Below are 54,183 nucleotides of genomic sequence, written 5' to 3'. Positions count from 1 at the left end.
TCAATGTGATCCGTTACAGCAAAGAGTTAGTGCTACTCCCTCTGTAGTAGCCTTGTTGGTTCACATATTCAGAGAGAGTGAGGGGCCCATAGGTCTGAACGTGATCATGTACATTTTTATTCTAATACATGTATGACACCTCAGAATGTTGTGATATAGGACAAGGAGAAGGCCATTCAGCCCTAAGACCCAGGTCTAGCACTTAATTTGATCATGGCCAATGTGGGCTATCTTCATTCGTCCATTCCCCTCAATACCCTTTCACATCCTGTGAAAGGGTAAAGCAATTTTTAACAATGTACCCCTTGTCTAAAACTGATTGCTGGACTGTCATATGAAGAGAGACTGAATTGGTTCAGGCTATATTCACTGGGGTTTAGATGCAAGACAGGGATCTCATAGAAACCTATAAACTTCTAACAGGACTAGACAGGATAAACACAAGGTGTTCCCGATGACGGGGGAGTCCAGAACTGGGCAGACACATTCTGAGGATACGGGATGGGCCATTGTGACTGAGCTGAGGAGAAATGTCTTCATCGAGAGAGTGGGGAGCCTGGGGAATTCTCTGCCACAGAAAGTGGTCGAAGCTAAAACATTGAGTGTTTTCAAGAAGGAATTAGATACAGTTCTTAGGGTTAAAGGGATCAAAGGGTATGGGGGAGAAAGTGGGATTAGGGGACTGAGTTGAATGATCAGCCATGATCATACTGAATTGGCAGAGCAGGCTTAGAACACAGAACATAGAACATTCCAGCGCAGTACAGGCCCTTCAGCCCTCGATGTTCTGCTGACCTGAAGACCATCTAACCTACACTATTCCATTCTTGCCCATATGTCTATCCAATAACCATTTAAATGCCCTTAAAGTTGGCGAGTCTACACTGTAGCAGGCCGTGTGTTCCATGCCCCGACTACTCTCTGAGTGAAAAAACTACCTCTGACATCTATCCTATATCTATGACTCCTCAATTTAAAGCTATGTCCCCTTGTGCTAGCCATCACCATTCGAGGAAAAAGGCTCTCACTGATATGATTATCTTATATGTCTCAAAGCTTGAAGGGCTGAATGGCCTCCACTTATTTTCTTTTTTGCTAAACTTAATGAAACAGATATTCTTTCAAGATGGTGACAACACTGGGTGACTCTTTGCGTGCTCCCTACAGCAGATTCCCTCAGAAATAGAGGCAGGGTGCCTGCAGAGTGGCAGAGGAGATGACCTGGGGGTTGCAGTGAGAGAGGGACTCACTGAGATTCTTGTAGAGAGAGGAGGAAAACTTCTTCAAGGCAGGCATCCTTGCAAGAGGATTCGCAGTAGGGTTAAATCAACGAGGTAAAAACAATGACTGCAGATGCTGGAAAGCAAAGTCTAGATTAGAGTGATGCTGGAAACACACAGCAGGTCTGGTTTTCCTCCTCTCTCTACAAGAATCTCAGTGAGTGTCTGTCTCTCCACTCTGCAGGCACCCTGCCTCTATTCCTGATGAAGGGCTTTTGCCCGAAACGTCGATTTTCCTGCTCCTCGGATGCTGCCTGACCTGCTGTGCTTTTCCAGCACCACCCTAACCTCCAGAATGTCTTTTCTAAACTCAGCCCCTCTCCTTCCTCCTATCACTCAGTCCTTGAAATCTGCCTGGGTCGCCTGTCCTAATATCTTCCCATTGTGGTCAAAGAGTGAGACATCTAATTTGGCAATTTCTCCTGTGACGTGTCTCGAGGCTCTTTAAGTTTGCTGAAGGTGCTACAGAAATGCACGTTTGTGTTGCTGATGAGGCCCAACAGCAGTCTTCATGAGGGGGAAGCCCATGTTGAATTGTTTGGTGTTTTGCCTCGTGTCAAGGGTTTGGGACAGGGGTTGCAATGAGTGCAAAGACACACAAAAGAGCCATTGGACCAAACCAAAAAGCTGCAAGTTTCCTCTTCGAAACCACAGGAAGCTGGTTGATGTAGGGACAAGTGCTTTCAGTTACATTTCTGCACAAGAGGAAGTTTATTTTCAGCAAGTTGGAGTTCTAATACTTTGTGCTCATACTCTCGTCAATGATGGGCTGATTTGCACAAGAGGTTGTGATTAAAAAAAAACAAGTCTCGACTCGATTCAAATCCGAGCAGGAACCCGGTTTGGCATCACGTCATTTTTTAAAATCAGCAATATTTGTCTATAAAAGCAAAGATCTGCATGCCTCTTGAATTTTTATTTCAGTCAGGAAATGTCTTCATACTTCCTTTCCAGCTCTTTAAGAATCTACAGAACAGCACATGCTTGGGATTCTGTTACAGTCTGTCATACCCTCCAGAGAGTTTTTAATTGCTGCTAACAGCCCAAGAGTCAATGTTGAGGTTTGTGTGTGTTCGCTGTTGCCCACAACCCCCCCAACTTATTCCATAGAATTAAATTTTAAACCAAGTTCTTTCAAACTTCCTTTCTTCCTCCTAGGATTTCAGGAGGCAATTCAGTCCTCAAGTCTGTTTTGCCATTTTATTCGAACGTGGTTGACCTGTATCTCAACTCCATTTACCTGTCATCACCTGACAATTATTGGTACCCTGAACCCCGCTTTATTGTTCTCAGTTTCTCCAGTGGCTATACCGTTGCTAACTGCCTTAACCCAAGGTCCCATGTCACGGCGGCTCAATGGTTAGCACTGCTGTCTCCCAGCACCAGGGACCCAGGTTGGATTCTAGCCTCAGGTGACTGCCTGTATGGAGTTTGAACATTCTCCCAGTGTCTGCGTGGGTTTCCTCCAGGTGCTCTGGTTTCCTCCCACAGTCCAAAGATGTGCAGGTTAGGGTGGTTTGGCCATGCTAAATTGCCCATGATGTGAGGTCCAAGTGGGTTAGCCATGGGAAATGTGGCTTTATGGGATGGGGCAGTGGCATGGGTCTGGATTGGATGCTCTTTGGAGGGTCCATGTGGACTTGTTGGGCCAAATGGCCTGCTTCAACACTGTTGGGATTCAAGGGTATCGCTGCTAAACCCCCACCAGCAACAGTAATGTGCATTTATGTAGTGCCTAGAACAAAGTGGTTGGCTTCAAGGCATATCCTGGAAGAAATTACCAAACAGAATCTGACACTGAGCCACAGTAAGAGTTATTAGGAGTGATGCCCTTCCTGATGAAGGGCTTATGCCCGAAACGTCGATTCTCCTGCTCCTCGGATGCTGCCTTACCTGATGTGCTTTTCCAGCATTACATTCTTTGACTCTGATCTCCAGCATCTGCAGTCCTCACTTTCTCCTATTAGGAGTGGTGACTTGGTCAGAGGTCCGTACGGAGTGGGTTAAAGGAGGAGAGAGCAAGACAGTGTTAGGAAAAGATTACTGGAGATTAGAGTCCAGGTTGTTGTAGGCATGAACACCATTGAGGGGGGGGGTGGGGGCAATGTGAACTGGGGTGCACAAGGGTCCTAAGGAGGTCCAATTGACTGCTGTCTGTGGCTTTTAATTTTTATTCTTTCACAGGATGTGGGTGTCACTGGCTGGGCCAGTATTGATTGCCCATCAGGAATTGCCCTGGGGAAGATGATGGTGAGCTGCCTGAGAGTCATATAGCACGGAAACACACCATTTGGTTCAACTCACTCATGCTGACCAGATATCTCAATCTGACTTAATGCCATTTACCAGCACCCGGCCCATAGCCCTCTAAACCCTTCCTATTCATATACCCATCCAGATGCCTTTTAAATGTTGCAATTGTACCAGCCTCCACCACTTCCTCTTGCAGCTCATTCCAAACACACACCACCCCTCATGTTCTTTTGAACCTTTTGCCTTTCACTTTAAACCACTTCTTGACCTGCTGCAGTCCATGTGCTGCAGGTGGATACACAATGCCCCTGAGGGAGGGAATTCCAGGATTTTGACCCAGTGACACTGAAGGAACAGCGATATATTTCCCAGTCAGGGTGGTGAGTGGTTTGGAGGGGACGTTGCAGGAGAGTCATGTTCCCATATATCTGTTGCTCTTGTCCTTCTGAATGGTAGAGATTGTGTTGAAAGTTGCTCTTAACTCAAAGTCGCCATAGTCCCACTCACTAGAGAGACAGACAGCTGGTGACGGTTTAACCTGAGGGGAGAGTTTGAGATGAAGGGATGTTTACTATAATCTCAACCAGTACAAGAACTGAACCCACAGTGTTGGCAACAGTCTGTAGCGCAAATCCAGCCATCCAGCCAACTGAGCTAACAGTATACACTGATGCTGCTGAGGACCAGTATTTTGAGATTAGATTTGAGATTAGATTCCCGACAGTGTGGAAATGAAGGAAGTGAATGTGGGAAGGTACGATTGGGTGTCATTCAAGGGGGTTGCTTTGTCCTGAATGGTGTCTTGAATGTTATTGGAGCTGCACCCATCCAGGTAAGTGGGGAATCACACTCCTGACTTGTGCCTTGTAGATGGTGGACAGGCTTTGGGGGATTCTGGAGGTGGGAGAATGTACATGCTTCACTGCCTTTGGAGTGAAAATGTAGCTGAAGATGAAAGTTTGGGAATTTAAACATCTAGTGCCTAGGACACCAGGAGGACAGGGGGGATTGTCGATTCTGGTGGGAATATTCCAAAAGGATTCACCACATCTCCTCTCGACTCCAATCATCCTGCTCACACACACTTGCCGTTGGCCCATCTTTGGGATACACTGCCTCCCCATGGCTAAACATTGACCTGATTTGCTTTGGAGTCTTGGCGAATCAGCCATTTTAGCCCCACGCTGATATTTTTAAAGTGCAAAAGAGACAACAATAACACGTTTATTATAATATCCTTTTGATGTTCCTTCTTTGCTTTGTACAGGAGTTTAGTCTTGACTTCCTGGAGGATTGACAAGTGGGGGATGGGTGAGGGAATGGCTGACGGGGAATTGCCAAGGTCAATTCTAAGCAGCAGGCTCCTGTGTGATGTTAAAGTTTATGGATGTTGGAGGACAGGCTTCAGGCCTGCAATGGGTTGGTATTACTCACTCAATACAGCATCAGGACGTCATTACCATAGCCTCTGAACTCCCAAGTGGTTTAGCCACACCTCCCCAACTTTTGTCTCAGTCCTTTTTGTCAGGTTGATGGAGTCATCCCCAGGTTGACAGCGCCACCATCTGACAGTGGATCGTGTGCTGAAAACATGGATGTCAGAGCCAAGAGGGAGACAATGGGATAGTTGTGCCGAATGTAACCCATATCATGTGACTTTGGTGATGTGGAGGTTCCGGTGTTGGACTGGGGTGGACAAAGTCAGAAGTCACATGACACCAGGTTATAGTCCAACAGCTTTATTTGAAATGGAAAAGCATTCCTGATGAAGGGCTTTTGCCTGAAACGTCGATTCTCCTATTCCTCGGCTGCTGCCTGACCGGCTGTGCTCTTCCACCATCACACTCTTAGACTCTGATCTCCAGCATCTGCAGTCCTCACTTTCTCCATGTTTATTTGAAATCAAAAGCTTTGGAGCGCTGCTCCATCGTCACTTCACCTGACAAAGGAGCAGTGCTCCTAATGCTTAATAAACCTGTTGGACTATAACCTGGTGTCATGTGACTTTTGACTTTGTGTTAATGGGACGAGGAGAAAGTGGGAATGGGTGACTGCGCTATAAGTAACCTGTGTCATAATAGGATTGGGTTGTGGAGATAGCTGCAAAATATGGAAAGATGGAATCAGGCTATGAAGGTATTGAACTCAGGGTTGACTCTCAGGGCCACAGGTTCCCCAAGAGGAACCTCGGAGTCATGTTTTGCAGACAGAGCATAGGAGTTCTCCAAAGCAGTTGCCCGGTTTGTGTTTTGTCTGCTTGATGTTGAGGAGATTGGATTGTGAGCAGCGAATACAATACACCAGATTGAACAGGCTTATGCATCTAACACTTTGGACAATTTAGCACAGCCAGTTCACCTAACCTGCACATCTTTGGACTGTGGGAGAAAACAGAGCAAACCCACACAAACGTGGGGAAACTATGCAAACTCCAAACAGACAGTCACCCAAGGCTAGGATTGAACTTGGGCCTGTGGTGCTGTGAGGCAGTAATGCTAAACACTGAGCCACTGTGCCACCTGAAGTATTAACTCCGTTTCTTGCTCCACAGGTGCTGCCGGACCTGCTGAGTTTCTCCAGCACTTTTTACTTTTACTTCCTGTCCAGCTGGCTCGTGGACTTCAGATAATATGTAAGGCACTAAATGCTATGATTTCTCCAGCATTTTAGATTAGATTAGATTAGATTACTTACAGTGTGGAAACAGGCCCTTCGGCCCAACAAGTCCACACCGACCCGCCGAAGCGCAACCCACCCATACCCCTACATTTACCCCTTACCTTACACTACGGGCAATTTAGCTTGGCCAATTCACCTGACCCGCACATCTTTGGATTGTGGGAGGAAACCGGAGCACCCGGAGGAAACCCACACAGACACGGGGAGAACGTGCAAACTCCACACAGTCAGTCGCCTGAGTCGGGAATTGAACCCGGGTCTCTGGCGCTGTGAGGCAGCAGTGCTAACCACTGTGTCACCGTGCCACCCATTCTGGCGAAATATTTTCTGCATCATCTTTATCAATGCACTTTTTAAATTCAGCATCTTTCATCAAGCCTATAGACATCAGTCCTAGTGCTTGCCATGTGTCTCTGTGTCAATTTTGTTTGATTTTTGTGATGCACCATGGGATGTTTTACTACATTAAAAGGTGCTATATAAATCCAAGCTGTTGTTACTCTCCTTAGCACCTTCATACAAGAGACTTAGCAGACACGATGAGAAAAAAAGTTGAGTACACTCCCTATTTCTGGTCCTTTTTTAAAAAAATTAGTTGGTAGGAAGTGAGCATCACTGGCGTAACATGTCCATCCCTAATACCCAAGAGGGGAGATTTTTAGAAAAATTATTCATCTTGTGGGATGTGGATGTTGGTGGCTGGTCAGCATTCATTGCCCGTCCCAAGATGCTGTTGAGAAATGGCAGGGTTGGTGGGGAGGGTGGGGGGTGCGGTTGCTGAGTTGCCTCCTTGAAGCGCTGCAGTACACCTGCCTTTGAGAGTCAACCAAATTGTTGTAGATTTGAAGTCACATGTCGGCCAGACTGGGTAAAGATGGCAGATTTCTTTCCCTAAAAGATATTAGTGAACCAGATGGGTTTTTTTCTGACAATCAGTAGTGGATTCATGGTCATCATTAGATTTTTAATTCCAGAATTGTATTGGGTTCAAATTCCATTGCCCACTGTAGTGGGATTCAAATGCCATCCTGCAGAACATTACCTGCTGTAAGATCATTTCTGATTCTAATCTCTTCTGGATGCTATGGACGTGGTTATGGCAGTCACGTGTTGCAATGTATGCCAAGGATCATGTTACAGGGCACACATTGTAACAGATAAAGGTCGTGCATTGTGATAGATTAGTTAACTCACTGGTAGATGAGCTAATGCTGAAGATGTTGGTGCTGTGATGTGATCGGTTAAGTGTGACGGACGAACCAGTGTGGCAGACGACGATTAATTTAGAAAGATAAAGCATGATTGCATATGCTAACGTTATCTGACAAGACGGGACCAATTAATTTTATAAACTGGAGGAGAACAAAGAAATTGTGGGCAGTCAGGGAAGACATTTTTCTGGCTGCCACAGCTTTGATTTTGCAAGATTAAAGTTTAATTTCGTGAAGGATTTTCTGTGTCTCCTGGTAATGTTTTTGTGGAACATTGAGTGATTTTTCCACAACAATGCATGATTTCAAAATGCAAAATATGGAGCAACTTTGAACAAACTTGGAGTCTGAAATCACAAGAAAGCTTGGAGCCTTGAAATGTAATAGGCCGTGTTTGCATTACAGGATAACAAAAGTGGCTGTTCTGGTTAGAGGAATTAAATTAAGTTGGATTATAAGGAACTACTGGGCGGCACAGTGGCTCAGTGATTAGCACTGCTGTCTCCCTCCATGTAGGTAAAAATCACACAACACCAGGTTATAGTCCAACAGGTTTAATTGGAAGCACTAGCTTTCACAGCACTGCACCTTCATCCCACAACCACCTATATTAAACCTGGTGTTGTGTGATTTTTAACTTTGTACATCCCAGTCCAACACTGGCATCTCCAATTCATCCCCCCATCCACACTTCCTGTTGCTATGGAAAGACAGCCAACATCAAAGGTCCCTCCCATCCTGGTTATAATCTCTTCCAACCTCTTCCATCAGGCAGAAGATACAGAAATTTGAACACGTTCAAGAACAGCTTCTCCACTATTATTGGACTTCTGAACAGACCTCTCAAAATTCAAATCTAATGTTGGTCTTGCTTTTTGTGTACTTTCTTTCCTCGCCCTGTTCTATCACTCTATGACCTTTGTATGGTATGATTAGCCTGTACTGTACACAAAAATCTTCCCTGTACCTAGGGTACGTGTGACAACAATAAATCAAATCAAAATCACAGCGCCAAGGACCTGGGATCGATTCCACCATCCGTCCACTGTGTGGAGTTTGCTCATTCTTCCTGTTTCTGAGTGGGTTTTCCTCCGGGTGCTCCAGTTTCCTCCCACAGTCCAAAGATGTGCAGGTCAGGGTGGATTGGCAATGGTAAATCGCCCACAGGGGTGTGCAGGTTAGGTGGGTTAGCCATGGGAAACGCAGGGTTACAGGGATAGGGTGGTGGAGGGGGTCTGGGTGTGATGCTCTTCAAAGGGTCAGTGTAGACTGTGGCCTGCTTCCACACTGCAGAGTTTCCGATACTATTTTGTGTGTCTTGTTTTCAACATTGCTTGCACTCTCTCTCCCAGCTAAAAGCCAGAGGTCGGTGTGAGACTGAGCCACTGCTGGTCTGTTGGAGATGCGGTCTTTAGAATGAGATATGTACCTGAGCCTTCCGTCTACACAGAGCCCACTACTTTGAATGCAGAGCAATTGTCCTGGGCAATATTTACCCAATGAAACAGACTATCTGGTTATTATATTGCTGCTGTTCGTGAGACGTTGCTGGGCACACCGAAGCTAACAGTACCCCTTAAACAAAATATTCCTGATGAAGGGCTTTTGCCCGGAATGTCGATTTTCCTGCTCCTTGGATGCTGCCTGACCTGCTGTGCTTTTCCAGCAACACTCTGATCCTCAAACAAAATAGCCAATTGCCTGAGGTTGCCAACGGCGCTATAGAAATGCACATCTTCACCCCCTCCCGCTTCAAACGTGCCCTGCCAAAATGAGCTGATGCAATTAAAAAAAAAACGCCTTTCTGAAACCATGGAGATGTTTTATTTTAATGTGAGTTACTTTGTGAACTCCGGAAAATAAAAGAAAATTAACCTTGAGTTCACCCTGAGAGGGGTGCTTCGATGCTGATTGGTCGGACACGGCACCGGTAGTTCAGAGGCAGGAATACTATTGGAGGAGGCGGCTGTCAGTCAGGTGACGTCACAGGGAATTGGAAGATGGCGGACAGACCAGGTCAGGCTCGAGCGGGCCCGGGATACAATGTAACCAGAGAGAGGGAGGGGATACAGTGTAACGAGAGTGAGAGTGAGAGTGAGGGGGAGGGGGGATACAGTGTAACGAGGGGGAGGGGATACAGTGTAACGAGGGGGAGGGGGAGAGGGAGAGGGGATACAGTGTAACGAGAGTGAGAGTGAGGGGGAGGGGGAGGGGGGATACAGTGTAACGAGGGGGAGGGGATACAGTGTAACGAGGGGGAGGGGATACAGTGTAACGAGGGGGAGGGGGAGAGGGAGAGGGGATACAGTGTAACGAGAGTGAGGGGGAGAGGGGATACAGTGTAACCAGGGGGAGAGGGGATACAGTGTAACCAGGGGGAGGGGGGGGGGGAGGGGGGATACAGTGTAACGAGAGTGGGAGGGGGGGATACAGTGTAACCAGAGTGAGGGGGAGGGGGGATGCAGTGTAACCAGAGTGAGGGGGAGGGGGGATGCAGTGTAACCAGAGTGAGGGGGGATGCAGTGTAACCAGAGTGAGGGGGAGGGGGAGATGCAGTGTAACCAGAGTGAGGGGGAGGGGGGATGCAGTGTAACGAGAGTGAGGGGGAGGGGGAGAGGGGATACAGTGTAACCAGAGTGAGGGGGAGGGGGAGAGGGGATACAGTGTAACGAGAGTGAGGGGGAGAGGGGATACAGTGTAACGAGAGTGAGGGGGAGAGGGGATACAGTGTAACCAGGGAGAGAGGGGATACAGTGTAACCAGGGGGAGAGGGGATACAGTGTAACCAGGGGGAGGGGGAGAGGGGATACAGTGTAACCAGGGGGAGGGGGAGGGGGGATACAGTGTAACGAGAGTGAGAGGGAGGGGGAGGGGGGGATACAGTGTAACCAGAGTGAGGGGGAGGGGGAGGGGGGATGCAGTGTAACCAGAGTGAGGGGGAGGGGGGATGCAGTGTAACCAGAGTGAGGGGGAGGGGGAGGGGGGATGCAGTGTAACCAGAGTGAGGGGGAGGGGGGATGCAGTGTAACGAGAGTGAGGGGGAGGGGGAGAGGGGATACAGTGTAACCAGAGTGAGGGGGAGGGGGAGAGGGGATACAGTGTAACGAGAGTGAGGGGGAGAGGGGATACAGTGTAACGAGAGTGAGGGGGAGAGGGGATACAGTGTAACCAGGGAGAGAGGGGATACAGTGTAACCAGGGAGAGAGGGGATACAGTGTAACCAGGGGGAGAGGGGATACAGTGTAACCAGGGGGAGGGGGAGAGGGGATACAGTGTAACCAGGGGGAGGGGGTGGGGGAGGGGGGATACAGTGTAACGAGAGTGAGAGGGAGGGGGAGGGGGGGATACAGTGTAACCAGAGTGAGGGGGAGGGGGAGGGGGGATGCAGTGTAACCAGAGTGAGGGGGAGGGGGGATGCAGTGTAACCAGAGTGAGGGGGAGGGGGAGGGGGGATGCAGTGTAACCAGAGTGAGGGGGAGGGGGGATGCAGTGTAACCAGAGTGAGGGGGAGGGGGAGGGGGGATGCAGTGTAACCAGAGTGAGGGGGAGGGGGAGGGGGGATGCAGTGTAACCAGAGTGAGGGGGAGGGGGAGAGGGGATGCAGTGTAACCAGAGAGAGGGGGAGGGGGAGAGGGGATGCAGTGTAACCAGAGAGAGGGGGAGGGGGAGAGGGGATGCAGTGTAACCAGAGAGGGGGGGAGGGGGAGAGGGGATGCAGTGTAACCAGGGAGAGGGGATGCAGTGTAACCAGAGTGAGGGGGAGGGGGGATGCAGTGTAACCAGAGTGAGGGGGAGGGGGGATGCAGTGTAACCAGAGTGAGGGGGAGGGGGAAGAGGGGATACAATGTAACCAGAGACAGAGACAGAAAGGGAGGGGATACAGTGTAACCAGAGTGAGGGGGTGGGGATACAGTGTAACCAGGGGGAGGGGGAGAGGCGATACAGTGTAACCAGGGGGAGGGGGAGAGGCGATACAGTGTAACCAGGGGGAGGGGGAGAGGCGATAGTGTAACCAGAGACAGAGACAGAGAAAGGGAGGGGATACAGTGTAACCAGCGTGAGGGGGAGGGGATGCAGTGTAACCAGCGTGAGGGGGAGGGGATGCAGTGTAACCAGAGTGAGGGGGAGGGGGAGGGGGGATGCAGTGTAACCAGAGTGAGGGGGAGGGGGAGAGGGGATGCAGTGTAACCAGAGAGAGGGGGAGGGGGAGAGGGGATGCAGTGTAACCAGAGAGGGGGGGAGGGGGAGAGGGGATGCAGTGTAACCAGGGAGAGGGGATGCAGTGTAACCAGAGTGAGGGGGAGGGGGGATGCAGTGTAACCAGAGTGAGGGGGAGGGGGGATGCAGTGTAACCAGAGTGAGGGGGAGGGGGAAGAGGGGATACAATGTAACCAGAGACAGAGACAGAAAGGGAGGGGATACAGTGTAACCAGAGTGAGGGGGTGGGGATACAGTGTAACCAGGGGGAGGGGGAGAGGCGATACAGTGTAACCAGGGGGAGGGGGAGAGGCGATACAGTGTAACCAGGGGGAGGGGGAGAGGCGATAGTGTAACCAGAGACAGAGACAGAGAAAGGGAGGGGATACAGTGTAACCAGCGTGAGGGGGAGGGGATGCAGTGTAACCAGCGTGAGGGGGAGGGGATGCAGTGTAACCAGCGTGAGGGGGAGGGATGCAGTGTAACCAGAGTGAGGGGGAGAGGGGATAGAATCTAACCAGAGACAGAGAAAGGGAGGGGATACAGTGTAACCAGAGAGAGGGCGGTAGGGGGGCAGGAAGAGAGAGGGTATAGTGTAACCAGAGAGAGAAAGGGGGTGAGGGCATACAGTGTAACCTGAGAGAGGGGGGCTACAGTGTAATCATAGGGGGGAGGAAGAGAGGGGATATGGTGTAACCAGAGGGAGGGGATACAATGTAACCAGAGCGAGGCAGTGGGGAGAGAGGGGGATACAGTGTAACCAGGGTGAGGGGGATACAGTGTAACCAGGGAGGTGGCGACGGAGGATTTGAACAGATTCCACTGGGAGTTGTTGGTGTCGACCTCCGAGGGTCTGGAACAGAGTGAACTGGGGTAGGGTGTGTTGGGAGGGGTCAGAGGGAGCGGAATGTCCCAGAGTGTAGGATTGGGATACTCTGTTTATCTGTGATGTGGAGGTGCTGGTGTTGGACTGTGGTGGGCAAAGTTAAAAATCTCATGTCACCCACCAGGTTATAGTCCAACAGGTTTATTTAGAATCACGAGCTTTCGGAGCACTGCTTTGAACTACCTGATGATGGAGCAGCGCTCAGAAAGCTAGTGCTTCCAAATAAACCTGTTTGACTATAATCTGGTGGTGTGTGATTTTTAACTATGCTTACCCAGTTAGTCTGGTTTTTAGTTGCTACTGGCAATCTGAGAGATTCAGGGTTTTGGGAACTGGCCTGTTGGGTTTAGAATGAACTGTCAGCAAATCTAAATCTAATCGCTTTTATTCCGGATGGGATGCAGCTCAGTTGGCTGGATGGCTGGTTTGTAACAACGGTGTGGGTTTGATTCCTGCACTGGCTGAGGTTAAAATGTAGGTCCCTTCTTCTCAACCTTGCCCCTCTTTGAGATGTGGTGACTCTCGGCTTAAATAAGCACCGGTCCTCTGGGATGATGGTGACTACTGTTTTATAATGTTGAGGCCCAGGCTAATGCTGTGGGGACATGGTCTCAACTTGCAACATGAAAAGGGATGGAATTTAAACTCAGTTAATAAATCAGCAATATAAAGCTGGCCTTGATAATGGTAACCATGGTGACTGTTATCATCTAAGCCCATGTGGTTCACTAATGTCCTGCAGGGAAGGAAGTCAGCTCCCCTTATCTAGTATGACCTACACGTGACTCCAGGTGTGGTGATATGGTTGGCTCTATCCACCCTCTGAAATGACTGAGCAGACATTCAGTTTTAGGGATGTGCATCAAAGGCTAGCCTGTCCTGTGGCTCACATAAACAAATACATAAGATTGTATTATCAGTTCTCCTCGTATCTCCCTCACCCCTGACACTGCCTTCCTATTGGTTTTTTTAATGTTGGCAGTCCCAGTTGCAGAGAAACCTCTGATGAATGTGAAGCTAGGGGAGCTGTCCCGATGGATCACTGGACGAGATTTCACACCCAATGGCGTTATTGGGGCTTTGCGTAGAGGTAAGGTTATAATCTAGCCGAATCTGCAAATAATTGGCAAGTAAATTATATTGGAAACATTTGAAGCATTCTTTAATCAGGCTTTGTATCAGTTCGTTAGTTCCCTGGAGGCTATTTGCCATAACCAAAGTTCCGCAACTGAACTTTGGTTAATTGTGAGGTTCAACAGAACCTTGTTTTAGCTATAATAAACACACCAAGCACTGGAGAAACTCACCAGGTTATGGGCAGCATCTGGAGAGAGAAAAACAGAGTTAACATCTTGGATCCAGTACGATTCTTCTTTGGAACAGCTCTGAAGGGTGTCGTGTTAGACTTGAAACATTAACTCTATTTCTCTCCATAGATTCTGCCCACCTTAGTTTCTGCAGCACTTAGTGGATGCTGGAGATCAGAAATAAAACATGTTTTGCTTTTACTTTAGTTGCTTGAGATTGTTGAGGGTAGGACACAATGGTTCTCCTGGATGTATTGCCCTGTACACGTTTACCTGTGCACGCACGCCTCTGTGGCTTGTCCATGAATTCAGAGATTTATACAGCGCAGTCTGCATCATCATAACTTCCACTAAAGATGCGCTAATCCCAATTTCCTGCACTTGTCCCATATCCTTGAATGTTATGATATCGTGGTCTGCTGAGGACAGCAAAAAGGTGACATAATCTTAAGGGAGAAAAAAAAATGGAAAATTAGAGGGAGAATCTAGCAAATATACCCACCACAAGCTCTGTCTGGACATGAGCTGCTTAAAACAGCCAGCTCCCATTTTCACCACCTCCCTATCCCTAATACCAGCTTTTCTCCTTCCCCTGACTTACTCTCAACCATCCTTTCATCTGCCTAATTTTTTCTCTTTTTCTCTTGCTGGAGTCCGTGTCTTGAAATATTCATTTAGTATCTCGCCATCGTCTTGTAGTTCCACACGTCGATGGCCACATAGATCATTAAGAGGCCTAATTGCTCTTAATGCATTTGTTGAATCCTCTTTGGATTTTTAAATTAGAGTCATAGAGATGTACAGCATGGAAACAGACCCTTTGGTCCAACCCATCCATGCTGACCAGATATCCCAACCCAATCTAGTCCCACCTGCCAGCACCCGGCTCATATCCCTCCAAACCCTTCCTATTCATATACCCATCCAGATGCCTCTTAAATGTTGCAATTGTACCAGCCTCCACCACTTCCTCTGGCAGCTCATTCCATACACGTACCACCCACTGAGTGAAAAAGTTGCCCCTTAGGTCTCTTTTATATCTTTCCCCTCTCACCCTAAACCTATGCCCTCGAGTTCTGGACTTCCCGAGCCCAGGGAAAAGACTTTGTTTATTTATCCTATCCATGCCCCTCATGATTTTGTAAACCTCTATAAGGTCACTCCTCAACCTCCGATGCTCCAGGGAAAACAGCCCCTGTTCAGCCTCTCCCTATAGTTCAAATCCTCCAATCCTAGCAACATCTTTGATAATCTTTTCTGAACCTTTTCAAGTTTCACAACATCTTTCTGATATGAAGGAGACCAGAATTGCGCACAGTATTCCAACAGTGGCCTAACCAATGTCCTGTACAGCCACAACATGACCTCCCAACTCCTGTACTCAATACTCTGACCGATAAAGGAAAGCATACCAAAGCCACCTTCACTATCTTATCTACCTGCAACTTTACTTTCAAGGAGCTATGAATCTGCACTCCAAGATCTATTTGTTCAGCAACACACCCAAATACCTTAGCATTAAGTGTATGAGTTCTGCTAAGATTTGCTTTCCCAAAATACAGCACCTCACATTTTTCTAAATTAAACCCCATCTGCCACTTCTCAGCCCATTGGCCCATCTGATCAGGATCCTGATGTAATCTGAGGTAACCTCCTTTGCTGTCCACTACACCTCTTGTACAAAGCCACGTTCCCAGAAGGACGAGGTGCTACTGACTGTTTTAACTGCGCTCTCTCTCTTTCTCTCTCTCTCTGTTTCTCACCAGGCCACGACCGATACTACAATAAGTACATTAATGTGAAGCGAGGTGGCATTGGGGGAATTGCCATGTTGCTGACTGGTTATGTTCTGCTCAGTTACATCTGGGAGTACGATCACCTCAGTAAGTGGAGCCCCCTGGGGCTGGATGTTTGTCATTGAATGTATGAGAGTAAATGCCACACACATTGCAGCTATACCGAAGTACCAAGGTGTACAATATGCCGCATGGAGGAAGATGAAATGTTAGTGCACTTTCTAGTATGTCCAGTTTGAAATGTTTTGCAATGTACTTTGGACAGTTTAAAATACGGGGTAGACCATTTAGGACAGAGATGAGGAGAAACTTCTTCACCCAGAGAGTGGTGGCTGTGTGGAATGCTCTGCCCCAGAGGGCGGTGGAGGCCCAGTCTCTGGATTCATTTAAGAAAGAGTTGGATAGAGCTCTCAAAGATAGTGGAATCAAGGGTCATGGAGATAAGGCAGGAAGCGGATATGATTAGGAATGATCAGCTGTGATCATATTGAATGGCGATGCAGGCTCGAAGGGCTGAATGGCCTACTCCTGCACCTATTGTCTATTGTTTAAATAGTGTATTTTTCAAGGAAGAATGGGGAACAGAGTTTATTCCAACTCTTCGTTGAGCTGGTCGGATGATCAGAGTATCTAAGGAGTGGGCAATTGATTCCAGTCTTTCCTTCACACTGTCCGAAAAGCACTTTGGAGCTCCTGGTCCAGCGCCACACGGACCACGGTGCTTCAGGAAGATGGCTTACTGCCAACTTCCAGGGCAACAAAATTCCTGGCCTTGCCAGCACGTGCCCGTTGAGTCTGCACTATCATAACTCCCACAGTGTGTTAATCCCAATTTCCTGCACTTGTCCCGCATCCTTGAATGCTATGATACAATGGTCTGCTGAAGGTAGCATTAATGCAGCACTTGCTGGTGTTGTATTTGGCATTTCAGTCATTCCCTAATTACTCCAATTTACATGGGCAGGTGCTGATTTTTATAAGTGTGTTGCTAGGGTTTGAGGGAGAGGCTGAACAGGCTGGGGCTATGTTCCTTGGAGCATTGGAACCTGAGGGGTGACCTTATAGAGGTTTATAAAATCATGAGGGGCATGGATAGGGTGAATAGCCAAGGGCCTTTCCCTGGGGTGGGGGAGTCCAGAACTAGAGGGCATAAGTTTAAGGTGAGAGGGGAAAGATTTAAAAGAGACCTGAGGGGTAACGTTTGCATGCAGAGAGTGGTATGTGTATGGGATGAGGTGCCAGAGAAAGTGGTGGAGGCTGGTACAATTACAACATTTAAAAGACATCTGGATGGGTAGATGAATGGGAAGGGTTTAGAGGGATATGGGCCAAATGCTGGCAAATGGGACTAGATTAATTAGGATATCTGGTTGGTATGGATGAGTTGGACCAAAGGGTCTGTTTCTGTGCTGTGCATCTGCCTGACTCTGAGATGACCTGCAGCCAACCAGAATGTAGTGTTAAGGTCATACAGGAACATCCTACCATGAGGACCTTTTGTAGTGAATGAGGATGAACTCTTAGTCAGAAGATTTGTGGGTTCAGGTTCCCCTCCAGAAACTGGTCTGCATAATTCAGTCTGACATCCAGTGCAGAACTGGAGGAGTGCTGCAGGCTGAAGGTGCTGTCTTTTGACCGGAACCTTAAAACCAGGTCCGGTGTGCCATCTTGGGTGGACAAAGAACTCTCCTGGTGTGATTTATAAAGAACAGGAAGATGCATGCCCCAATGTCTATGTCAGTATTTGATACTCAATCTCCATCAGTGAAAGTGTGATTTTAGTCATTAATGCGTTGCTGTTTGTAAGAGCTGGCTGTGTTGGAATTTGTTGTTTGTTGCTAAGTTTTTATGTAATAGTCACTTTACAGCCAATTGAGTTCTTTGATTTGAAGTAAAACACTTTGGGCTGCACTATCAGTTGTGAAAGGTGCTGTAGGAACTAATGTATTGTTGCTATAAGTCATATGCTTTCCACAATCAATTGTTTTAACTTTCCTTTGACTGCTTGTAATTTTATTTCCCACTCAGAGCACGAGCGATGGAGGAAGTACCATTGAACTGCTGCTATGTTCCACTCGCTATATTTATGGAATTTGAGACGAGTGTTCAAGTTAGAATCATGAAAAATAAAATCAGAACCAGTTTCAGTGCTGAATTGTTCATTCTTTTGGCTTCTATACTTTGTATTGTGACTGAATATTCCCAAGTGCAGGTACGATATGAACTGAGCAGAGCATCTGTCATCAGAAAAATGCTGGTATCTATTATGAAGGATGGAATAACAGTGCGCTTAGAAACACAGGATCAAGCAAAGTCAACATGGCTTTCTGAAGGGGAAATCATGTCTGACAAATGTATTAAAATTCTTTGAACAGGTAACAAGTGTGATAAAGGGTAATCAGTAGATGTAATAAGTTTGGATTTCCAAAGTGTTTAATAAGGTGTTGCGTTCAAGGCTACTTATCATAAGAGTTCCTGGGAATAACGTGAACATGGATAGAACCTTGACTTAACTAACAGGAGACAGTTGGACAGTTCTCAGGAGGCTCCAATAGCACTGATGATGTTCCTTAGCCAGGGAACGAAACGTTTGCAGCAAAAACTTCCAGCTCGGCGAACAGAACCACAACACAGTTGGAATCACGGACATTTTTAGGATGGCAAACTATAACTCGTGTGCCACAGGGATCAGTGCTGGGGCCACAATTATTTATTGTGCATATTAATGACTTAGATGAGAAAGGTGTACCACAGTCAGCTTTACAAATGATATAAAAAGATGGGAAGGCAAGTGGTGGTGATGACAATGTACAGAGTGTTTAGACAATGGGTATAATCTTTACAGATGGAATATAATGTGGGAAAATGTGAAATTATACACTTCGGCAAGAAGAAAATAATTGACAAGGAGGTTATGACTCACTCCCCTTCTCCACACCCGATAGCCAAAGAATTCCAAAAGTGATTGAGAGTGGTCAATGTCCTGAGTGTCCCACCAAGTGTGGCATCGTGGAGTGCTGGTTTATTTGGAGTAGCTGGAGTAGAGGAGAAATCTCCTTTGGTTCGAGTTGTACCTTGCAGAAAGGAAGGTGGTTGTGGGTGTTGGAGACCACTCATCTCAGCTCCAGGACATCACTGCAGGTGGTCCTTAGGATAGTGTCCTGGGCCAACCACCTTCAACTGCTTCAGTAAAGGTTAGAAATGGGAGTGTTCACTCAGGATTGCATGATGTTTTTTGGTTCTATTTTCAGGTTGTACTTACATACAGCCAGACTTGGGCTAAGGGTTGAGTAACATTTGTGCTCTTAGGTGCTAATGCCCATTTCCCATGAGAGAGATGACATTGACATTCAATGGCATTATCATTGGATCCACCACCACCATCACCCTGGTGATTGACTGCAAACCAAATTAGACCAGTCATATGTACATTATTGGCCACAAACCAAGGTCAAAAGTCAGGAACTCTGTTGTGAATAATTCCCCTTTTGATGACTCAAAGCCTGCAAAACAAAAGTGTGAAAGAATACTCTAAATTTACCTGCATAGATGCAGCTCCAACAATATCTAGAAGCTTGACACCATGCAGATTGTAAAGTTAAATAGCATGCCATTCGGCAGTTTAGATATTCCCACTCTCCACCACCAATGTAATATAGTTACAGTGTGTGGTATGATATGAAATACATATGAGAGTGGAGCTTGGGAAATAATGGATAAGCGGGAAATGGCAGAGGCATTGAATAAATTCAATATAGTCTTCACTATAGTAGATGTAGTAACATTCTGGAAATACTAAATAATCAAAAGGAGCTGAGGAAATAAAGACCAAAAAATTCACTACAGAAGAATGGACCAGGGAGACTAATGGACTAAAAGCTGACAAGTCCCTGGACTTTAATTGTTGGAGATACTCGACAGGTTTGGCAGCAACCTGACCAGAAAAATATGGTTAACACTGAGTCCAGTGACCCTTCCGCCGATCTGACAGCATCCAGGAAATGTCCCCTAGACTTATTTGCAATATTTGAATCTACAGCTGCAAAGAATTTCTTGTACAAACTTAATAAACGCCTTTCTGTACTCAGATTTACCATTGGAGCATTCAAACGAGCTCTCTATTCATCAATGTTTTAGTGGAGAAGTCAGAAAATGGATCCTCACTGACCATCTACCAAAAGCCTCCATTCATTGGCCAATACACATGTTGGAATCAGTAAAGTCCCACATGCTAGAACATCATTCATATTGGTGACCTTGAGAATAGTGCCACAGCCATTGGTGCACCAGACAATTTTGACAATGCCAAAACTACCCTGTGTCAGTTTGGAGATAGTTGATCACATCATCATTTGTAGATTGCAAAAACTCAAGAAATGGCCTTCATTTATCACTTCAGACTCTGACTAGTGTCTGGTCTATCTCATTACCTGAGAGGGGCAAAGTGTCTGAAACATTTGAACAACAGATGAAGCCAGCTGTCAAAAGCTACTGCAGTGTAGTAAACCCACGAGTGGTTTTCTCCATGATCAAGATGCTGCAGTCAAGCCAAAAAGGTGCTTCACCTAGCACACAACTGAATAATGCCATGTGTTTCAGTGCCAATGTGATGCCAGGTATCTAGACTGTAAGCCCCAATGACTGATGGAATCTTTCAAACAACACATCCATTGATCATTCGCACTGGGTATTTGAGTGTGCTCAGCCAAGCCTGAGGATTATATCCATCGTGAGAAGTGGTTATGCTCGGAAATAATTCATTAAATAATCCAGACCGTGCCATGAGTTTTGCTGTAAGCCATTCTCAGGTCATCAGTGGGGCTGCGTGAGAGTGCCAGAAACAACATATACATGGAAGGCCCTGTTTTGTGACAATATTAAAAAAATGGTATATAGATATATTCCTGATCAACTTGCAGCAAATGGGACTGGAACCCAGGCCTCTTAGTTCAGAAGTAGGGACACTACCATCATACCATGAGAGTGCTAGGAATTTATACATATACAGTTGGTTCTGCTATAACACGGTAGTTCCATTCTCGTGCAACCCGTGTTGTAAGAAAAGCACACAATAGCATCACCATTTAAACTAATGGGGCTGGAATCGCATTATAACAACGCACATTTTCAAAGTTCACACTATAGAAAGTGTTCCCAATTTGTCAATCATGTTATAGTGAATTCACATTAACCAAAACGCGTGTTGTAGCAGAATGACCTGTGTGTTACTCCTTTAAAAAGGAAGCGTTTTGGAGACAGCTAATTGCTCCTGCATCTCTGTGGCAGCATCCTGACCAATTTGATCAGGCAGGTCGATTCTGAGGATCAAGATTGACAGGTAACTGTTCTTGCTGCCTCTGCATGTCAATGATGGCCCATCTAACCAGCACTCTCTTTGCATGCGGTGTAGAAGGGTGTCCCTTTGCTTCTTGCATCCTAGTTCTGATGAGTTGGAGATGAAAAACTTCATCTTCTTGGTCTCCTTTGGGCAGTGTTTAATTTCCATACTACCGAGCAACTATTAACATTTGCATTTCCAAAAGGCATTATATAAGGTACGACATTTAAGACTACTTAATCAGATAAGAGCCCATGGTGTTGGAGGTAGTACAATAGCATGCAAAGAATATTGGCTAACTATCAGAAGACAGAGTTGGGATGAGGGGGATATCTTTCAGGATGGCAATCTGTTGTTAATGGAGTGCCACAGGGCTCAGTGCTGGTGCCACAATTATTTACAATATATTAATGAGCAAAGTGAATGTACTGTAGCCAAGTTTGCAGATGGTATTAAAATAGGTGGGAAAGGAAGTAGTGAGATTGACGCTAAGACTCAACGGAGGGATATAGACCGGTTAATCGAGTGGGCAAAGTTTGGCAGATGGAATATAATGTGGGAAAGTGTCACTTTGGCAGGAAGAATGGAGCAGAATGTTATTTAAATGAAGAAAGACTCCAGAAAGCTACTGAGCAAGGGATCTGGGAGTTCACATCCATAAGTCAGAAAAAACATAGAGTCACACAGATGTACTGCACAGAAACAGACCCTTCGGTCCAACTCATCCATGTCGACAGATATCCTAAATTAATCTAGTCCTATTTTCTAGCACTTGGCCCATATCCCTCTAAACCCTTCCTATTCATATACCCATCCAGATGCCTTTTAAATGTTGCAATTGTACCAGCCTCCACCACTTCCTCTGGCAGCTCATTCCATGTACCACAGTCTTCATGAAAACGTTGCCCCTTAGATTCCTTTTTCGTCTTTCCCTCTCACCCGAAACCTATGCCCTCGAGTTCTAGTCTCCTCCCACCCCAGGGGAAAGACCTTATCTATTTCCCCTATCCACACCTCTCATGATTTTGTAAACCTCTATAAGGTCACTCAGCCTCCAACACTCCAAGGAAAACAGCCGCAGCCCATTCAGCTTCTCCCATAGCTCAAATCCTCCAACCCTACCAACATCCTTTTAAATCTTTTCTGCACTCTTGCATGTTTTGCAACATCCTTCCTATAGCAGGGAGACCAGAATTGCATACAGTATTCCAAATGTCCATGTTCAGTGGGTAATTGAGGGGCAAATAGGATACTGACGTTTATTTCAAAGAAATGGAGCATTGAGAGAGGAAAGTCTTGCTAAACGTATACAAGGTATGGGTGAGATCATATAATACTGGGAGCAGTTCTGGTGCCCTTATAGAAGGACAAGTGGAGGCAATCCAGAGAAGGTTCACTAGGTTGATCCCAGGTATAGAAGAATTTTCTTCAGAGGAGTGACAGAGTAAGGTTGGGCCTATACTCAGAATCATAGAATCCCTACAGTATGGAAACAGGCCACTGAGCCCATTGAGGAGAAAGTGAGGTCTGCAGATGCTGGAGATCAGAGCTGAAAATGTGTTGCTGGAAAAGCGCAGCAGGTCAGGCAGCATCCAAGGAACAGGAAATTCGATGTTTCGGGCATTACAACATTTAAAAGGCATCTGGATGGGTATATGAATAGGAAGGGTTTAGAGGGATATGGGCCTAGTGCTAGAAAATAGGACTAGATTAATTTAGGATATCTGTCGACATGGATGAGTTGGACCGAAGGGTCTGTTTCAGTGCAGTACATCTGTGTGACTCTATGTTTTTTTCTGACTTATGGATGTGAACTCCATAAAGGGAATAATCCTGATGAAGGGCTTATGCCCGAAACTTGAATTTCCTGTTCCTTGGATGCTGCCTGACCTGCTGCGCTTTTCCAGCAACACACTTAGCCCATTGAGTCTACATCAACTCTCCGAAGAACATTCTACATAGACGTAGCCCCCCCCGCAACACACACACACACACACACACTGTCCCTTTAACTCTGCATGCCCTATGGTTAATCCACATAGTCTGCACAACCCTGGACACAATGGGCAATTTAGCATGGCCAATCCAACTGAACCCGCACATCGTTGTACAGTGGAAGGAAACTGGAGCACCCGGAGGAAATGCACACAGACACAGGGAAAACAAGTAAACCCCACACAGGCAGACAGTCACCTGAACTGAATTGAACGCAGGTTCTTGGCACTGAGAGGCAGCAATGCTACCCCAACTATCAGTGGTATTTAGAAGAATGAGAGGCAACCTGATTAAAATCGCAGATTATTTGGAGGCTTGCAGAGTAAATACAGAAAGGTGGTTTCCCCTCATGGGGGGATTTCAATTAGAGAGCATAATCTCAGAATAAGGGGTTTCCCATTTAAAGAAAGAATGAAGAGGAATTCCTTCTCAGAGGGTAATCGAACTGTGGAATTATTTCCTGTAGGGAATCATTGAGGCTGGGTCATTAAGTATATTCAACCTCTGAGAAGCATTTTTAAATTCAGTAAGGGAATCAAGGGTGAAGGGGCAGCTGGTGGGAAAGTGGTGTGAGGATTACCAGATAAACCATATTCACATTGAATGATGGAGCAGGTTCAATGGGCCAAATGGCCACTTCTGTTTTACATCTTATGATGTTATGGCACTGCAACAGCTCAAGCCTGGGACCTGTACTGTCTAAGAGGACAACAGCAGCTGATGAAAGGGAATATCATTGTGTACAGGTTCCCCTCCAAATCATACAATCCTGACTTGACACTACATCACCATCCCTTCATGATCACTGACTCCTAAATCCTGGAGCTCCCTCACAACCAGCACTGGCTGTCAGTACCTCACAAAGACAGCAGTGATTGAAGGTGGCTCACAGGAACTTTCTCCAGGGCAATTAGAGATGCTCAATAAATGCTGGCCTTGGCTGTTATACTGATTCCACAAGCAGGTGAAAATAAACATTCATTATAAGTTTCTCATATTTATGTTTAAATCCTTAATGGGCTCACCTTTCCCCTCTTCTCTGTAGCCTTCTGTCCTAGGGCCATACCCCTCCCACCCTAGTTGTCCCCTAAAGGTTGTGGAGAGCTGCGCTATCAAAATATTGCAGACTACATAATCACCAGAAAGTTTTTGATCATGAATTTGATCAAACTGACTTGGACATTTCAGAGGATAATTAAGCCAATTCATAACAGCCTGATGCCTAAAGCCATACTAGTCTGATTGCAGATGCTAAGATGATTCAGGAATACTGGAATGGGATATTGGCTGGGAATACAGGGTGCAGCAGAAAATAGCTCTTGTGATACTACGGTCATGTCCTCACCTCCAGGCCAGGAGTTTCAGTTCAAGTCCTACTTTCTTTGGAGATGTGCTACAGGTTAACATAACATTAAGGAGAAGCCACTATAGCCTTAGCGAGTAGAGTGGCTTTTTGTTTGTCATTTCTACCATATACAACTGATACAGTAAAAACAAGGCAGTGTTCCTCCAGGACAGAGGGTGCTACATGGACAGCACAAACTACCCACTCATACGCAGCATAAAGTGCCAAGCAAGTTACAGTGTAATAGCAGAATGATAAATAATAGACATTTTTCTAGCAGCAATTTGATGTTGTACAAAGAATTTCAGATGGGAAAGAGTCTGATCATACTGCGTGAAGGAGCCTAATGGCTTGGGGCACAGTCTGGCTGTGAGAGACCGAATGCTCTGGTATATTCTGCGAGAGCATGGGGGTAAAGAGTTTGAGTGAGTGCTGTGTGGGTCTTCCACAATGCTCTTAAGCCTTTCAGATGCAGCGTGTGGTGTTAATGTCTGTAATGGAGGGGAGAGAGACCACAATGGTCCTCTCAGTCGTCCTCACTATCCTTTGTAAGGTCTTACGATCCTGGGGCAATTCCTGAACCAGGCAGTGACACAGCAGCTCAGGGTACTCTCAGTGAATCCTCTGCAGAACGTGGTGAGGATGGGGGGGGTGGGAGGTGGGCTTTCCTCAGCCTATGTAGAAAGTAGAGACGCTGCTGGGCTTCCTTGGCTATGGAGCTGGTATTGAGGGACCAGGTGAGATTCTCCACCAGGTGGACACCAAGAAATTTGGTGCTCTTCACAATCTCCACAGGGGAGCTGTCGATGTCCTGCAGAGAGTGGTCGCTCCATACCCTCCTGAAGTCAACAACCATCTCTTTCATCTTGTCCACATTCAGAGACAGGTTGTTGGCTCTGCACCAGTCTGATAGCCACTGCACCTCCTCTCTGTATGCTGACTGGTCATTCCTGCTGATGAGACCCACTACAGTCGTGTCATCAGCGAACTTGATGATGTGATTCGAGCTGTGCATCGCTGCACAGTCGTGTGTCAGCGGGGTGAACAGCAGTGGACTGAGCACACAGCCCTGGGGGGGCCCCGTGCTCAGTGAGATGGTGTTGGAGATGCTGTTCCCAATCCAGGCTGACTGAGGTCTCCCAGTCAGGAAGTTCTAGGATCCAGTCACAAAGGGAGGTACTTAGGCCCAGCAGACTCTGCTTTCCAATCAATCAGGTGCTGAGGAATGATAGTGTTAAATGCAGAACTGAAGTCTATGAACAATAATCTGACATAGCTGTCCTTCTCCAGGGGGGTGAGAGCCAGGTGGAGGATGGTGGAAATGGCATAATCTGTTGAGCAGTTTGATTGATAGATGTACTGCAGGGTGTCCAGTGAGAGGGGGCAGCAGGGTCTTAATATGCCTCATCACAAGCCTCTCAAAGCACTTTGTGATGATGGGTGTAAACACAATAGGGCAGTAGTCATTGAGACAGGACGCTGAAGGCTTCTTCAGCACAGGAACAATAGTAGCAGCCTTGAAGCATTTTGTAACTATGGCACAGCTCAGAGAGAGGTTAAAGATGTCCATGAGAACATCCACTAGTAATTCAAAGCATCCTCTGAGCACTCTGCCAGGGATGTTGTTTGGTCCAGCAGCCTTTCATGGGTCAACTCTCAATAGGATTTTCCTTACAGGTGAGTCACAGGACTATTCTCTCATTAGAGAGAAATAACTGGTGGTGATTTAACCAGAGTGTCACCACACCTCAGTCAAGCAGCAAGCTTGAGAATATGGGACCTTCAAGATCACCTCAGCCAATGCAGGAATTGAGCTGATGCTGTTAATGCCACTCTGCGTTGCAAACAGCCAATAGAGCTTTACTTTACCATATGTTAAAATATGTATAGCGAGTGAATACATTCTTTCTATCTGAAAATATTATTCAATAAAGTGTCTAAAACTAACAAACTAAAATCTTGGAACTATACCCTTTAATTCCCTCTGGCACACTCCCATGTACCTGGTACAGACTGGTCCTTACACCTGTCTTTTTTCCAACCTTTAAAATATAAGAAAAACTTTAACCATCTGAATCAAACTGCTCGAGTTACCCTCCCACCCACCTCAGGGACAGTAAACATCAGATCCCTTTAAATCCGATTTTCCCACCAGCTCCATCTCCGCCACTTGTATCAGTATCCCCCTGCACTGGATGCTTTGATTGGCTGTTGCTTCCAAGGGATGGACAAATGACAGGACGGAGGGTGGGTTGAATCTTCGAAAGAAAGCACACTGATTGGACCATCTTAAATGCCAATCATGTGTCAGCTGATGACTGATGGTATTCATACAGGCTGTGGTTGGAGCGATTGTTTCACATGGTTAGTTGAAAGCTAGAGTTAACCGTACAAGCCCGAGATGATGAAGACTGTGAGTATTGGCTGAATGTTGGGTTGACAGATGTGCTGCAGTTTAAAGCTTGTGTTGCCATTGATTCACAGCGGGCGTCTAATAGTTGCTTTGTCAGCAATGTATCTCATTAAGGCCTTTAACTTGTAGTAAGTGAGCGTTATTTCTGAAGGTTTTTTCCTGTGTAGTTAGTCACTTTTACAAAAATGTAATCACTTTAGTGTTCAGAAGCCTTTGTTAATAAGCCTGATGACTTAAATGCTTGAATAAATTGGGTTGTGTGGGTGAGTAGTGGCATACAAGTTGGAGAGACTAACGAAATAATGGACTTGTATGTGACTTTCTGCAATGCTTTCAGAAACTGAATACTTATGAGACATGATATTAGTCCATGGCTCTTGTTTTGAGGTCCTTTTAAATCCAGGAATTTATCAATACCCAGATCTCAACTGTGTGATTAAATCTTAAATTAGGACTTTCTGTTTTAGGATTTTGTTTAAAACTCAGGTATGTATCTTGAAACAAAGCTACCACCTAAATTAGTAAGTGGCTTAAACATGATGTAACTCATGCCTCAGATCAAACTTTATTATCAAAACTAAACTTCCTGCATTTCTTTCAAATTCCATAAGAACTCTCCACAATTCTGTAAGTTTGTATTTTCATCTGTTTTACAACTTGGCTCCTTTTGGACTTTCTCAAAGCCTGCAATTCTGTATCAACAGCATTTTGTAGCTAACAATGTTTGGAGTGCAGTGTAGGGAACCGTTCCACTTTTGAGCAAGGTGAATTCCTGCTTGTGCTAATCTGAATTTATTTAGCTCATGTGATTGGAGGCTAAATTGGTTTGGGGGAGGGGCTCTGCCTTCAAATTATCATGGGATATCTTTAAACAACCCTATATAGGGAGATTGGTCTATGCTTAATGCTGCTGTTTGCTTTTCCCTGAAAGGTATTATCTGATACTGTAGTCCTGGGTTCAAGATGTTCTTGACTGACCTGATCAGATGTTATGGTCCCTCTCTGGAGCAGGTGGAATTTGAACCTAGGATGCTATTGGGAAATGGCATGACCCCTAACCCTCCTTTGACCTGGATTATAAATCCATCCTTCTAGAATAGGATGTGAATCTACAACTTTGATTCACTTGCAGCTGACTGTTTTAGCAGCTTCTAGTCTCTACTAGAGTTTGACCTGGAAATAAACTGTCTTGGGAATCTGTTTCAGTTCCTCTGCTTTAGTAACTAACAGGCTCTGCTAGTGGAATTTATGGGGGTTAGTGGAATAATGGGGGTTTAGATGCTGAAAATGACCCTTCCCCCTAGTTATGGGGAGACTAGGTACTGCACAGTCTCTAATCTGACAATGCTGCATATTAACTCTTCCTCAGCTGTTTTTGGTTGACTCTTTGCAATGTCCTGCTCTACTCTAGAGTAGGTGGTGGAAGGGAATGACTTGCTATTATTGTGACCACTTTTACCAAGATTAATGTTGAGATCCCAGGTTCAAATCTCAACAGATGGTGGAATTGGAATTCAGTTTAAAAATCTAGAATTATCATATGACCATGATCTAGTCTCCAGTTCTTGGAGACCACCCACATGGCTCACTAATTTCCTTGGGACAGAAACTGCCATCCTTGCCTCGTCTGGTCTAGTGACTGCAGACCCACAGTGATGTGATTGATTCTTAATTGCCCAGAGGGCAGTTAGAGAGCCAATAAATGCTGGCTTAGCCAGTGATATCCTCCTCCTGTGAATAAAGTAGGTCATAAACCCTTGGTTTCCTGGCCTGGGGGTAGGGATATAAGCCCCACATTTAATAAATATTTAAATCTTCTTGCAGAAAGAATAGATTTCTTTAAAACCCAAGAAGTCAATAAATCTGTTTAGGCAGCTACAATCCACCTCCTGGAGCAGGTGAGACTGGAGTCCAGGCTGCTGCCTCAGGGAGGGACAGCATCATCGCACCTCAAAATTTGTGCGAAGATTTGTAGCTCGGGTGCTTGTTGTAGTGGTTCTGTTCGCCGAGCTGGAAGTTTTTGTTGCAAACGTTTCGTCCCCTGGCTAGGAGACATCTCCAGTGCTCTGGAGCCTCCTGTGAATTGCTTCGCAGAAACATCAAAGAAGCGCTTCGCAGGAGGCTCCAGAGCACTGATGTCTCCTAGCCAGGGGACAAAACGTTTGCAACAAAAACTTCCAGCTCGATGAACAGAACCACTACATCATTGCAACTTTTTGGTTTTAACCCTTTGCCTAAAAAGCAACACCTGTCCTCACAGCACATACTATTTTCAAAACACCAAATCTTTGATACTGCATCCTTTAATTTACAATTGTCTAATTCTGTTGAGTGGAAGTTGACAGAATTCCAAAAAAAGCATTCTTCAAATTGAGTCTGATGTAAATCTCCCATCACAGTAAACATTACACTCCTCCATTGACATGATCAGGCCTGTCTTTGATATTGCTGACTGCAAATGATGACTGGCAATTAGCTATCTTTTTTCTGTTGGAGATGCTTTCACTCTCTGGAAAAATCCTTTCTCAACACTTCAATGAGAGTATCTCACTTTGTGAAATGAACTGTGAGTGCCACTGATAGCTATTCTGGAACATGGATTATGTATAACCCCCTGACCTTGCCTGCTGAGTTAGGCTAAATTAGCTTGAAGCATTAGAATGGTTGCTGTAGCAGCATGCATGCTTCCAGGGTTTTTGTTTTGATGCTTCTCTTCAGAATTCTCAATTCTAAAGAAGCAAGATGTCTAAGGAATACAAACTGTGCTACTTTCATCCTTGCTCAAAATGAAGGATGGATAGAATTCTCCCACTGACTAAATATCTGCTTTGTTCCAGTCTTCACTCATCCACTGTCTAGATTAGTGGTGCTGGAAAAGCGCAGCAGGTCAGGCAGCATCTGACGACCAGGAAAATAGATGGTTTTTAGGCAAAAGCCCCTCATCAGTATTAGAGGCAGGGTGCCCCTGGAGTGGAGATAAAGGGGGTGGGGGAGAAGGTAGCATAAAGTACAATCTCTATGCTACTTTCTCCCCACCCCCTCATTTATCTCCCCACTCAGCAGGCTCCCTGCCTCCCTTCCTGCTGAAGGGCTTTTGCCTGAAATGTCTATTTTCCTGCTTCTCAGGTGCTGTTCCAGCACCACTCTAATCTAGACCCAGTTGGATTTACTGTTCAGCTTTAAATTCTTCAGTGAATTGTCTTTGAAGTAAATGTACCATTCCACTAACTTGTCCCCTTTAATGGACTCCAAGTTGGCTGACTAACTTTGAGCTGTTTGGGAAGTCTTCCAACTTCCATTCTCCTGGTTAATTCCCAATAAACTGTGGGTGAGTTTCTACCCTCCCCCTGCCATTGTCCAATCCAACTGCTTACATGGCCTGTGTTGCTGACTGTAGTCCATTCAAATAGTCCTTGGTCAAATAGTTTGCTCAGGCTGTTGAGGTAATTCATTTTTCCTGAGGGTAAGGACAGAATTCCTCCCTTTGACGTCCATTAATCTCTTGAGACTTAACGGTCACTATTGACACCAGCTTTGGCTTCCACATTCCTTGAATTTGAGTTTGAATTGGGGTTGAAGCAGACGATTGAGTGGAGGGGGTGGTGGCACTGATATGGATTACAAGCAGTGTCCTTAAACATCTCCCCTATGGTGTGATCTCAATAGGTCTTGGAAATGTTTGATGTTGACATGAAGATTGGTGACACTGTCAAATTTAAAGTCTTTACTGACCCAGAGGCAGACAGGTAAGACTTCAATCACTTTTTAATGCCCCTATTCTGCTACTGTCTTAGCCTTGCAAACTCCTCTAACTGTGGTGCTCTGAAGTGACTGGATGATTTCTTTCATGAACATATTGACTTTGGTTTTTGTCCTTGGTTGTGATACTACTAGTTTAAACTTTCCTGCAATGTGGAAGCAACTGTTTTGGCCCATGGAGTCCACACACACCCTCAAGTGTGACCCACCCCATCCCTCTAAGCCTTAATCTTCCCATGATTAATCCATCTAGCCTAACACCCCTGGACCCTATATGGGTGACATGAGTTGATTTTTGGCTATGCAACCTCCACATCCTTGGACTGTGGGAGGAAACCCATGTAGACATGAGGAGAAAGTTGCCTGAGGGTTGAATCAAATGCTGGGTCCCTGGCACTGAGGCAGCAGTGCTAACCACTTAGCCACTGCTGCCTATTGTTTGTGTGAGCTTATGAAGAGTCATACCAGGCTTGCACCTTTTGCTGTTTCTCTCAAGATGAGAGTTTCTCTCACTACTTGGTTTGTTCCTGAGACTTCTTACTTGAGTACTTGTAAGGTGCTTTGGGAGGTTATTAGGATTTAGTTGAACTTTTTTCCAGTGAGTCTATTGCAGAAGATTAGCAGCAACTAAGATTTTTCTTTTGTTTAGTTTGTTTGGCTTGAGGAATGGTCCTCTATCTTGAACACAAGACCCAGAATAGGGTTGATGTGCAATATCCTAGTATCCTTGCACCATGGTATTCTTGATGTGGTTAAGATCTTCCATTCATGGAATGCCATGTGGTACCTTTTACAAGACATGAATTTAGACAATTGTTAAACTCTCCCTGGGGCCCAAAGTGCTGCAGTCAATACATTTATGAAAATGTCCCAACCTTGCTCCTGGAGCAAGTGAAAAATGACTTTCATGCTTTCTGTGGTTAGTGGCAATCTTTCAACAGAGATCTTGTCAGTGTTCTAGGAACAGAAATGCAGAACCCACCATATTCTCCATATTGTCTTTATATTAGTGCTATCCAATGACACTATGGTATATGCAAGAGGTGGAAGGAAGACTGGAGTAGTCTGACAGATGTAGGAGTACAGTGTAATGAGTTGAGAAACCTGAACAGTCCATGGCTAGGTGACCTAACAGTCCCATTCTCAGCAGCAGTGACTGGACCAGTCTTCTCATGCAGAATTAGTACCCTGAACCATAAGCCTTGAGAGCTTTTTTTTTGTGTTGGTATCAGTTTAGCCTTGAGCTGCTTTTTAGAACTTTTGGGTGGGAAGGAGATGGGGAGGAAGTCTCATCATCCAGATTTAGAACTGTAGCTGACAGAGTCTGAAATGGCTTCCCACTTGGTATAAGCTTACCTATGAATGGTTGAACTTGAGGGTGAAGTGGGCTGAGTATCAGCCTCTTCAGTGGAGGGAAATTACAGCAATATTTTCCTTTTGGAAGATTGTGTGCAGGAGCACAGAATCTGAACACTTCTGTTTGTTTCCAGGTTTGCAATCAGCCTGGGAAAAGATGACTCTACATTGGCATTACACTTTAACCCAAGGTTTGATGATGATCAGGATGGTAAAGTGATTGTCTGCAACAGTAAAGAAGATGGTGTGTGGTGCACTGAGCAGAGAGATGAAACCTTTGTATTTGAGAAGGGAGAGTGCTTTAAGGTGAGTATGGGATCTGTCACTTGTGAATGATCTAGCTGTAAATGTCCTTAACCAGGGGGTTGGCATCTGAATCTATCATTTGAGTCCTGGGGCTTTGAGTTGTACTTAAAGTTTGTGTGAAGATTTGTAGCTCGGGTGCTTGTTGTAGTAGTTCTGTTCGCCGAGCTGGAAGTTTTTGTTGCAAATGTTGTCCCCTGGCTAGGAGACATCATCAGTGCTCTGGAGCCTCCTGTGAAGCGCTTCTTGATGTTTCTTCCGGTATTTATAGTGGTCTGTCCTTGCTGTTTCTGGGTGTCAGTTTCAGCTGTCCACTAGTGGTTGGTATATTGGGTCCAGGTTGATGTGTTTGTTGATGGAGTTTGTGGATGAATGCCATGCCTCTAGGAATTCCCTGGCTGTTCTGTCTGGCTTGCCCTATGATAGTAGTGTTTTCCCAGTCGAATTAATGTTGTTTGTTTGTGTGTGGCTACTAGGGATAGCTGGTCATGTTGTTTTGTGGCTAGTTGGTGTTCATGTATGCAGATTGTTAGCTGTCTTCCTGTTTGTCCTATGTAGTGTTTTGTGCAGTCCTTCATGGTATTTTATAAACTGAGCAAAACTAATGTAGTTTATAAAATACCATGCAAGGACTGCACAAAACACTATATAGGACAAACAGGAAGACAGCTAATAATCTGCATACATGAACACCAACTAGCCACAAAACAACACTACTAGCTATCCCTAGTAGCCACACACTCAGACAACCAGCAACATGAATTTGACTGGGAAAACACTACTATCATGGGGCAAGCCAGACAGAACAGCCAGGGAATTCCTAGAGGCATGGCATTCATCCACAAACTCCATCAACACATCAACCTGGACCCAATATACCAACCACTACAGCAGACAGCTGAAACTGACACCCAGAAGTGGCAAGGACAGACCACTAAATACCAGAAGAAACATCAAAGAAGCGCTTTGCAGGAGGCTCCAGAGCACTGATGTCTCCTAGCCAGGGGACGAAACATTTGCAACAAAAACTTTGACTTGTACTACTGTCCATCTCAGGGTGAGTGTCTTGCTGTTCACTCTTGTGAAAGCCAACATACTCTTGCCATAGTTATGACAGCTTCAGTTCGTCCAAGTAATATCTGACCAGTTCCTGTGTGGGAGAGGCTGAATTAATTCTCATCTGACCAAGGTCTTTGTACAGTTTAAATCCAAAAAGCAATAGTCCAGACTGGAACCAAGGGTCTATGTTGGGAGAAAGGACTGGAGGTCAGATTTGTGTAGTGCTGGAAAAGCACAGTAGGTCAGGCAGCATCTGAAGAGCAGGGAATCCTGCTGTGCTTTTCCAGCAGCACACTTTGGATTCAGTCTATGCTGAACATAATCCCAAACTAAGTTGGTCTCACCTGGCTTGTATTTGTTACCTGTAAGTTAAGGTGGATTGGGAAGAAGAGGATGGATTTTTAAAGTGTACTAGGCTGTCCCTCTGAGCAAGACCTGACAGTAAAGTTAGAAGCTGGGTTGGTGAGAGGGCATATTAAGAATTGTATAGCGGGATTGGCAATCTGGAACACTTCTTCTAGCAGCTCTGGATCCAGCTTGTATTCTACCACATTGTATTCTGGTACACTTCCCCCACAGAAACCAGGCTGTCCTTAATCTCAACCTACCATCACTGCTACAAAGTGGCACCAGTGCTGTGGTTTAAACCAGCTAGCTTCTGCTTTTAATCTTGTGCTTGGCTTGCTATGTACTATTGGTGTAATAGTGTTCCTCTGAATGCAGAGTTCTTTCAGACTGCAAAAAGATCAGTGCCTACTCCCTAGGGACAACCATTACACTCCAGATTGGACAATGTCAGTTGAGCATCTACTGTTTAGATGGGGTTTGCTTTGGAATATTGGATACAGTCAGTTTGTGTTCCCATGAACATCCATTTTCAGACTGACAGTTGTGTGCTATGCCTGGTGGCTATACCTGCAGGTGATATCCACTTGATGGTTGCTGCATTTCCGTTTAAATCTTGAAGCAGCCTTGTGATCTGAAATCAAAAATAGTCAATGTAAAGGGATGACTGGAGAAACTAGCTCTTGAAGATCCTTGGGATTGATGATGGTAATTGGTATGGATCATGTTTTACCCCCAAGATGAGGTGGAGGGGTGGCAAATAAGTGTTATCAATTAAGATTGATCCCAGCAAATTATGGCCAAAGTAATGAAGGAAAGACTAGAATATTTTGGGAAAAACTGTCTGGAAGCAATGGTCTAGAGGTGTTACTCATTTTAAGCTGAGCCAATTGGCCACTTTGTGGGAAGGTTGAATTTATTTAATTGTAGCAAGTGTAGCTGTTAACCATCTGGTCACTATTGTGGTGTAGCAGTCATCTGACTCAATAGCTAATTCCTCAACACTATTTTGTCAGACCTGCTGAGCTTCTCCACACTTATACTTTGTTCCCTGGTTTCCAATGTTGGACTGCAGATGCTGGAAACCAGGTTCTGGAGTAGTGCTAGAAAAGCACAGCTGTTCAGGCAGCATCTCATGGCCAGGCATGTTCTACTCTGTAGCTCTAATGCAATCTGCACTCTTCCCTTCACCTTGTGCTATGGTGAGGCCTGAACCAACCCAGAATATTACTGGTTCACTCCAGTGGATAGTTGCTTAACTTGTATGGGGCAGGGGTATATTCCTTCATCTCCACTAACTGCTCCCCGGAGGACCAGTTCCAATACCATACAACCCAAATGGCTGCCTCCTTCAAAGACTGCAATTTTCCCCCAGATGTGATTGATTGCCCTCCACTTCCCACTTCTCTGCCCTTGAACCCCATCCCTCTAATTGCCACCAGGACAGAACCCCACTGGTCCTCACCTACCACCCCACCAACCTCCGTATACATCATATCATCCGTTGTCATTTCCACCACCTCCAAACAGACCCCACCACCAGAGATATATTTCCCTCCCCTATCAGCATTCCAAAAACCTGACTCCCTTGTCAGGTCCACCCCCCCACCAACCCAATCTCCACTCCCAGCACCTTCCCCTGCAACTGCAAGAAATGCAAGCTTGTGCCCACACCTTTCCCCCTTCCCTCCAAGGCCCCAAGAGACCTTCCATATCCACCACAAATTCACCTGCACCTCCACACCATTTACTGCACCCGATGTGGCCTCCTCTACATTGGGAGACAGGCCGCTTACTTGCAGAATGGTCTGGGGTGTCCCAGAAACAATCAACCCAACCACCCCGTGGCTCAACACTTCAACTCCCCCTCCCACTCCACCAAGGACATGCAGGTCTTTGGACTCTTCCATCGCCAGACCATGGCAACATTTCTGCTGGAGGAAGAGCACCTCCTCTTCTGCCTAGGAACCCTCCAACCACAAGGGATGAACTCAGATTTCTCCAGTTTCCTCACTTCCCCTCCCCCCCCCCCCCCCCCCCCCCCACTTGTCTCTGTCAAATCCCTCAAACTCAGCACTGCCTTCCTAACCTGCAATCTTCTTCCTGACCCCTCCACCTCCAGCCTATCACCCTCACCTTGACCTCCTTCCACCTATTGCATTTCTAGTGCCCCTCCCCCAGTCCTTCTCCTTTTATCTCAGCCTGCTTGGCACAGCTTTATGCCTGAAATGTCAATTCTCTGCTCCTTGGATGCTGCCTGACCTGATGTGCTTTTCCAGCAACATTTTTTCAGCTCTGATCTCCAGCATCTGCAGTCCTCACTTTCTCCTCAGGGGTACATGTGTCATTAGTTCAGTTCCTGGACTGGCACATGTCAGTTCATGTTTCATTGCCCTGGTTTGGAGGCTTTTATTTACTCAGGGGTATGGGTGCTCCTGGCTGGAGCAGATTAGATTACTTTGTGGAAACAGGCCCTTCGGCCTAACAAGTTCACACTGACCCACTGAAGCACAACCCACCCATTCCCCTACACTTACCCCCCTTTACCTAACACTACAGGCAATTTAGCATGGCCAATTCACCTGACCCGCACATCTTTGGGCTGTGGGAGGAAACCCACGCAGACACGGGGAATGTGTTGGGAATTGAACCTGGGTCTCTGGTGCTGAGGCAGCAGTGCTAACTGCTGTGTCACCATGCTGCCCACCCAGCAGTATTTTGTTGCCTGCCCCTAGCTGTCCTTCAAGTTGGTCTGAGCTCTTGTGAAGACTAGTCTGTGCTGCAGACTCCTTCAGTGGCCTTGGGAGGATTTGTTTTTGAAGGAAGTGATATTGCAAAGTCAAGATGTGACTTGCAGGGGTGATCTTCTTGTGTATCTCTGGAAGTCATGGATTTGGAACATGCTGTCTAAAGACCTTTTGAATTGGGAACGTTTTTTAAACAAGATGGTAACAGTTAATGCTGTAGTTCTACACTAGGTGGCAGTTGCTGCAAACTTTAACTGCGAACAGCTTGTAGCAGCACAAAGATGGGCTATTAGTGTGTATGGTGAGCAAACACTCCCTACAGCAGTAATTTGGACAGATGCAAATATTAATTGTCATATGTACAGAAGCACAAGCTGTCTCTCTGCAATACAGGCAGATCATAACTAAATAGCATAGGTATGTAAATTATAGATAAACAGCAGCAAAAACACACAGGCCAATGCCATTCAGTATTTTCAAACAGCTACGCACCAGCTGGTCTCAAGAGTAGGGTAGTGTTCAGGCTTCTCTACCTCCTCTGGTAGAGCTTGTAGAAAAGCTTTGCTAGGTTGGGATGGATCTTTGAAAATGCTGGTGGCCCGTCCTTGACAGTGGGCCTGGTAGATGGATTCTGTAGATGGAAGGTTAGCCTTTGTGATTGAGGGCTGAGTTCACCATTCTCTGTAACCATCTCCGATCTTGAATGGTACAGTTACCATACCAGGTAACTGATGTTTCTTCCGGTATTTATAGTGGTCTGTCCTTGCCACTTCTGGGTGTCAGTTTCAGCTGTCTGCTGTAGTGGTTGGTATATTGGGTCCAGGTCGATGTGTTTGTTGATGGAGTTTGTGGATGAATGCCATGCCTCTAGGAATTCCCTGGCTGTTCTGTCTGGCTTGCCCCATGATAGTAGTGATTACATCCAGACAATGCTCTCTGACATAACTAAGTTGACGAGGTTATTTGCCTTGCCAAACTTCCCCTCCTGCCTGAGGAAGGAGATGTTTCTGGCCTTTGCAACCAATGTCCACATGAGTCTGAGAAAGCTTGTTGTGGATGCCTCAAACTAAAGATTCTTGGAGTCAAAAATTGAGTCACTTTGGGATCTCTATGACCTGAAATTAGATTACTTACAGCATGGAAACAGGCCCTTCAGCCCAACAAGTCCACACTGACCCACCAAAGCAAAACCCACCCATACCCCTATATTTACCCCTTGCCTAACACAGGCAATTTAGCATGGCCAATTCACCTGACTCCCACATCTTTGGACTGGGAGGAAACCAGAGCACCTGGAGGAAACCCACGCAGACACAGGGAGAAAGGCGACTGACTGTGGAATTTGCGGAGTCAAATTGTACCTGGGTCTCAGGCACTGAGACAGCAGTGCTAACCACTGCCACTGTGCTGCCCATAAATATCTTTATTCTCTGCAAGAGGCAGAAAGCAAAATAACTTGACTGGAGCTCAGTATTTTTTTAGTTTGAGGCACCTCCTCCCTATGCCCTTAATCAACTATTGCACTCCAGGCCATATCACATGGTCTGCTGTTATCCACTAACAGTTCCCCGCTAGTGATACCCCTTAACAGCCATTTATTGAGGCTGACCACTTTCTAATCTTTTCTGGGCCAACTGTTCTTTGGGCTCTATCTTTACCTATCACTACTCCTTACCCCATTTCCCCAGTCCCTATCTTCTACAAACATTCCTTCTGGCAAAGGGTGACTGTCTGCCTGAAATTAACTGGTCTCCACAGATGCCAGACCTGAGGTTTTCCAGCAACATTATCCCCTGGAGTCAGGAATTTTGCTCCTCCAAGCAGCAAATCCCAGAGCACTCTCTAATTTCAAACTTGTCTGTAGCCCACTGGGAGTGGGCTGACCAACTTGTGGTGAAATATTAGCAAATAGGGTTGACTAACAACACCATTCTAACTGCAGAAAGAAACCCAATGGCCCATCAGATCACTGACCCTCAACAGCATCTTCTGTCAACCCTACCCCCACAACACCACACTTATGGCTTATTCATCTGGAGTATGGGAGGAAACCAGAGCACCTGTGGGGAAACTCCCACAGACCCAGTACTCTTTGCTACCTTCTCCCCACCCTCCCTCTCTGACCTATCACCTGTCCCCACCCCCATTCGCCTATTGTACTCCATGCTACTTTCTTCTCTCCACCCCAGAGGCACTCTGCCTGAAGAGCTTTTGCCCAAAATGTCTATTTTCCTGCTCCTTGGATGCTGCCTGACCTACTCTACTTTTCCAGCACCACTCTAATCCAGACTCGGGTTTCTAGCGTGTTTACCTACAGACTTGAGCCAGCCAAGGCTGGAATGGAACCTGGATCCCTGGCACTGAAGGAGCAGTTAATCACTGAGCAGATTCAACCTGCTCAATGTTAATCTGGGGCTTTGACATGGCAGCCAAATTGCTGACTAATTGCTCTGTGACAGCTCAGTGGTTAGCACTGCCTCACAGCACCAGGGTCCCAGGTTCAATTCCAGCCTCTGCCTGTGTAGAGTTTGCAAACTTTCCCTGTTTGCATGGGTTTCCTCCCACAGTCAAAGGATGTGCAGGTCAGGTGAGTTGGTCATGTTAAATTGCCCATAGAGTAACCCACCCAGATCCATTTCCCTGACTGATGCACCTAACACTAAGGTGGACTTGTTGGGCCAAAGGGCCTGTTTCCACACAGTAGGAATCTGGTTAGGAATTAGATTAATGTTGGTATGAATTGAGATAAACTGACCACCTAGAATGTTCAGTTAAGTTCTTTGAAGCTACATTTGGAAAGTGATTGTAAAGTGATTTCTAATTCTCAAATTTTTGAGCTGCTGTCCTGTCACTACTTCCTGAGGCAGTTGATGTTCCCTTTTATCTATATTAAAGCAGCTCAGTAAAGCTACTGGGCAGTAGAATGTGCCCTGACAAAGGGGACACCAGTAACAGATGTGGTTCTGAATTGCCAATGTGATTTCTGTTCATTGGTAGCTAGAGGAAGTGTTTTTGTGGCATTGATGTACAACCTCTTGCATTCTGTGACCTAGTTGCTGACTGTAATTTATAGTGGTCCTTGGGGCTAAAGGATGAGAGAAGATGGGAAATGAGGTACTGGGTAGGATGATCTTAGCACAGCAGGTTTCAAGGACAGAATGGCCTACCATTGCTCCTATTTCCACTCCCCACCCCCAGGAAGAATGCACTGACCATGCCCCACTTTCCACAAGTTATGTGGTAACACTGTTGCTTTTAACAAGCTGTCTGGCTTTTGGGCCAGGTCATAAAAGACAAAGGGCCAATTTGATTATAGCCAGTGATACTGCCACAGGAAAAGGGCTTTAAAGTTTTTAATTGTACAATGAAAGGAGTGGTCAGTTCTCCTAGATCAGCTTTTTCCTAGTTTGGTTGATATTCATGGAAAGCAATTGGGCAGTTGAAGAAGCAGGTCTGTGTTGATCCTCCCCCATCTGATTTTTCTCCTGAAAGACTGTATTTGATCTTCACATCAAGGGATTTTGCAAGAATTTTGTACAACATTTAAATTGGGATGATCTGTTGGGTTTGCAGGTGACAATTTTTTATTTGGTAATTTCTGGACATTAAGTGTGGGTTGACCAGCTGCATCTCTTCTGAAATATCTGCATTGCACCTGCTTAAAACAACTAGACCAGTTAGGGGTCTGAGCTACTTGACATGTTTGAGGGGGTCTGGCCTAGTCCAAAAGCACCATCCAATGCCTCCAATCCCAATTGGGCTGTCAGGGTGATTACTTCTGCTTGGGACAGAATTCACACCAGTTTTATTAGCAAAGTAACCCTTAACACAAGATTTCCCAAACCACGACTAACTTTAAACTCCAAAATAAAATACAATTTGCCTAAACTTTTAGGTATTGTGGATGGAGGTTAATTTTGCCAAGTAAACAATTGAGGATTAAGTCCATATTTCAAGATGAGTTAAATGTTTTTAAATCAGGGATGAAAATCTGGCTAGTTAGTCCTCTTTAACCAATAGTTCACTGGGTGAATTTGCATCCCTTCGTTTCCTTGCTTTCTGTTCTGCCTGCACAGGGAATTGGGATCCTATTTACACAGGGTCTGGATGGTTTTTGTATCCCTGACATTTCACTGGAGCTCAATCCCTTGCTCTCAGGACTTTACCTGAGCCAGGGGACTTGGGCTAGGGATGCTACCCTTGCTCTAATACTAAAGCAAAATGTGGAGCTGAGGCATGCATTAACTTTTAGGTTGCAAACTTCTCAGGAATTCAGCTAAGTTATACTCCTCTAGTGCCCCTATCTTCTCTGGTATATGCAGATCTGTCTATATTTCAATCACTGTTTGGTTTTTTAGATTACTTGGTGTGGAAACAGGCCCTTCGGCCCATGTCCACACTGACCCGCTGAAGTGCAACCCACCCATACCCCTACATTTACCCCTTACCTAACACTACGGGCAATTTAGCATGGCCAATTCACCTGACCCGCACATCTTTGGACTGTGGGAGGAAACCCACGCAGACACGGGGAGAATGTGCAAACTCCACACAGTCAGTTGCCTGAGTCAGGATTGTCTCAGGCTATCCAGGCATTCTTAACCAAGTTTTAGTCAACTATAAATAAACATTCATGAAACAGGTCTGTGGCTAAAATGCACCAAATATCAAATTTTGGAATCCATTTTGTCTTTAATTCAGAAGTTATTAGGTTCAGCAAAGATGTCATAATATTGCAATATGAAGTCCTTGAGCCTGAAATACGGAATGTGCTACCGCAGTTGAATATCTGCATGTCAGAAACTGGATGACGACAGTGGGAGGGGGAAGGAATAACAAGCTTTCTGATGGGCTTGAGATTATGAATTGTCAAAACATAACCTTTCATCTTTTTTGTTTCAACAGTTTTCCATTATGTTCCTTGGAGTGAAGTTTGAGATTAAGTTGCCTGACTATGTTCTGGAGTTCCCTAATCGCTCATCTATGGACACCATGACATACCTCCAAGTGCAAGGGGATGTTCGAGTGAAGTCCCTGAAGTTTGACTATTGATATTTGCCTTGCAGAACTAAGACATGGTTATGGGGGAGGTGACTTTCTCAAAGGGGTAACTGCATTGTCTGAACTATCAACACTTTTTTTTCCAAGTGTGAACCACCCATTCTGTTTGGAAGACCAACTCTCAATGTTGAGCCCCTATATCTCTTGCATATTCAGTCTGCTTCCTAGTGACCAGTCCATGCCTTTAAAGATTACTGACTTGATTCTCTTGGACTGGAGACCTTTACCTGAGAAAGTTTGGTCAATTCTCAAATGAATTAGTCAGTGACCATTCTGCTCAAGTATGTGGCCAAGTTTTTGCAGACTGATGCACATTAGCACTTTTTAAAAATACATTATCTTTGATCAAGGTTACCTTAATCCAACAATGGAAAGATTTAGCCACAGAATGTATCCCATCTCACCCACCAAACCCCCCCTCCCCACTTTTTTGGAGTGAGGCAGGGGGGTTTTTGATCCGAGCAATGTCTGTGCCAGTTTCTTGCTGTCAAACTGCTTATTTTCTTACTGAGGGCAGACTGACCTTGGTGCTTTAGATCCACATTCATGAACAAATATGAATAAGTTTAATGTGTTATTGTACCATGAGGATTAGTTCATTGAGCTATTTCACTGTTCAAGTGGTAATTTTTATTAAACTTTTGTAAACTGTTGAAACCTGGCTGTGGGGATAGGCCACTAAAGGAACTGACTCCAGATTGAGAATTCAGATGTTTGATCTTGTGAATAAAGTTGCTCAGAAGTTGAGATTGTATGTGATTATCACTTTCTTTGACCTGCATAACTTGCGAGTCTCTGCCTTTCTTAACCAACTCTGAGATGCAATCTGTAAAAGGGGCCTAGGCTTGTTTGACATCAGCACAAGGCTGACAGTCCAGTGTATGCTGGTTTGTGGAATCTTGCATAAATTCTGCACTTAATGTTTTAACACCACTGCAGTAGTAAAATGCATTGTTTTGGGACTGAACAATTGAATTCAATTGCTAATTAAAATCTTGATTCAAATTAATATTGCACAATTGACAAGTCTTATTTATCCAAGTAAGGGATAACTTCAGACCTGCACATTGTGAAGAACAACTTCCTCCACAGCAGTGGGTGGGAGTCTCGGTCTTATCCCATCTAGTTTAAGGGGGTGCATGCAGTGGAGGCTTTAGACACTCTTTTTTGCCTGAAAGGGCTTCCATGCCTGTATGTTCTGTTCCACAATGGTGAGCTTTCAGCTGACTATCAGCACTAGCTGCCAGGCCAGACTGGGAACTCCTTCAATGGAGTCACTCACTAAGGGAGCATTCACTAACTTTCATCCCAATAGTAAGCTGTAAATAATGAAGTCAGCAGTTTGAGGTTTGGAATCCCATTTTTTTCCTGCTGTGAAAATTGCAGTGCTCCACCAACTGTAATAAATCTGCACACCCCCTCAGAAGTACACCCATACAGGACATTCCAATAGCTGCAGAGGAATCTTGCATTTACTTACTGATTCTCTCTCTCTCCCTGCCTGTGACTTGGCTGACAATTTGAGCAGAGGTTTACAGGGCCGGTACTGACCTGTATCTGTTAATGGGCTTTCAGTTTTTTTGACTGAATGCCATCTTTGAATTTGACAGACTGAGTTTTTTGGGGGCAAAATTTTCAAACCTAGATGTTTGAAATCCCACCAAGCCAGAGATTGCCAGACCTGTGGAGAGGGGTCATGGAGGGGAATTGAAAGCTTGTTTAACTTTTTCCACTCCTGCATCCTGAAGATTGTTGTGGTTCTGCTCGCCGAGCTGGAAGTTTTTGCTGCAAACGTTTCATTCCCTGGCTAGGGAATGAAACGTTTGCAGCAAAAACTTCCAGCTCAGCGAGCAGAACCACAACGGATACCCGAGCTACAAATCTTCAATCAGATTTTATCCTGAAGATTCTCAGTCTCCACGCTTCCTGCTAAAGTCTGTCTATTCTGATGGTTAACTTCATGAGCCTGACTGAAAACCAGGATTTCTATATTTTCCTTCTAATTATGAAGCCATGTCTCTGACTAACAGTCATGATGCAATTTGAGGTCTGAATTTCCTTTTGTGAATTGTTTTATAACTGTCCTCTTTCAGCTGCCTCTTCTGCTGGAGTTTGTTTTTAAAATTAAACTCATTCCCCTCTAGATCAGTCACTGACATTGGTCTTCAGTCTTATAATGACCAGTTCAGGACCAGAGGTGATTCTGACCCTATTCTGGCACCATAGGGTTAAGTATGGCTTCACTCCATCACTGTACAGTTCTGAATTTTACCCCCTCTAACCTGTTCAGATGTCTCTACCCACTTGGATCAGGTGGGATTTGAACCTAGGTACACCTGAATTTTTTTTTTCTCTTCCAGCCCCTTACACCCAACCCACCTTCTCCACCTCCCTTATCTTTAAGTTTTATACTTTGTCCTGTTTCCTCATTTCACTTTTTTAAACCCCCTCTTTCACAGATTTCTACTAGCATTCTCTTTCCCTTTGTCTGGATCTCACATGCACCCACCAGTTTGCTCCCACCCATCTCTCATCATCCCATACAGATGAGGAGCAATAAAATTAGCAAGCTATCACACTTCAAGGATTGTTACTCCCACATGCCCTAATAGGCTGGAGGACAGTCTGCTTTAATGGCAGTGGGGGTGTAGCTTCAAGTTTGTCCTTTTTATGCAACAGGAGTATTTTCTATATTTTACAATTTACCCCCTCAGTGGCCAAACCCCCCTCCTTCTGGGTGCAGGAATCCATGGGGCCTGGAGATATGGTTGTAATCACAGCAGTGTCTACTAGTGAACTCTGATTTTAAGCCAATCTGGCCTTACCCTTCAAAAGGTGAGCTTCCTGCTGCTGCAGAGATAGTAACAGATACACAGCAATCACCCCATTTGGCATAGAACAGACTCTAGGGGCTGAATGGCCTGCTCTAGCTCCTGTGCTGAGGGGAGCAGACATGAGATTATAGGCAGCTAAATTAATTCCTGAAGAAGAGCTTATGCCCAAAACATCAAATCTCCTGTTCCCTGGATGCTGTCTGACCTCCTGTGCTTTTTCACCAACACACTTTCAGCTCTGATCTCCAGTATCTGCAGACCTCACTTTCTCCTCCAGCTAAATTAATGTGAACAACTGACACTCCAGGGTAAGGCTGATTTGGCTTTAATCTCTTACCCTGCTTTGTCCAACCCTCACTTTTCCTATTTCCCTACACTAGGATGAATAATGCAGCTGTTTCTAACATCTGACACAATATTCCAAGTGTGGTCTAACCAGGGCGCTCTAGCTGCAGCAAAACCTCATGGCTCTTGATGAAAGCCAAAGCACCATGTGCCACCTTAGCAACCCTATCAAGTTGAGTGGCAACATAGATCCTTCAATGTACATGGATCCCAGGGTCCTGCTGTTCCTCCACTATGTAACCCTGTATACACCATTCCAAAATGAATCACTTTGCATTTATCCCAGCTAAACTCCATCTGCCTCTTCTCAGCCTAGCTCTGCATCCTCTCAATGTCTTGTTGTAGTCTGCAACATTCTGAAGAAGGGTCACTGGCCTGAAACATTGTTTCTGCTTTTACGGCACAGATGTTGTCAGGCTTTTTGAGATGTCCCAAAAATTTGTTTTTGTAAGGGGAAATGTTTCCCTATCTCGACCCTTGCAAACATATCTACTGGAAAAGCTGAGGATAGAACTGGAGGTAATCTTCAGTGATCAGTGTAATGCTGTAACTGAGCAGAGTTATATCAATAACTTTAGTTCAGATTGCAGAGAAGCCACCAGGTCAGAGATGAAACCTAAGGGACATATTTTAAGAATGAGAATTTAAAACTGATGAGAATTCTTTTTCTGAAGATTATTATTCTGTGGAATTCTCTTCTCCAGAAATTAATGGAGGCTGGGTCTTTAAACTTAAAGCTGCTTGAGGTATATTTTTGAAGCTTCAGGGACTGGTGGGTTGGACAAGCACATGGACAGCAGTAAGTTGAGGAGTGTAGGTTAGGTTGATCTTAGATTAAGATAATGCTTGGCACAACATCATGGGCCAAAGGGCCTGTACTGTTCTAAAAGGTTGATATATTGCATGGAAGATGTGTGGGGTGGGGGAGGACTGAGGAGTAATAGGTAGAGATGGAGCTCAGAGTCAGTTGTGTTGAGAAAGGAATGAGCCAGGGCAATGGAGCTCACATCACGACCAGATCAATTGTGGTCTTATTGATTGGCGGAACAAGATTGAAAGGCCGAATGGCCAAATTCTATTCCTAAGTCCCATGTTCCTTTGTACAGGGTCTATCTTCTCATCTACCAAGTGCACGTTGGGACTCTCTCTCTCTCTCTCTCTCACTCTCCAAGTCAATCCCCAGCAACAACAGAATTCAAAACCAGAAACCAAATCAAACACTGAAGCTTTTACACTTCCTGCCTGCTCATGGATAGGAAGCAATAGGGATGGTATTTTTAGATTGTGTTCTGTACTAACCCTCGATCATTCCAGCTCTCCGTTGGAGAGAAATTTGAAAGTTATTTTCTTCCAAATTGTTCTGAGAAGCAGCTGCTTAAACCTGTGGATTGTTCAGCAGAGTTTAATTAAGTATGACCCGGTGATCTTGAGCAAGTCTCTTCCTCTCCGCTTTGGTTTTTCCACTTGGCTGGGATGGTGCAATTTTAAACAATTAGACAAAAGCTGTTCTTCCTCCCCCCGACCCCCCCATCCCATTCATGACCACATTTCAGAGAAACGTGTCAGTGTATAAAAACTGCGGCTCACGTCATTGTGTGGTAGTGGCTTCAGTAAAAGCAGCAGCTAGATCACGGTGTGACACTTCGGAGTTGAGTGTTCTGTGGTTGACTTGAGGGCTCTTTTATTTTCAATGTCCTGTCAGCTTCTTCTGTCTTTGTGCAGCAGTGGGGCAGTGTGCCAGATGGTTCCGTTAAATTGATAACAAGCTTCTTAAAAACAATACACTCGGTCAAACCAGTGAAGGATAGTTTATTGTCTAAAAAGTGTGGCACTGGAAAAGCACAGCAGGTCAGGCAGCATCAGAGGAGCAGGAGAATCGACATTTTGGGCAAAAGCCCTTTGTCAGAAATGTTGGGGGTGGTGGGGAGGAAGGGTAATCTAGTGAACGGTTCAAGAGGGACCCTCTCCTTTCTGCTCCCTACATTTTGAAAGCTGTACCCTTGAGGCATAACACCTGTTACTGGTGCAATGCCATCTCCATATAATAGTCTGCCTCAGGAGTAATGCACTCTCCTCTTACTTTTGCCTTGGGTTGGAGTGGACAACAGCAAAACTCTTGGATTCAAGCAGTCTATAAGGCAGAGGCAAGCCATTGGGCCCATCATGCTGATGCTAACTCTTAGAAGGAACTAGCCCACTCACTTGGACTCCTTCCCTGCTGTCCCTGCCAACTTTCTCCCCTTTTTAAATATACATCCAATCTCCCTTACGTTACACCTCCCTCTACATCTTTTGCTCTGCTCACTGTTGCTTGTATCTTTTCTCGTTTATGACTGGTTTAGATTAGATTACTTACAGTGTGGAAACAGGCCCTTCGGCCCAACAAGTCCACACCGACCCGCCGAAGCGCAACCCACCCATACCCCTCCATATTACCCCTTACCTAACACTATGGGCAATTCACCTGGCCCGCACATCTTTGGACTGTGGGAGGAAACCGGAGCACCTGGAGGAAACCCACGCAGACACAGGGGGAATGTGCAAACTCCACACAGTCAATCGCCTGAGGCAGGAATTGAACCCAGGTCTCTGACGTTGTGGGGCAGCAGTGCTAACCACTGTGCCACCCTGACTTCTGGGTGGATTTCAGCCTCCCTTTCCTCCGTTCAAGGTTTGGAGCCTCTGATGCTTGGTGTTTTGGGTACATTTTTTTGTTCATTCATTGGCTGAGGGCATCCCTGGCTGGGTCAGCATTTATTACCCTTTCCTGAATACCCAGGAGGCAACTAAGCATCAACCGCATCGCTGTGGCCTGGAGTCACATCTAGGCCAGACCAGGTAAGGACTAGTGACAAAGAAACCTGCAGATGCTGGAATCCAAAGTAAGCAAGTGGGAGGCTGGGAGAACACAGCAAGGCAGGCAGCATCAGGAGGTGGTGAAGGCAACATAGGCTAGATCTCATGGAATACAGGGCAAACCCGCCATTTGGATACAGAATTGGCTCAAAGGTAGAAGACAGAGGGTGGTGGTGGAGAGTTGATTTTCAGACTGGAGACCTGTGACCAGTGGAGTGCCACAAGGATCGGTGCTGGGTCCATTACTTTTCATCACTTATGTTCACATCCAAATCATTTATATAAGTGGTATAGTTAGTAAGTTTGCTGATGATACCAAAATTGGAGGTGTAGTGGACAGCGAAGGAGGTTACTTCCAATTACAACGGGATCTTGACCAGATGGGCCAATGGGCAGAGAAGTGGCAGATGGAGTTTAATTCAGATAAATATGAGGTGCTGCATTTTGGGAAAGCAAATCTTAGCAGGACTTATGCATTTAATGGTAAGGTTCTCGGGTGTGTTGCTGAACAAAGAGACCTTGGAGTGCAGGTTCATGGCTTCTTGAAAATGGAGTCGCAGGTAGATAGGATAGTGAAGGTGGCGTTTAGTATGCTTTCCTTTATTGGTCAGAGTATTGAGTACAGGAGTTGGGAGGTCATGTTGCGGCTGTACAGGACATTGGTTAGACCACTGTTGGAATATTGTGAGCAATTCTGGTCTCCTTCCTATCAGAATGATGTTGTGAAACTTGAAAGGGTTCAGAAAAGATTTACAAGGATGTTGCCAGGTTTGGAAGATTTGAGCTATAGGGAGAGGCTGAATAGGCTGGGGCTGTTTTCCCTGGAGCGTCGGAGGTTGAGGGGTGACCTTACAGTGGTTTATAAAATCATGAGAGGCATGGATAGGGTAAACAGACAAGCTCTTTTCCCTGGGGTGGGGGAGTCCAGAACTAGAGGGCATAGATTTAGGGTGAGAGGGGAAAGATATAAAAGAGACCTAAGGGGCAACGTTTTCACACAGAGGGTGGTATGTGTATGGAATGAGCTGCCAGAGGAAGTGGTGGAGGCTGGTACAATTACAACATTTAAAAGGCATCTGGATGGGTATATGAATAGGAAGGGTTTGGAGGGATATGGGCCGGGTGCTGGCAGGTGGGACTAGATTGGGTTGGGATATCTGATCGGTATGGACAGGTTGGACCGAAGGGTCTGTTTCCATGCTGTACATCTCTATGACTCTAACTCTATTTCAGGTGTTAACCTTCTTTCGGGCTGAAGAAGGATTATATCTGAAATGTTGACTTCTCCACTTCCTGGTGACGAGATAAGGATGGCAGTTTCCTTCTCTCAAGCACATTAGTGAACCGAATGAGTTTTTCCAGCAATCGATTCATGATCATCATCTGAGTTTTAATCTTTTTAACTGAATGTAAATTCTATCTTCTTCCATGGCAGGATTTGAACCTGGGTTCCCAGATCTTTACTGGGAGCCTCTGGATTAATTGTCCAGTGATAGTAGCACTGGGCTACACCTCCATGGGGGAGGAGTACTCAGAGGCTGCAGATACGAAACATGTCCTGAGGCAGAATGTGATCCGTGTCCCGAAGAGTCATAGTCCTGGAAATATTGATCCAAGATTTTGAGTTGGTTGTAAATAATGTGGGAGCCATGAGCCGTTTGCACACTCAAGTGGTCGACTTGACAGTCGAAACAAAGCAAATTTTATTTGGCAGTTGACAGTTACAGAGGCCACATATCATACAAGACAACTGTACGAAATAAGCACAACATAAGGAGAAAGAAGCTTCGGTTATAATGGGGAGTGGGATTTAAAGGGACCCTGCCCTTATTGAAAGGGAAAGCAGTGACTTTGTGACAAAGTCTTCCCTTCAGATGCTTCCAAAAAATGCCCTGTAGCTGGAAGAATGTGAAGTAACTGGATCAAATTCAACTTACAGGCAGAGGAGTGGTTTTTGGTTTGCTATTTATTGGTTTACCCTTGGCTAGTTCCAGTTTCACACTGTTTCTAATACTAATTGAAGTTTTTTTTTAATAACCTTGGCTAGCCTCAGAATTGTGCACAGGGCTGGTGTCCATGTTACTGTAAAGGCAGGGAGTCACCAGACAAGATACAGAGGGGAGTCCGAAGGACTGTAGCAGAAACCTGAGATCCTGATGACGCTGACTGGGCCCATTTCTCTCGAACCGAGTGGGGACGTAATTGAGGTCTTTAAAAATTTGATTGGGGCCAAACAGAGAAAATCGTTCCAGTTGTGAAGCTAAAGGCCAGGATTGCAGGGCAGTCAGTCAGAAATTGAACTGGAAATTCTGAAGCAAATCTTTCCTTCAGAGAGCAGCAGGAAATGGAACTCGCTCCCACAGGGAGTGCCCAAGGTGAACTGTATAGATGAGGAATCTGGATCAACATGAGGGAGAATGGAATCGCTCGGAAGGGGCGAGCTGAAGTGAAGGGTGGGAAGAAGCTTGTGGGGAGTCTAAACACCAGCATAGAGCAATTGGGCCGAATGGCCTGCAAATGGTCCTCTTTTAATTTGGAGTTTAGAAACTTGGATTCTATGAGCTGTCTTCTGCCAGTGACGTAGCTGAAACCTCTCTCTGATGCCTTGCAGTAGATTTGCAAAGCAGGACCTGAATGCGGATTCACGTAGAGCATCTTTCACATCCTCAGGATGCCTTAATGCAGCAGGAATAAAGTGTTAGTCGTTCAGAGACGTACATGAGGGTGATCTGATCAGATCCAATAACCATTCATTAATTCAGGTTGGGGGTGTGGGAGAGTGTGGAATAGAGCAGGAAGGGCATGGGAATCCTAATATCTGAGCCAGCCTATTCAGGGGTGATGTCGAGAAGCACCTCCTCACACAGAAGGGAGTAGGAATCTGGAACTCTTTCCCTATAAAAGCTTGGGTCTGAGACTGGAGCCTTGTTGAAAAGTTTAATGCTGAGATTTTAACTATATCATCAGGGTAAATGTCATCATAGTCCCAGAGGACCATATGGCTACTTCTGTTATAGAGAGAGAGAGAGAGAGAGAGAGAGAGAGAGAGAGAGAGAGAGAACTGATGGTGATTTAACCTGAGGGTCACCATCCCTCAGGCAAGGGGAGAGATTGAGGAGAGAGTCCTTCAGGTAACCTCAGTGGATGTAGGAATTGAACCCACGCTGTGAACGCTACTAACCAGCCTAGAGCGGTGCTGGAAAAGCACAGCAGGTCAGGCAGCATCTGAGGAGCAGGAAAACCAACGTTTCGGGCAAAAGGTCTTCATCAGGAATAGTGAAGCCCTTTCCTGATGAAGGGCTTTTGCCTAAAACGTTGATTTTCCTGCTCCTCGGATGTTGCCTGACCTGCTGTGCTTTTCCATCACCGCTTTAATCTTGGCTCTAATCTCCAGCATCTGCAGTACTCACTTCCAACTACTAACCAGCTGTCTAGCCAACTAAATTAGAGAGAGAGAGATGGATAAAGGTTTGAGAATTTCAGAGATGAGACAGGCAGGTGGCATGCAGATCAGTCAAGGTCTGGTAGAACAATGACTGAACAGGTTCGAGGGGCTGAATGGGCTGTCTCCAAGTTCTGTTACCATCGTCTATCAAAGACTTGCTCCAGAATACACAAAGATAAGACCGTGGTACCTCGGGGGCAACTCATTTCTTGAGAATGGCTTGTTGAGGCCAACATGGACCCTGCTGTGTGATCTCTCTCCTGCCGCTCTGGCTGGAGCAGCTCTGGTTGTGCCCCTTTGGGCAGTTGACCTTTTGGACCCGTGACTGTTCCTTTGCCCCCCTTTTGAAGGTGGCCCGCTCAGTGGAAGTTCTGCTGCGGTGTGCCATGTACTCCTTGTAGTTCTTGGTGAGTAACACATACAGGAAGGGGTTAATGCAGCTGTTACTGTACGTCAGGCAGGTCACACAGAAATTGATGTACATCTGTACCAGAGGTGTCAAGCTCAGTGTTTCGTGCGTGTACAGTTTCACCAATTGCCAAACCCAAAATGGCAGAAAGCACGTCCAGTATAACAAGATGATGCTAAAAATCATGTACAGGACCTTCTGCTTTAGAGTACGGTTCCTAGTGTCCAGAACCATTCTCCCTGAAAGCCAGTAAGTTTGTGCCAACCGGATGTATAGGTATCCAATGACAATGCCTGGAGATAAAATGCTGGTATTGAATAAAACGGTGAGATACGTTTTGTAGGCATCAGGACTCCACGTTGGGAAGCAAATTCTCTTTGTTGACGCTGAAGGGCTGATGGTCTCTTGTAAATGGATCATAATCATCATTGGCAAGGTCAGGATGCACGACAATGACCAAATGGCAGCAGTAATCATCCTTCGGCACACTTTTGTAGCCTGACTGGCCAGGGGTGAGGTCACAGCCCTGTATCGTTCAACACTCATGGCCGTGAGGATGAAAATGCTGGCGTGCATGGTCAGGAGGTCCAGGCTGAGGAGGAACCTGCAGCCAATCTCCCCAAAGTACCAGTCTCTGGCAAAGTACGTGCACACCACAAAAGGGATGGTGAGCAAGTACAGAAGGTCAGCCAGTGCCAGGTTGGCAATATAAACGTACATGGACCCGGCAGACTTGATCAAGCGGTTGGCGATCGCCAACGTGTAGATGTTGCCAAGCGTGCCACAGACACACATCATGGTTAGGATCACCCCGAGGAGTGTGGTAATCAGGACCTCATTTACATTACCCGGACCTGGAAGGGACGAATTGCTGCTCAGATTGCCTTTCGTGAGATGGCCATTCTCAACTCTCTCCATTTTGTGTCTCTGTTTGCTGCGAGAGTTTTTAAAACATCTTTCTCTTCCTGCTATCCCACCTGGAAAAGAATGCACGATATATTTTATTTCAATTAGTTCAAAATTTCTTTGGTTGTCTCTTCTTATGTGTAGCTGAAAATGTGTTGCTGGAAAAGCGCAGCAGGTCAGGCAGCATCCAAGGAACAGGAATTCCTGAAGAAGAGTTTATGCTCGAAACATCGAATCTCCTGTTCCTTGGATGCTGCCTGACCTACTGCGCTTTTTCAGCAACACATTTTCAACTCTGATCTCCAGCATCTGCAGACCTCACTTTCTCCTCTTCTTATGTGTACCTTTGTTTAGTTTTTGTTTTGTGCTTTCATGGGAGGTTGATTATTTGGCCAATATTTATTGCCTGTTCCCACATTTCCCAGAGGGCAGTTAAGAGTCAACCCTATTGCTGTTGGCTTGGAGTCACATGTAGGCCAGACTGGGTATGGATGGCAGATTTCCGTCCCTAAAGGGTGTTAAGTGAGTGAGGTGAGTTTTGAATACCAACTGATGGTAAGCACATGGTTGCAATTTAACCAGCTTTTTATTAAGTTCAAATTTCACCATCTGTTAGTGTCCCCAGAGCATTAGTCTCTAGTCACATGATACCTGGTTGTAGTCCAACAGGTTTATTTGAAACCCCAAGCGTTCGGAGTGTTGCCCCATCAGGTGTGTCAACTGATAAAGGAGCAGCGCTTATGTGACTTCTGACTTTGTCCACCCCCAGTCGAACACTGGCACCTCCAGAACATGCCCAGAGCATTAACCTGAGATTCGCGATTACTATAGTAAAAGCAAAATCCTGCCGGAGAAAATCAGAGAAACTCTAGCAGCCTCTGGGGGCAGAGGAAGAGTCATACTGGAATCAAAATGTTGTCTCTGTTTTCTTTCTGTCCATAGATGCTGCCAGATCTGCTGAGTTTCTTCAGTATTCTGTGTTTGCTCTGTCCAGTGGCATGGCCTCTACATAACTACCTCCCCACTATAATTTCACTTCCTTCCCTAGCAGTCCTGGCTTTGTCAATGATTTTGGGTCCAGTTGACCCAGGTGTGACATCCTGCATCTCGAGATTTAATGCCTCCATCTCCTGACCCTTGTTTGGCCTGGTGTGATCCCTCTTAGATCAGTGACTGAAGTAGCTAGTGAAGGTGACCCCATCTGTACGAGAATTGAGCCGTCCTTGTTGCAGTATTTAAGATGACCTTAATGGCACAGCCATCTGATTTGATTTGATTTATTACTGTCACATTTAGTTAGGTACGGGGAAAAGCTCTGGTTTGTGCGCAGATAGATCATACCATACAATGGTCATAGGGTGATTGAACAGATTAGATTAAATTAGATTCCCGACAGTGTGGAACAGGCCCTTGGGCCCAACAAGTCCACACCGACCCTCCAAAGAGTAACCCATCCAGACCCATTCCCCAAACTTGTATTTATCCCTGACCAATGCACCTAACACTACAGGCAATTTAGCATGGCCAATTCACCTGACCTGCACATCTTTGGATTGTGGGAGGAAACCGGAGCACCCGGAGGAAACCCACGCAGACACGGGGAGAATGTGCAAACTCCACACAGGCAGAGCGAGGGATATAAAGTTACAGCTACAGAAAAGGTGCACAAAGCATGAGATCAACATTAGATTTGAAATTTGAGAGGTCCATTCAGAAATCTGAAAGCAGTGGGGAAGAAGTTGTTCCTGAACCTGTTGGTCTGTGTGTTAAAGCTTCTGTATCTTGTGCCTGATGGAAGGCGGTGGCAGAGATTATCACCGGGGTGAGGGCGGTGGGGTCTTTGATGTTGGCTGCCTTTCCGAGGCAGTGCCAAGTGTGGATGGAGTCAGTGAATGGCAGGTTGGCTTCTGTGATGGACTGGGCTGTGTTCACAACTCTCTGCGGTTTCTTACGGTCCTGAGTAGAGCAGTTGCTATACCAAGCCATGATGCATCTGGATAGAATGCTTTCTGTGATGCATCTATAAAAGTTAGTGAGGGTCCTTAGGGACATGCTGAA

General features: G+C 45.7%; 3 protein-coding genes across 3 annotated transcripts; 2 read left to right on the top strand and 1 right to left on the bottom strand.

The window, feature by feature from the left end:
• Positions 1-9,374: 9,374 nt before the first annotated feature.
• LOC132831304 (ATP synthase subunit f, mitochondrial-like) lies at positions 9,375-17,764 on the top strand. The gene is made up of 4 exons (XM_060849360.1): positions 9,375-9,439; positions 13,489-13,596; positions 15,580-15,696; positions 17,638-17,764. Exons 1-4 carry the CDS (start codon positions 9,424-9,426, stop codon positions 17,664-17,666), a joined length of 270 nt encoding a protein of 89 aa, XP_060705343.1. The 5' UTR covers positions 9,375-9,423; the 3' UTR covers positions 17,667-17,764.
• An 8,865-nt stretch (positions 17,765-26,629) lies between these two features.
• Positions 26,630-42,102, top strand: LOC132831367 (16 kDa beta-galactoside-binding lectin-like). Its single transcript, XM_060849468.1, has 4 exons — positions 26,630-26,700; positions 30,367-30,446; positions 31,950-32,121; positions 41,175-42,102. Exons 1-4 carry the CDS (start codon positions 26,689-26,691, stop codon positions 41,319-41,321), a joined length of 411 nt encoding a protein of 136 aa, XP_060705451.1. The 5' UTR covers positions 26,630-26,688; the 3' UTR covers positions 41,322-42,102.
• An 8,910-nt stretch (positions 42,103-51,012) lies between these two features.
• Positions 51,013-52,162, bottom strand: LOC132831177 (urotensin-2 receptor-like). Its single transcript, XM_060849188.1, has one exon. It carries the CDS (start codon positions 52,135-52,137, stop codon positions 51,013-51,015), a length of 1,125 nt encoding a protein of 374 aa, XP_060705171.1. The 5' UTR covers positions 52,138-52,162.
• Positions 52,163-54,183: the final 2,021 nt, after the last annotated feature.

Source organism: Hemiscyllium ocellatum, chromosome 33 (assembly GCF_020745735.1).
Source record: "Hemiscyllium ocellatum isolate sHemOce1 chromosome 33, sHemOce1.pat.X.cur, whole genome shotgun sequence".
In the NCBI taxonomy this organism is placed as follows: Eukaryota; Metazoa; Chordata; class Chondrichthyes; order Orectolobiformes; family Hemiscylliidae; genus Hemiscyllium; species Hemiscyllium ocellatum.
Note: the sequence above shows the minus strand (reverse complement) of the source record. Positions and strands in the feature narration are given on the sequence as shown.

Excerpts from the sequence above, each read along its gene's own strand:
- LOC132831304 (XM_060849360.1), top strand. Across the intron at positions 13,597-15,579 it reads TATTGGGGCTTTGCGTAGAG|GCCACGACCGATACTACAAT; the intron begins GTAAGGTTATAA and ends GTTTCTCACCAG. Across the intron at positions 15,697-17,637 it reads CTGGGAGTACGATCACCTCA|AGCACGAGCGATGGAGGAAG; the intron begins GTAAGTGGAGCC and ends TTTCCCACTCAG.
- LOC132831367 (XM_060849468.1), top strand. Across the intron at positions 30,447-31,949 it reads ACTGACCCAGAGGCAGACAG|GTTTGCAATCAGCCTGGGAA; the intron begins GTAAGACTTCAA and ends GTTTGTTTCCAG. Across the intron at positions 32,122-41,174 it reads AGAAGGGAGAGTGCTTTAAG|TTTTCCATTATGTTCCTTGG; the intron begins GTGAGTATGGGA and ends TTGTTTCAACAG.
- LOC132831177 (XM_060849188.1), bottom strand. The coding sequence starts at position 52,137 with ATGGAGAGAGTTGAGAATGGCCATCTCACGAAAGGCAATCTGAGCAGC.